The following is a 71,038-nucleotide window of genomic DNA, read 5'->3' as shown; positions in this document are numbered from 1 at the left end:
AATGGATAGAAGGGTAGGTGGATGGTTGGATGCATATATGGATGATGGATAGACATGAATGGATGGATTGTGGTTAAATGTATAATTAAATGAATTAATTTCATTCATTTAGTTAATTAATTAATTTCTGAAATTAATCTGAAATATGGGACACCTGAAGATCAATCCGAGTTTTTGCAAACCATTGGGATGGCAGGGCCAGCCCTACAGCCTATGGTTTGATGGTCTCAGAGGATGGAGGTCTCTAGGCTGGTTTTTGGAGGAAAAGGCCCTAAAGACCTGACGCCTGGCTCTGAATTTAGGGCTGTTTCTACTTACACATCTGCGTGTATCCAGATAGGAGGGTAGACTTCAAATATTCCTGCTTAGGCAGTCTTGAAGCAAGTTGGTAAATCACTTAGCACTGAGTTTCCCCTTCTGTTGAGTGGGGACACAGTGCTTGCACATGGATGTGTGGCCTCCATGCAGTGGTGAGTTTGTGTTCTTAGCCCACCGTCTCCCTGTGACTGGTGCAGAGTTAGCATGTCTGCTCTTTGGGTCAAGGCGCGGGGTGCTGGCTTCTGTGGCACACTCAGGCACTAGGTCCTTGGGAGTCCCTGGGCTGGTCCTTCTCCTCTCTGGGATTTAGTTTCCCCATTCCATAAAATGAAGATTGGGCAGGCCATCTGAGGGAAACCTCCACCTCCGACTCCCTGAGTTACCCAGAGAACCTTGGCACCTTCCTTGGGATGAGGGGAACCGAGGACGGCCCCCTTGCCTGGCTTGGCTGGCAGCCCCTGGCTGGGATGGCACCCAGTTCATTTGCCTTGCAGACTACAGGGGCATCTTTGGCTCTGCGTGGGCCGACTTGCCCAGGGGGCGCCTGGTCCCCATTGTCCCCAGCCTACACGCCTTGCCTGGGTACAATGCTGCCTGTCTTCGCTCTTTGAGATCTGGGTTAGATAAACCATCTGTTTTCTTCTTTTTTCCTTCTTTTCTATGAGTCTCAGCAAATTCTGCCCCAGAGAAAGCTGCCAGATCAGTGGGAACCTGGTGTTTGTCAAAAGTGAGCTCAACGTGACCTTCCACAGGAAAAACAGCCCAGACTGGTTTCCAAAACAACTCACCCCAACCCCAGCTGCAGCAGGTTTCCGGGGTGCGGGGAGGGCACTGGGGCTCAGGGCGCCCTGGGCCTGGAGGGAGAAGACTCAGTGCGAAACCAGACTTCACCGTTCACTTGTGGGGTATCTTTGAACAAGCTACCTAACCTTCCAGCGTCTTCCTCTGTGAGAATTACTAATAACTGACCAGAAGGGCTTTTATGAGAATTAGAATGGAACCTTTATGAAGGATCTGGCCAAATGCCTGACAGATGGAAGAAAGCTGGCTATTTTTAATTCCAACTTGGACGTGCGTGTATCCCTGTAGGCGTGCGTGTGTGCGTGTGCGCGTGTGTGTAAATTTATTTGTATACTTTATAAAATATGATTTGTTTATCAGCTAGGCTTTTTAAAGAAGAAAGTCAAAGGTACTTATAGAGTCACTCCCGGAGATAAGCACTGCTATCATATTGAGCAAATTGCAGCATTTTTTCCATACGTATGTATATTTAGAAATGGAAATCATGCCACTTTCATTTATTCACCTTTTGTTTGATATTTTAAGCTAAATATTTTTGTGCCTTTAGGATCCTATGAGGGCCTGGTTTAAACAGCTGGGTGACATCCTGTGTACAGACGTACCATGATTTACACGAGCAATCCCCTATCATTGGACATTTAGCTTGTTTCCAGTTTCGTACCGCTCTAGACGCGCAGGCTCAGAATTGCAGCCCAAGTCTGCCTGAGACAGGTTGCATAGCCCATGAGGCCTCTTAGGGGCTAATTCTGCAATGCTTGCCCATCTCCGAAGTTTCAAACCCCACCTCTGCCCAAGTGTGCTTCCCGGGGCTCCTCCCTGGACCTCCCTTCAGAAAAAACCCGGTAGCCTGGTTGCCACCCACGTCTCACTAAGGAGCTACAGATGTGCCCTTGTTAGAGCCGGTACCCGCTCCCTTCCCTGTGGCCTGACTGGTGGGAAGAGATTTAGGGGGAAGAAGGGTGAGGGGACATGCCTGAAGGCACATGGGCAGAAAGGGTGGAATTTGCTGAGAATGGTTTTGGTTCTTTGTTTTTTGGTGTTTTGCTTTTTTTTTTTTTTTCTTTTGTCCTTAGGGCTTGGCCCAAAGCTTCAAAGCACAAGTTCAGAAGTTTCTCTTGTAAATCTGCTTTTGTTTTCCTAAGCACAAGAAACACAGCATCACGTGTTTCTGGTCCTGTTTACTCCACATGTAAGACAACATAGCGAGGGGCTGGGAAGGGGGCAGACTCTAGACGGCGATACGTGCTGGATGCAGCCGCCAGATCCTCCTGTGCACACACGCGTTCCTAAAACGCATCTCAGGAGTGGAAGTGGCTCCTAGAGGCCAGAGCATCTAACCTCCCGCTTTGCAGCAAACACCGCCCAGATCTCCCCGAGGCCCTCCTCCCCCACCTCTTCCTCTCCCGTCTGCCAGAGACACCGGCCTAAAATAGAAACCGGACCATTGCAATCTCTTTCCTTAAATCTGTAAAACTGTGTTTTTGCTCTCAAGGCAGGACCAAGCTCCAAAAGCCCAGGGTCCGGAGCCCTCTGGGGTGTATCCTCTCCTGGCCCTCCATCCCATGCCTTCCCACACTCTGCCCCTGACCCAAGCAAGTGCCTGGAGTCTTTCTAACTCCTCTCTTTTGTTCTGGACATTGTTCATTCTGTTCTCTTGACCAGGAAGACACATCCTTGACCTGACCTTCTTTCATAAACCCCTTTACCTGGCCAACCCCTAAACGGGGCTCTAACTAGGATAGACTCTGGGTCAGGCAGTCTGGGCTTTAATCCTGGTTCTGCCCTGTGTGGTATTCGGCAAGTGATTGAATCTCTCTGAGCCCTACTTTTTACAAATTAAAATGAGCTAATAATTCCAACTCCTCAGAGGGCTGGGATGAAGATTCAGGGAGTTATTACATTTGAAGTGCTCAGCACAGGACCTGCCATATAGTATGCATTCAATAAATGTTAGGGTGTCCTGGAGCTCAGGCACACCCTCTGGAAGATTATAGATGGCTGGAAATTCCTTGATGATCTTTTAGTGAAAGGTAGAGTCAATTCTTACTCCCCTGGAATCTGGACTGGTTCCATCTCTATCTTGACCGAGAGTACAGCAGAAACCACTCAGTTTGGGGTCTAAACTTTAAAAGGATGGGAAGCATCCCCCGTGGTCTCTTCTAGCCTACTGGAGAGGCCCTGAGACTGCATGGGGAAGTAGAGGTGCCCACCCGAGCCCAGCCTTCCAGCCATCCCTGCCATCTTGAAAGCCATCTTGGAAGCCATCTTGGAAGCCATCTTGGAAGCCATCTTGGAAATGGGTCCTCCAGCCACAGGGGATGCCATGTGGATCAGAGATGAGCCACCTCGTTGAACCCTTCTCGTGCTCCTAAGCCATAAAAGTGTGAGGAAAATGAAATGGTAGTTTGAAGACACTGAGTTTGGAATACTTTGTTATATGGCAGTAGATCGTTGAAACGTTGCTCTAGGAAGCTTCCCTAGGATAACAATTACTGACATTTAGCTGAGTGGGTCATTCTACCCGATTCTGGGGGTGGAATTATCCTTGGGATCCACATGGAGAGACCTGGGCTCAGATGAGCAGAAAAGGGATACCTGCTCGTACAGGAAGAGGGCAAGGGCTGTACAGAGGGGGCCCAGGTCTTCCTCCACAGGCAGGATGTGTGAAGGCACAGAGAGAACAGGGGGTGATATGCTCACTGCACTCCCTCTGCCTAGGAGAAAAAGTCAGGGGTTTAGAGAGACTGTTCCTCCACCACAGATGGTCCCCCCAGCTGTCACCACCTTCTGCCACCTCTGCATTTTTGTTCTCCACTCTGCAGATGGTCCTGGGATGGACTCAGAGTTAGACTCAACTCTCACACACACATGCCCATACACATGCATACGCGTGCGCACACACACACACATACACACACACACACACACACACACACGCACACACACACACACACAGCATCTGTGTCTTGCAGACTTACCAGAAAGCCTCCAGGACATGCACGGAAGTTTATTCACAGTAATGTTAACAAAATAAGCTAGAGTTACACCTGTCTCTCATCTTACTGGGTCACTAGCTTCTCTGCCATATGGCATGGTCTCTCTCTTCTGTTTTCTCCCCACCCATCAACCCTGAATTCATCTTCATTTCTAATGCTTGATTCCTTATCTCTACTCACTAAGGTCCACAAGGTCCCAGAACCAACCTCAAGCTGCTGATCAAAGAAACTCTCCAAACAAACGTCTGTGTTAAAAATGTCACCTTCTGAGAGATACTTCTGGGACCATCTTGTCAAAAATGGCCAAGGTTCCTCCTCTCCCCCTTTACCCATCTTCATTGTATTCAAAGCATCCGCCCTATCCATCCTACATATTTTATGTGTTTGTAATTGTCTGTCTCCCATCAGAGTATAAATTTGAGAAGGGCAGAGACTTACTTACCTTCATTGTTAAATCCATTCAGTCCAAAAGTGTGGGCACATCACAGGGGTCCATAACTATTTTTGCAAGTATGAGTAAATGAATGAATTGAAGGGACCCTGGTGCTAACTACTGTATCTTAAAAAAAAAAATCATTCTGCTGCATCACTCTGCATGATTCTGGAGTCTGCTACAATCTGTGGAGTCCACAGATTGGGTCTGAGATCAATCGGAATTGGCAAGATCAGGCCTGGATAAGGAACTCGAGTGAAGAGCAGAGCAGCCCTGGCACCCCCTTCCATTATCTCCTTTATCACTGCTGCTCCAATTCCATGATGAGATTCCTTTTTTTCTCCCCTCTTGATTCCTTCCCTGTTTTCAGTCTAACCATAGCCAGGCTTGAGGTTTGGCGGATAATGCTTCACAGCTAACATTTTCCAGGCTTTTGCATCTTTATAGCAAACCCATGGTCTAAGGCCCTTCTGCAGTTCTGGAAGAGGTAAGTTCTCTCTCATGGCTGGACAACGTGCTGGAGCCATCTGAGCCAATCCTGTGGTTCCCCCACTGATCATCCACCATGAGATCACTCATGAGGCATGCCAGGGCCACAAATGTTGGTTAAGACAAGACTGCCTTGAGCTTGAGGTAGATCTGTGGTTGGTTGGAGGGACCCAAGGCCAGCATTCGACCTCAGACTTAAATGCACCAACAACCTCACGTACTTGAGTTGTTGGTTTTGTGTCCCGGCCATGAGTAACTCTGGAAAAACAACCAGACATTCCAAGAATGGCGTGAGAACCAGTGTCAGCCCCGTGAGTCCTCACAGGTCATGGGCAGCATCTAGACCATCTACTTATTTCGCAGATGGGGAAACTAAGGCCAAGAGAGGCTAAAATCAAACTAACTCAGAAAGCTGGCTTACGTGCTCAGTCCCACAGGCCAAATATAAGATTGAGGCATGGTGCAGTGGAGGCCTGAGCTCTGCTGAAATCACTAGATGGGTACAGGGCCATGTTCTGCCCTTCTGATTCCTATGTGTGACTTCTAGTGACTCAGTTAGCAGCTCTGAGCTTTAGCCTTCTGTAAAATGGGAAAAAAAAGCACTCACTGCATAGTAGCCATGGGAGAGATTAAATTAGAAAACTAGCAGCATTCAAAAAACCGTTGACCTTCTCAATTCCTGTGGCCTTTCCACCCTCTCCTCCTCCTGTTTTTATGCTCAAAGAGGTTAAGCAACCTGGGCAAACCACACAGCTAGCGTGGAGTAGAATCTGAACTTTGGATTCTTGCAAAAATACCATCTTTCTATATACACATGGGTAGTTATTAAATAATAGCTCTCGTCTTACTTTAAGTATCCAGTCAACAAAGATTTGTTAAGTGGGTACGATGTGCCAGGCACTTGTCTTCACACTGGGGATCCAAAAGAATCAGAGACAGACAGAGTCCTACCCCCAGAAGGGAAAGTCAGGTATAAATATCTACCTAACTAAATAAGAAAATGTCCGATACTAAGTGCTGTGATAGAGAAAACATAAGGGAATATGGAAGAGAATGACTGAAAGGCATCAAGTTCAGGGAAGACGAGAGAGAAGCTGTCACTTGAGTTGTGACCAGAATGATGAGAAAGAGGTAGAGATGTGACAATCTGGGGAAGAGTGTGCTGGGCAGAGGGAACAGAGAATGTAAAGTTTACAAACAAGATGAGCATTGGATGTTTGAGGACAAAAGGGAGGTGGGAATGGGGAAGGAGTGTACAGGGAGAAGAGAATGGAAAGATAGGTGGGCACTAACCACAAAGGGCCTTGCTGGCTCTAGGGCTTGGGTGTAATGTTCGCTCCCATAAGGACCCACTGCATGGGGGCAGCGTGACCAACATCCTCTTTGGCAAGAAGAAGACTGCTGCTGCATGGAGGATGGGCTGTGGAAAGGGAATACATTCACATCAGGGAAATCAGTTAGTGGTTTGGTGCAGGGTTAAATAGCACTGGTGGTGAGACATGGTGAACTTGGAATATATTTTGAAGGCAGACTTGTTTGCGTGTGGGAGAAGAGAGACTGCAAAGGTCATAGGTGAGTCCTTGGATCTGGGCCTGATCAACTGTTGGAAGAAGAGAAGACTTGGGGTCAAGGCTATGTTAAATTTGAAATGGTTTTGGATTCTAAAGAAAAGGTGTTGATAAGAAAGGATGCCTGGTCTAGAAATAACATGACACATCCTCAGCTTTTGGAAGGCAGTTGAAGCCACAAAACCGGGTAAGATCACCTGCGGTGGGTAGAGGGGAGAAGATAGGTGAGGTCTGTACCCTGAAGACACTCTGTGAACAACTGTTACATTGGTGACTCTTGGTCAACCACAGGGGTCCTTGGTACCCCTCTATCACATTGACTCTGGGTTAGCCATGTGACTAGCTTTGGCCAATGAGATATTAACAAGCAAAGTACAAGTGAAGGCTTTTTAAGTGTTTGCCCCTTGGGGTTTACTCTTGTGGAACACTCACCCTTGGAAACCAGCCACCATGCTGTGAGGAAACCCAAGGAGCCACATGGAGAGGCTCCCAGCTGGTAGTCAGTACCAACTGCCAACCACATGACTGAGGCCATTTTGGACCTTTCAGATGTCCCAGCATCCCTGGGAGATACCATAGGAAGCAGAAGTATATCTTGATCAACCAGAGAGTTGTAAGATATAATAAATAGTTGTTTTGGGTGACCGAGTTTTGGGGGTGGTTTTCATAAGGTAGTAGATAACCTAAATATTCACCTCAACATTTATAGGTAGAAGTGGAAGCAGAAGCAGCAGCAGGGCGACTGGGAAAGAGACCCCTTTCTCAGACAGAGGAGGACAACCAGGTGCAAAGTATTCAGAAGCTTAGAGAAGAAACACAAGTGTCGAGGGGTCGATTGAGATGAGGGTAGCAGCCATCCTTGGCGACCTTGTTCAGATCTGACTCTTGAGACAATGGGAATGGAGCCCTACTGGAGGAGAGAATGGAGGGACAATGCGTATGCAGAATTACGTTATCCTATTTTGGAATTTTACTGTCACAGAGAGGAGAAAAAGAGGGTACTAGCTAAAGAGTGATACAAAGTTAAGGACGTGAGTTTGAGGTTTAAATGCTGATGGGGAGGGGTCCCTGGCTGGCTCAGTCTGTTGAGCGTCCAACTCTTGATTTCAGCTTAGGTCATGATCTCAGGGCCATGGGATTGAGCCCCACATCGGGCTCTGCACTGAGTGTGGAGCCTGCTTGGGATTCTCTCTCTCTCCCTCTGCCCCTCTCCCCTGCAAGAGTTCTTTTTCTCAAAATAAAATAAAATAAAATAAAATAAATTTTAAAATGCCGATGGGAACCTTGTTCTACTGCTGCTGTTCTAGTTGTCTCTTTTCCCTGATCATTCCTAATCTTCTTTCTGTTGCTTTACTTAATACTTTTTTAAATTATAGAACTTCTTAATATTTTTTTAATTTATAGAACTAATTGTAAAACTATATATAATTAGCTCATTTATTAACCTGATTATTTATTATTATCTCCCTTCCATTAGACTGGGATTTGGCTGTTTTGTTCCCTGATGTATTCTAAGTACCCAGAACTGTGCCTGGCATAGAGTGAATGCTTAGTACATATGGAATGAATGGATGGATAGATGAATGAATGAATGAATGAATGAATATGAGTCTTTGATTATGAGAAGGGAAAGATTGAAAAGCGGAAGACTCAAAAATCAGTCAGGAACAAAGTAAAGAAAACTAGCATAACGTTCTTATTGAGCCATTGACCTGAAGATTGTGGAACCTGAGCCCTGGCTCCCTACTTTTCCCATTAGCTCCAAGAAGGCAGAAGGACAGGATGGGGCTTTCCAGGAGTTTTCCTCCGGTTATCTCAGTCATTTCAGATTCTCTGGAATCCTCTGAATTTTCTACTAGAGCCCAGGGATCCTTCAGCCATGGCTTATTCTGCGTGGCCATGTGTGCGGTCAATGTAGAATGTTATTTGGGCTTATCAGGCAGGATCCAGAGCCTGTACCCCAGCGGAGAGGTACACATCTAGTGGAAACTGAATGCTGCTTTTGGAGAGAATTTTAAGGCATGGGTGGTCAGCTGTCTCTTTGGGAGAAGTAAATGGTAGAGTATGGAGGCCACCTTCCTTGCATCAGTGGTCTTAGAAAATAAGAGGACTCACTAACTGATGAATTAATTAACACTTCCTCAATGTCAGGCCTGATTTTCAACTCTGGGGACCTAGAGATGAAGAGCACATGGTTTATTAAGGAGCCTATGATCTCATGATGAGGACGGACAAGTAAACCAACAGGATTGACCCGAACCTCCTGTTTTCCACCAGCTGGTCCTATAGCTCCGTCCAGGTGACCCATCTTTCATGGACTCGGCTCTTATTCTGTCCCCGGAAAACAGTGTCCTCCACGGGCCACTCCAGCAGAGGTGTGGTAATGACGTCCACGATTGCTTGGTTCCTGGTACCTCCGCGTCCCTTCTTTACAACTCAACCAGTTGTTCCTCCAGTGATGCCACCTTCAAGTCCCCCGTGTGTTTTCCATCTCCTGCAGGGAGCTAGACTAATGTGCCTGGGGAGAGGTATCTCGATCATCCGTTCTCTCGACGGATCCATTCTCCTCTGTGGCAGGCACTGTGGCCAAGCACAAATTCCAGTAAGGTCTGGCTTCCATCTTCACAGAACATACAGACCGGTCAGGGAGGCAGCTCGTTAAGTTGAAGAACAAAGCGGTGTCAAAACAGCATAATAATAGGACCTCAGAGGCAAAGGCATCTCAGTCAGACGAGGGGAAGCAGGTGTAAGAGGGAGTACAGGCAACGGCGAGAAAGACGTAGCTGGGGAATTGGAATAAACAAGATGAAAGCAGGTGGGTAGAAAGGGAGGCTCAGGACAGCAGTGAGCATTAAGGAAACTACATGTAGGTCACTAAGATTGAGTCAAAAGGTGTGAGAGGAAATTGGAAGAGGCAGATGGGCAGGCATGCAGTGGCCCTGCCATGGGGGCTCTTGGATAGCTAAGGACCGTGGGATTTATCCTGAGAGAATAGGAGGACCCAGGCAGGGTTTTATGTTAGAGAACAAGAATGATATTTATGAATTAGGTCAGGCAGCATGCAGAAGAGCGATTGTGGTGGTTGGAGGAAAATTAAGGTGGTGAGCCTCCAGGCAAAGAGAGGCAGGCAAGGATGGCTGCAGTGGATGAGGAGAGGAGAGAAGAGCCGTGGGACAACACGTCAGGGAGGCAGAGTTCCACAAAGTTGGGGGACTTAGTAACTGTGAGCAGTGGGGGAGGGGACAGGATCTTGGTTGATGGTTTGAACTTTCTGGTTCAAGCAATTTGATGAATAACGAATGACATCATTCACAGAAATCAGCAGGACTGAAGGAGGGTCCACTCTGGAGAAAGAAGCATCAAGCGTCTTGTTTTGGAGGTAGTCAGTGAGAAGCCGATGAAACGACCCACGCGGAAATATCAAGCACGCGGGAGGCAGCGCCAGGGGCAGTGCTGTTCTGGACCCAAACTTGAGTGCGAAGCCAAGGCAGAAGGGGAGCTGGTTTTCAGCTGCCAAGCTCTGCCTGGGAAAGAGGTTCTCACCACCTTCCTCCCTCTGCAGCGACCTCTGACGCCGGAGCTACCCCCCATTCCACACCCACCCCGCTGGGCCCGTTCATTCTCGTCCTGAGGCTTTCTGCAAATTGAATCCTACAGACCTGGCTTTCTCATATCCGTTCCAGACATTCGTGACTAATATTAACTGGAGCTGTAGCATATGAGAACGAAGGCAAAAGCTTGTCGTAAAACCCTTATAGCTTTTCCAGAACTCCGAGACCAAAGTCCCATTATCTCGGAACAGAGAGGAAGTGGAAGGAGGGGGGAGAAGGACGAAGTGGGATCACAGGGCCTGGCACGGCGTCCCCCGGAGAACACGTGCTTTCCAAGCCAGCTTTGCACCGCGTGGGCCGGCCAAGGACTGGGGCCAGCAACATCAATCCTGCAGCCAAAGATGACTAGTGGAACCCAGCACCATGGAGGAAATCCTTCCAAGTATCATTTATTTTAAAAATCCTCAAGGATATGGGTATTTTGTTTGGAAGTAACTGAGTTGGTTTTTTGAACTCTTTGAGGGCCTCTTCTCGGCTTCATTGGTGACTTCATACATTCCAGTGCCTTGAAGTGCCAGCCGTGTGCCAACGGCACCCAGAGGTACACCTCCAGCCTGTCTACTCCTCAGAACCCCAGACTCACGTGTCCGATGGATATATTACAGGCATCCCAAGGACAGCATGTCCCAATCCGGGCTTTTGTGGGACCTCCAAAGTTGTTCCTCCCAACTCTCTTTCCATGTAGGTCGAAGTCACCACCATCCACTCATTTGCTAATGTGAGAAAAATGGGATGCTTCCTTACCTAGCCTCTTAACAAAGCCTCTCGACTTTACCTCTTAAGTGGATCTTGAATCTGGTGACCCCTCTGCTTCCCCATTGCCGCCGCTCTGGTCCAAGCTTCCTGCCCATCTCCGTGGACGATGGGAGCAGACTTTGCTGAGACTTGGGAAAAAAGATGAAAACCTCTTTTAAAGTTTCTTTGGACCCAGGGTGCACTTGATATATGGAATTAGATCCCTGTTAATTTCAAATGAGTCTCTAAATATATACAATTTGAGTGACAAACTTTGTAGTTTCAGAATATTGACGTATGCTAGTCAATCATTCAGAAAATGACGAGAAATGACGTATGCTAGTCCTTTGGAAATGCTGGTTGATGAAGAGGTATGGCATTCATCATCTCTTAGATGATCTCCCTCACTCTTTCTCTTTAAGAAACTAGAAAATCAATGTTTTAACATTAAGCAAAAATTTTTTTAAAAAGTAGAATACAGTTGACTTATGTCACATGAGCTCAACTACAGAAAAAAAGCCTGGAAAGGGAAACACATAGTTAACAGAGACACCGGAGAGCTTATGGGGTCATGGTTCAGTTTTTTCATTGTATTTTGTAGTTCAAAATTTTGTAATAAACCTCTATTTCTTTTATATCCACACAATAAAACAATTTAAAAATTATCTTTAAAAATAATAGAACATACTGAGCATTCACACAGCCTGGAGCATACTGTGCTCGAAGGATTTCAGGATGACGATTCTGAATGTGGATTCGCACTGGCCATTCTTTGGCTGTGGTTGTAGAAGGTGGAGGAGTGAGCTGAACTTAAATGCAGCTTTTGGAGTCCATTCTAGAAAATACCCTATCTACTGGCCATTGTTATCGAGGTCAGTTTTTTTTTTTTTAACCTATTCTCTCTCTCTCGTGTGTTGCTCTGTCCACTTAATAACACATTAATTTCTTTTAAGAAATCATCAGGGCCAGGATGCCTGGGTGGCTCAGTCGGTTAAGCGTCCCACTCTTGGTTTCAGCTCAGGTCGTGATCTCATGGCTCATGGGGTTGAGTCCCGTATCGGGCTCTGTGCTGACAGTGGAGACTGCTTGGGATTCTCTCTCTCCCTCTCTCTCTGGCCCTCCCCAGCTCATGCCCCCCTCCCAAATAAATAAATAAGCATTTTTTAAAAACCATCAAAAAATGATTTCTATCAGGGAAATAAAATTTCAGACAGTATGGGAAGCTCATGCACCAGAAGTCGCTATCTTTGATTTTTTTGTTCATAGTTCCAATGGTATGTAATTACGAAACATTAAATAGCTTGCCCATACTCCATATTTATAAATGTTAAAATGTGTGTATTATCTTCTCCCATCTCATTTTTCCCTTCTCTCTTTCCTCTTATCACACTGCCTTTGTGTTGATTCTAGAACATTCCGTGCTTTCTGAGCTCAGGGCCCATGCACGTGCTGGCTCCTCTGCCTGGATGGCTCTCGCCCGGGCATCCACATGGAGGGTGGCCTGACCTCGCTCATCCCCTGCCCACTGTCACCTCCTAAAGAGGCTTTCTCACCACGTGCTTCATGACATCTGCTTGCCCCGCCCACTCCCCTCCACCCTTTACCGCCACCACCACACAGCGTGCTCCTTCATACGTGGGTGTCATTTGTCTGTCTCCTTCACAACAATGGAAGCACCCCAGATTAGTGCTTTTTGTTTGTTTCAATTCTATGTTTTCCCTCCCAGAGCAATGCCTGGCACATGGCAGGTTCCTCATAAATATTTACTGAGTGAATTGATGAGACCACTAATCACCACTCCCCTCCCTCTCCCAACCTTGCTTTTTTTTTTTTCCAACGTTTTTTTTTTAATTTATTTTTGGGACAGAGAGAGACAGAGCATGAACGGGCGAGGGGCAGAGAGAGAGGGAGACACAGAGTCGGAAGCAGGCTCCGGGCTCCGAGCCATCAGCCCAGAGCCCGACGAGGGGCTCGAACTCACGGACCGCGAGATCGTGACCTGGCTGAAGTCGGACGCTTAACCGACTGCACCACCCAGGCGCCCCCCAACCTTGCTTTTTTATGGGTTATGTTTCGCTTCGTAATTATTTCTGGTCCATTAGCTATATGTGGGGTCTATTCATCGTCTACAAGCTCCCCCCACCCCCAACACCCATACCCTCGTGCTTCTCCTGTCTCTGGCTTCTGACAGCTTCTATCGACTGTCCCATTGCACAAAATGTGTCTTTCTGTGGTGCTGATATCACCCTTGCTGTCATTTCTCCCATGATCTTCTCTGCAGCCACTCTGGGACTTGCCACGCTAGGCCAGGTGCATGCCATGCACATTTTCTGTCTTGGCATCTAATCCCCCTTTGTGGGGACGGTCTTCTCTGTAAGCCACCGAGAACTCCAGTCCCACTCACCGGTGTTTTTACTCTAGTTATTACTTTCATTTACTCAACAATGTACAGTGTCCTTCCATTAAGTCAGTGGGTTTTTCACCTACTGGAATCTTTTCATTTTCCTGAACCTCTTGATGCATTGAGATGCACGCACGTACGTGGGGTCATAGTGCACATGATTTCAGTCTCATGGTCATGCTCGTTCTTCTTTCCCCTTTTGCCTTCCTCACCCTCTTCCTTACCCTGTGACCACCCCCATCCTGAGGAAGCGGTGTTGTCGGTCTGGTGGGCACTCTCTCCCACTGTCTACTCAGCTCATCCAATCATCCGCGTGCGTAGGCATCCCTGGGCAGGCTCTTTCATTTGAATCCTTGTTTGCTTTACCAAAATGACATAATATAAACACACCTCTTTGCATCTTATTTTTGTCAATAACAAGTCATAGATCCCATTGTCATAATTTGAGTATATTCTTCAAGTAATCTCACAATATTCCACGGTATAGCATGATATTATTTATTTAAACACTCACCTAACTCTGTGTGTGTGTGTGTGTGTGTGTGTGTGTGCCAATGCTTTTCATTTCTGTGGCGCTGAATCCTAAAAGTGGATCTCTAGATTAAAGAATATATGTTTTAAAGTTTGAGTCGATGCTGCCTTGCTTTGTAAAACTGAGAAGGCAATTTGCATTTCCATTAGCATTAGGTGTTACTATTTTGAGATGTGCCCATCAGATGGTTGTAGAATGATGTTTCATCATTATGTTAATTTTTATTTCCCTGACGTCTAGCAAATTTAAGGATCTTTTCATATGTTTGTGGTTCATTTTGATTGCTTTATTTTATAGTTTTTTGGGTGGTTTGTGTTTTTCTTATCAATTTGTAGAAGAGATCTCTGTATATTACAGCTATGTTTCCTCTACCTGTCGTCTTTATTATTGCTGCAGTAAAGTTTTGTGAATTGGATTAAATTAATATTCTAATGAGTTCTGCATTGGTTAACCCAAAGAAAAATGCCCTGAGCCTTAAACCTCTTATTTCCTTTTCGCCTGTCTACCTGCACTGACTTTATCTTCTCTCGCTCTTCAGGAAGTAGCGGGATAGGGGGAAAGGAGGAAATTGACATTTGGAAGCATATTCTATATGCCTTATGTAGGCTGCCCAATTTGCATATTATCTTATTTAATTAAATGAGATTTAACAAATTTGAATCCTCACTTTGTGGATAAAGAAGCAGAGGGTCAGAGAAGTTAATTTACTTCTCAATGTCATAGAAATGACAGAGTCAAGATTTGAACCTCTGTCTGTCTGGCTCTAAAACCTGTTCTGTCAAATGCTCTCCAATGACTGCTGGGCTCATTTCAGGCTCACAGCCACCTTGTGGGATTGTGAGGCAGGCTCTATCAGCCCCTTTCTCAGATTCAGAGGAGGTGGGTTTCTGCCCTCAAATCTAGAACTGTTTCAACCCTGGTGCCCGCCCACCCCTTTTCACGGGAGCTGGGAGTGCACTGGGGCAGGATGGCGAGGCAGCCGCTGGACGATCTTGTGTCTCTCAGTGAATTCTCTGCTCTCCAGAGGAGCAGAGATGCCCCCTGCTTTGCCAAGGTTCCAAGAACGCCCTCAGGTCAGGAGGTCTCCCCCCGCCCCACCTCGGGGGCTCAGGTGGGCAGGAGGGAGAGAAGAACCATGCATAAGGGGAGAGACCCTGAAATCCCCAGGACAAAAATAACAGCAAAGTTTCAGAAACTCAGAAATGACTAGAAGCAAAAGAAAAGTATTCTGGTTGCCCAATATTTACATAAGAAGCTGCTTACATTTTCCTTTCCTGTTTTTAACTTATGAGCCGGCCCACAGACGTGGACACTCACCCACTTGCACATAAGGATGCGCGCCCAGATACATGTGTCCCACACGTGTTTCGCCATGGACAACAGTGCCCCTGGGACGCGTCTGTTTTCCTTCCCAGGCCTGTGTCTTCATTCTTCATACGAAGAAGTCTACGTTTGGGTTTTTCCAGAAGAAACCAAGATAAGAAATCAAGTACAAGGGAATTTTTTTTGGGGGGGGGGCGGTGGTGATCTGGAAAACGACACTGTGAAAACGGCCAAGTGAGGCAGGGGCTGTAAGGAATATTATCGATCTGCAATGATGACCGTGGCCAACAGGGACCCAGCCCCACTGAGGAGTTCTGGGGAGGACTGTAGAACCTGTCTCAGAATTATCTCACCCAAGAGGGGAGGACACTGGAATGTGCATCCCAATCAACTCCCTCTCTGTCATGGTTGATGACTAGTGCGGAAAGAGAAATGCCAGCTTCCATATTGGCATGACCAACGTGCAGGTGCAGGACATAGCCAGGCCAAGAAGCTTTCCCATACGTCATCCACAGCATCTGTTCTGTCTTATTCAACACCTGAGAGAAGTCCTTTCTTCTCTCTGAACCTCGGTTTCCCTCATCTGTCACGTGGGGAGAACATGGTTTCCCACAAGATTGAAATGGGGATTCCAGCATCCACAACCTACTGAGTTGGCTCCCAAAAGAGATTGGTTTTCTGTCTCACCACCTGAACCCTTTGTCCCTTTCCAACTTCTGCTTGTCAGTATGTCCCAAGGCTCAGTTCCCGGGTCCCTCTCTTCTTTAGGACACACCCCCTGGGCGATCTCATCTAACCCGAAAGCCTTGAACGTCATCTAGAGTGACATTCGGGACTCCCTTATGCTTGAGTCCTCTCTGCCTTCTTCCAAACAGATCTGGAATCTGGTACTTCTCACCTTGCCTCCTGTGGTCCCAGCCCAACTTCCCACTATCTTTTGCTTGGTTCATTGGAGGAGGTTTCTGCTGCTGATTTGGGTTTTTACCCCGATTCCCTCCAAAGCCTTTTCTCCATGCCAAACCAGAAGAATTGTTTTATTTTTAAATTATTTTTTACTGTTTGTTTTTTAAAGTTGTATTTATTTGGAGAGAGAGGGAGAGGGAGAGAGAGAGAGAAAGAAAGGGAGAGTGGGGTGGGTGAGGGGCAGAGAGAGCCACAAGCAGGCTCCGCACTGTCAGCCTAGAGCCTGACGCGGGCCTCAAACTCACAAACTGTGTGATCGTGACCCATGCTGAAATCAGATGTTTCACCAACTGAGCAACCCAGGCGCCCTGAGGAATTTTTATAAGGTGAGCTGTATTATGTCGCTCTGTTCAGAGTCTTCTAATGTCTTACCATCCCATCTAAAGGAAAACCGAGACTCTTTACATTGGCTTCTAAGAGCGACTGGACCCTTGGCCTCAACTCAAAAACCTCACCTCCTCCCCTTCTCTCTCTGGCTCAGTTTACCCCAGCTGCTCCTACCCCCTCCTATCCTCCACAGTCCAAGCACCCTCTCGCTTCAGGGACTTTGCACCTGCTGTTCCCTCTTCCCGGATGTTCTCTCCCAAAGATCCATCCTGCTCTTTCCTTCACCTCCTTCGAGACTTGGCTCAAATATCACCTCTCTGAGGTGATGGCCTCCGAGAGGCCACCCCATGTCAAACGGCAATGCTATCCCACCTTACCTTCTCTCCCTTCTGACTTGCTGTTCTTCGTAGCACTGACAACCATTCACTGCATTGTGAAATGTTTGTATTCATTTTATTTGTCGTTAATTTTCAACCCCCGGAGCCCCCCGTGGAATGGGACCTCCTGAAGACTTTCCTTTTCCTGTGTTCTGTTCACTGAAACCGATCAGATCGATGGAAAGAACTAGTAGATGGTATATGGCATAATGGTAGATCTAAGAAAACAAAGACACGCGGCAAAAAAAAAGGATGCAAAATAATATGTAAAGAATTAGCAGAATGACATAATTTTACGCACACCCCCTCAGGAGACAAAAGGCCAGACGAAAATATGTCAAAACATTTATAATGGCTATTTCTGGAATTCCTAGAAAGATTATGGGTGATGTTCAGTTTTTTTTTTTTTAATTTATGCTGTTGTTTACATTTAAAACACTAAAAATGAATACGTGTGACTTTTGCAGCTAAAGCAGTAATGGACATTTTAAGAGAAAAAAATCGGGGCCCTCAGTGAAATGTGGCTGTTGTCTCGGGCTGACTCCTTTGGACCCTGATTCTTTATCGTGGGCAAGAATGTTTCTTGAGCACATTTTAGTTTGTGTGTCAGAGTTCACGCTCTCATTTGCAAATGCACACGTGTCTTCTCCAAAGCCCAGATTCCAACTGCAGATCAACCAGCAGCTTCTACATAGTGAGCAAAGTCTTCTTCAATAACTTCCTGTAAATTGCCTGTAATACCACTGGGGGTTAAAATGTAGAACACCCCAAAAATAATACGCAAGATGTACTCTGAATCAAGTGACTGCTCACTTTCTCCTCTTGTGACAGCCAAGAGGGCGGTGGGGAACGGCCACCGAGCTCTGCCTCACGCCTTGAGCCAAACCCGCCCTTCCAGTCTTTTCCTGGGATTCCGACACACAAAGACCGAGTCCTGGCAGAGACCACGTCTATCTGGCGGGTGTCATGAGGGAGCAGATGGGGACACGGGCCAGATATGCAATCCCCATCAGTGCCTTGAGACTCCAGAATTCAGGTGGCACCTGAGAGAAAAGGCAGGGGCGTCTCCCGACTGTTCACCCCCAAAGAGATGACGCAGGGACTTGTAGTGACACAGTTTGTTGTTGTTAAATTGTATTTTCTGTTACCTGGCAGAAATGGGGGCTCAAAATAGTTTTTTGAGTGAGTTTTTGGTCATCCGCTTCGGTGACCGTATAATTCATAATCCGTCGCATTAATAACCAGAGGGTTTTTCTGGGGTGGTAATGAGCTTCCCGTCTGAGGACTTTTCAAGCAAGGGTAACGCAACCAGAAAGCCTTGCTTTCATGAGGCAGTGCCTTCCTGGGCTGTGTGGAGGTCCATGCAAGATGGTCCTGGGTCATTCCCTAGGGCATCTTTTTTTTTTTTTTTTTAATTTTTTTAAATTTTTTTTTTCAACGTTTATTTATTTTTGGGACAGAGAGAGACAGAGCATGAACGGGGGAGGGGCAGAGAGAGAGGGAGACACAGAATCGGAAACAGGCTCCAGGCTCTGAGCCATCAGCCCAGGGCCCGACGCGGGGCTCGAACCCACGGACCGCGAGATCGTGACCTGGCTGAGGTCGGACGCTTAACCGACTGCGCCACCCAGGCGCCCCCCTAGGGCATCTTTTGAACCAGGCAGAAATCGAGTTTATGCAGAAATGGAGGACAGATAAGGGAAGGAGGGGTCGGGTAGACAGAGGGGCGAGGAGAGGGGACTCAGGGAGACAGAAGGCTGTGTGAAGTTTCTCTTTGGTTCTGCTCATGGTCTATTGGTTCCTAGGTCGAGGGGGCTCCAGGCAGAAATAGACAACGTGGCTCACCCGGAAGCAATGGCTAGTCTGGGGTGGGGGCTCTTGGAGTGTCTTAGTGGCAGGAAGTGTCAGCAGGTGTGGGTGGGTGGTGAGTGGGAGGGATTCCCCCCTAGGGGAGAATATTCAACAGTAGGCAGGGCAAGGGCACTGGCCGGTCAGCAGACCGAGCCTCCAGCATGCTTGCTCCTGGAAATAACCAGCAACTCGGTTTCCACGCATTCCAGCCACCTTCACGAACTGTCAGGACCACTAGGTGGGAGCACACAAGAGCTGCCCGGCTGGGTGTGAATATACTCAACCAATATTCCCAGGCTCAGCCCCCGGCCCACCCACCCAGAATCTCACCCAGGGTGGCGGGGGAAGGGCCCGGAAGGGCTGAGATGTCTGGGGCGCGCATCGGTGGTGTGGAAAAGCAACACTTTTATGGCTTCTGCCGGATGCGCTCTCGGTGGCCACGTCTGGGCAGAGGCGATGTGGAGTCGTGTGTCCGTGGCTCTGGGGTGGCAGGTCCCCACAGGGAGTGCCAGGAGTGGAGGGAGGGACGCAGAACAGATAGGGCCACTGGGACCTGGGACTCGGAAGAGCCTCCGGGACCTCCTGGGCAGAGTAGGGAAGCTGCAGTTGGGGGACGCGGAGCCCAGACTAGAGGCAGCGTGTTCCAGGGAAGGGGGCCCGCAGGAGGGAGGGAGTCGAGGTGATCGACGTGCTAAGGGCTTCCCGCGGACCCTCCTGGCTCTTGGGAGGGAGCAAGGGTCCTCCGAGGCCCACGCGGAAGGCCGGGGTGAGCGGGCTGGAGCGGGAGGCTCTGGTCCTCAGCGAGCAGCAAGCCCGCAGGCTTTCAGAATGAGTCAGGGATCGGTCGCCAACAGCCCTACGTTCCAGCCCAGACGACACGGCCTGGTTCTGAGCCTCAGAGCAAACCACTTGGCAAGACGCAGCCTGAGAAATTTCAAATCATGTGCAAATTTCTGCCTGTCCCACACCCCACCCGACCTCCAGCTCTGCCCTTTGCGAGCACCGCACCCCGCCTCCAGGCCCCGCACGGCCGTGCTCGCACGCGCACAGGTACCCCACCCCCAGCCCCAGCCCATGTATGCACACATGGGCACGTGCACCCCGCCTCCAGGCCCAGCACATACGTGCTCACATGTGCACACACACCACCTCCAGGGGCCTGCTGGGGGTTCTCTGCCTGCCTCTCTCTCTGCCCCTCCCCTGCTCACGCTGTCTCTCTCAAAAATAAATAAATGAGGGGCGCCTGGGCGGCTCGGTCGACGAAGTGTCCAACTTCGGCTCAGGTCATGATCTCACAGTCCGTGAGTTCGAGCTCCGCATCGGGCTCAGTGCTGACAGCTTGGAGCCTGGAGCCTGTTTCAGATTCTGTGTCTCCCTCTCTCTCTGCCCCTCCCCTGTTCATGCTCTGCCTCTCTCTGTCTCAAAAATAAATAAACGTTAAAAAAAATTAAAAAAAAAATAAATAAATGAATTTTAAGAAATAAAGAAGATGCCCCAGGAGGGCTTTTGGAGTAAGAAAAGCCAGCTTTCCCCCTCCATTTAGTTTTGAGAGAGAGAGAGAGAGAGAATGGCAGAGGGGCAGAGAGAAAAGGGGACAGAGGATCTGAAGCGAGCTCTGTGCTGAGCAGCAAGCCCGATGCAGGGCTCGAACTCACGAACGGAGAGATCGTGACCTGAGCCGAAGTCAGACACTTCACCGACCGAGCCCCCGGGGGAAGGTAAACCTGCAGCGAGTGAGGTTCTGTGGGAGGGGAGAGAAGAGAGGCCCAGCTGCCTGGAGGAGAAGGTGGGCTTCGCAGGGAGGGGGCAGCAGGGAGGCAGAAGGGGCTGAGCAGCGAGAACAGAGGAGAGCCTTCCAGGCCGAGGAAACCGTGTGTGAGCTCAGGCTGGGAGGCGGGACACCCCCACCCCCACCCCCGACCCTGGGGCTGGGTTGGCCCTGCTCTTTCCCGACCTCCCCTGAGCCCGTTGCTACAAGGGACGAGTGGATGGCTTGTCTGGTGGCCGCCTGCACCGTCTTCTCCCACGTTCCTGGCAGGGTTGAGGAGCAGGTGCCTCAGCTGGAAGAAATTCTGCGTCTCTAAGATTTGGACATGGAAAATCATGACCTCCGCAAACACGTGCCCAGCCGGGGTGACGGGGATCTGTAGTCATCAGAAGACACCTCGGGAGCAGGTGCAGACAAGCCTTCTGTGTCCGGCTCAGGAAGTCATGTGTCCTGAGCAGTAGCTTGGTTCTCTTGGGGCGCAGTGTAGGGGCTGAAACCCACCCCTTGTCTGTCCCCAAATCACTAACCAAGTGGAGGGGGGCATTCTCCCTAGAACGGAATGCTCTATACGGACACGCACAGGTCCCGAGGACCCCAGTCTGGGCTTAGGAGCTCTGTGTTTTAATCCCGCCATGGCTGCTGGTAGGTTCTGCCCCGACCACTTCCAGAGAACTGGTTCTCTTTCCCCATCGTCTTATGAAACAGGGTAGACACAGCTGTTCAGGGGACACTTGTCAGGTGCATCGTGTCAGGTGAATGACTCATGGGAGACCCCTGGGCCTGGCTTTGTGATCGTTCATCCCTTCTGAGCCTGGGTTTTCCCATCTGTGAAATGGCAGGTGACAGTCTGTGCTCTGACCTACTCACCAGGTTTGTTGTGAGGGTCTGACAGGTCACAAACATCCCGGGACTGTGAACACTCGGGACACGATGGTGTTCATATGAAAGGGTCAGGAGCGGAAGTCTGGGACCCACTTGGTCAACGACAGAATGAACACCAGGCTGCCTGGTGCAGCCCTGTTACATGGTCCCCAGCGTCCCCTCGAGGCCTGCCAGGAGACCCTGGTGGCCCATGTGGCCCAGCCACTGTTGACTTGCTGGGTGGGAGTCCTTTCCTCTTTCCAAGCCTCGGCTTCCATCTAGAAAATGGCAGGGGGAGATGGGATGATTCCAAATGTCCTTCAAGCCCCAACAGTTCCAACAGGACTCTGGTCCCATATACTTGGGTCTCTGAGGCAGGACTGTTCGGGACTCTTGGAACATCTGTGTCCTTGGTGAGGAGGTCACAGTGGGGCTGAGGAATGTTCAGCAAAGTAGAATACGGTGCAATTGCATCCTGGCTGGATCGGCTTGTAAAGATTTAGCTCTAGGCACTAGACCGATAGTAACAACCATGGCATGATGAAAATATGGAATTTAAAAAATCAAGTGTCTGTAAATGGAAGCTGTCTACTTCTCCTTTGGGATCAACCAGAGAAACAGAGCCTTGCTCCCACGTCAGAGAAAATGCTGACCATTGTCACTGGGGCACCCTCTATGCCACAACCCTACCTAGTGGGCGTTAACAGGTGATTTTTGACTCTATGTGATTTTTACTCAAGATATCAGAGCCTAACCTCCCTGCAAGACTCAGTACTACTGTAATATGCCAGGATTAAAAATTATTTCCAGTAACTAATGACACACTGAGGGTCCACGTTGGATTAATTTCTTTTTTTTTTTTTTAGCTACAAAATACTATGTAGTGTATGGGCCTTTTTCGTTCACGTGTGCCTATGATACAGAAGGATGTTTCTAAACACCCAGATGTTACAAGTGACTCCCTGGGTATTAGGGTTTAGGGTGATTTCCTGTCCCTCCTTTTTTGCTGGTCTGCTTTTCGTAATGATTTTTATGCCTCTGGGATCAAAGTCGTTACGTCTCCAGTCGATCCAAGAAGCAGCTGGGGTAGAATCCCCACAGGGAGCAGAAGAATGGCAAAGGCTGGGGGCGGAGGCCCACGTGACCTTGCCCACTCTCTGAACTGCTCACAAATGTTGGAGCTATTTGGGGCCTGTGATGTCACCCGGCAGGCCAGACCATGGCTGTGGTTATGATGTCATCCACTGTCTGGCCGGGTGGCTCTGGGGCCAGTGAAGTCACTGGGGATGGAGAGCCCCTGGAGAGCCCCTTGGCCCCTGCACAGAGAGACACGTCCTCTGGACGCAGTCCACAGGGATGTGCCAAGAAAGCTCGAGAAGCTCTAACTCTGCAGATGGGGCAGCTGGCTAAGCCTGGCGGCGTGAGGGGATATTTCTGGCCTTCCGCTTACACCCTCCTGGAGGCTGGAACATCCAGAAGCACCTCCAGTCCTGCCCGGCCTGCTCACCCCTGCCCTCCACCACTGACAGGACAGGGCCCATACCATAACTGTGCCTCCTTGACTCTGTAGATTTTCTTTCTTCTTCTTCTTTTTTTTTAAGTTTATTTCTTTATTTTGAGAGGCACAGAGACAGTGTGAGTGGGGAAGGGGCAGAGAGAGAAAATCCAAAGCAATCCAAAGCTCCTCTAAGAGGAGCCCAACGTGGGGCTTGAACCCATGAACCGTGAGGTGAGATCATGACCTGAGCCAAAACTCAGAGTGAGACACTTAACCAACTGAGCCACCCAGGCGCCCCAGATCTTCAAGATCAATTTTGACTATTTTCTACTACCCTTGGCATGCTGGCCCCTCACTTTGCCTCCCGATGGGCCGGCCCTCTGCCTGATGGCAACCCCCACTGCCCCTGCATGGTTAACGTCAACCCATCCCTCAAAGAGCTGGCTCCCCACTCACCCCTTTCTGGGACTGCACCGAGGTAGTGTGGCCGGACTCCTGTGGCTGAGCCCCAAGTCAGACTTCTGAGTCTGAGTCCCTTTCACAGGCTGCAACCCCGCACAGGATTTCTCATGCCTCTGGATTTGGTAGAGGAGATGTTTCACCCATCACTTCAGGCGAGAAGGAAATGAGGACTTTTACGAGCAGCACAGGTTAAGGCCTGGCAAGTTCAGCCTCCGTCAGTGTTACTGTTCACCGTGGTCCATGGCGAAGAACGTTCCCTGCAGAGCCTCCTTCCAGACATTTCTGAGCCCCTGGAAACTTGCGTCCATTCTTCCAACTTCTCTTTCCCATCAGTAAGAGGGGGTAGCAATAATTCTTAAGTCGGGACAGATATCTAATCTGAAACCTGGAAATGAACTCAGAAAGAAACGTTCAGCTGGCCTCCCTTCTGGCCCAGACACCCTGGAGATCTTTAAAGAGGAAGTCACTGGCCCAGCTGACTGAGTTTACCATTTCTCTGTCTAAACCACCATGCACCCAAAGCTCTGGTCCAGTCTCAGCCCCTGTGAGCAGAAGAGAGGTGAGGAAGGGGAAAAATGGCTGTTTCTATGTTTATGGTGTGGATTTTCACCCCGGTGCTTGGGCAGGAGATATCCAAGTTCAAGATGGAGGAAGCCACAAGCTCCCTCTCCAGTAAGGTTTTCTCCACCTGCTCCCTGTCCTCACCACTCCTCCTGTGACTGTCAAATAGCTGTGAGGCATTACACAACTGTGAGGAGACACCATCGGTGGGAAGGAACGTAGGACATTGGTACAACATGGGGCTTATGGAATCTTAGAGGCAAAATCATGACTTTGTTTGGAACATAAATAGACTCCCAGCCCATGGATATGTTTAGTCCCAGTGAAAGTCCCCCAAGATTTTCCCAGCCAAAATGTTTTAGTTTTAATTTACCCTGATGGGTCCCCTAGGGGCCAAGGCCTAATGGCTATGGGGCTGGATGACCACACAGTAAGAGCTCTTGATGTTTAGGGACGAGAGGAATGTGGGAACCACTAGCCTGGTGTCCAGCTCTCAGTTGACATTTGCAAACGGTGATGAAGGGGACACTTCCGGCACGCTTGGTGAATGTACATATTAGCCAAAGGGCTTGGTAGGTCAGCGTCCATACTCTGGAGGCTCAGGGTATTGGTTGTCAATTTCTGGTGTAACAAATCGCCTGAAAATAAGAGAAACATTCGATCACAGTCTCTATGGGTCAGGACTGAGGTCCCATTTCCTTGCCGGCTGTCAGCTGGGGGCCATCCTTAGCTCCAAGGGGCCTCTGTCTGGCCCTTGGATGCAGACCCTCCACATCTCGGAGTCAGCAAGAGCATGACGAATCCTTCCTCTGCTTTGAACCTCCATGCCCTCCCCTTCCGCCGCATCCTTTCTGCCTCTGGCCAGCGAAGGTTCTCTGCTTTTAAGGGACCGTGTGATTAGATCGGGCCCCGAGTAACCACTCTAGAAATCTTCCTCTATTAGGGTCCCTGACCTTAATCTTACCTGCCAAGTCCCTTTCTGTCATGTAACAACCTATCCATAGGTTCCAGGCAGGTGTCAGGGCACAGACGTCATTGCAGGGCCATGGCACAGTCTACCACACCCCACAGTGACTTCTGTCCCACAGTGAGAATGCCGTCGGTGATTCTGACAGATTCCAAGCTGGGGAAATCGGAGCTCTCCTTCGTTCTTTAAAAAAGCATTCCTCGAGCACTCGCTGCGTGCCAGCAACTTTCCCAAGTGCTCGGGATGCAAAATGGACATAATCCACTAAGAGAAAAGGGAAAGAGGAGGAAGAGAAAGAGAAACTACTTCTGTTGCACGTCTACGATGTGTCAGATGCACTTCCTGCGTCTTCTCTAACGTTCAAGGGCATCCCACCGTACAGATGAGAAAACTGGGGTTCAGGGGTTCAATAACTTGCCCAAGGTCATCCAAATCATCCGCTGCACAGTCAAAACTCACACCCTCTTTCCCCTCCTCTCCTCCTGGTTTGAGACATTCAGGACATGCCAGTCCACAGAGGGGAACACAATGCCTTTGGGGACCAAGCGTTGGACCCTCCCACCAGGGGTCACTTCCCTCTTCCCCCAGAGGGCGAGGGATCCCTGGGGGTTTCCTGAGGCAGCCGGAGGGGAAGCTGGCTGACCTGTGGTCCCTGACCTGGACGTCCAGAGTTCTTCTGAAGAAGCCAGGAAGACCATGCTGATGGGCGGTCTCTGGGCCCTGAAGTCTCCTCTGGCCGAATTTACATGTTCTTGACTGTCCAGGTGCACTTCTTCCTCTTTTTAATGACCCAGTGTATTTATAGCTCATCCTTCAAAGGGTAATGAGCTGTGGGCTTCAGTCTTCAGACTTGTAGAGAACTGGGAACAAATCAGGTGCTTAATACACACTGTCGAGCAGAGTTAAGAAGGGCCATGGCAGAGGGCCAGAAACGTCTAAGTAAGAGGCACTGCATCACAAGAGAAATTCACCTCTGGGACGATTACTGCTCTCAATCATGACAATTCACCTCTTGAAGAGTTACAGCGTGCCTAGTGCTTTCCTGTGCCATCCATGGATGTCGATTTATTTATTCCTCACAGCACCCTGGAGGGGTGTCGATAGAGGCATTTCATCCCTAACTCAGGAGGTGCTCAGAGATGTTAAGTAACTGGCCCCGAGACCCAACACTGGCCAGGTGCAGGCTACAGGTTCAAAAGCAGGCGTGGCCTCTGCCAGATCACAGCCATGGCCCTCCCCCTGGCCACACAGAGAGGCCAGCAAGGCCTCTGAGTCCAGCCATGATTTTATTGTAGCCCGCATCAGCTCTGCGGTGGGCTTTTTCTTCTCCTGTTTTACAGGCAAAGAACTTCAGAAGGGCCCAGGCCCGCATTTAGGAGGGACACCGGAAGGAGGAAGGAACAATGGTTTTGGAACCTGAGGCTGAGCGCTGGCATTCCCATGCTGTGTTGTCTCGCTGTGGGACCCCGTTGGTCCAGACACCTGCGTTGGTGTCGGAGGTCACACTTGCCGCCATTAGGTGGCAAGTCTCTGCCTATAGTGTGTGGGGGAGAAATTTCTCCTTATTCGTCCCTGTTGGCTGTTTCTTCTGCCCACAGCCCCGTTCCCCCAGCTCTACTGTGGCTGGCTTCAGCTGATCTGCCATCTCCTCATGAGGGGGACCAGAGTGCCCCTTCTTTCTCATCACCCTCACCTCTGGCCTTGCACATACCTGGACTCCAAGACGTTGCTGACGGCTGGGTGAGGGCGGGGGAGGAAGGAGGCGAGTTTCATTCAGAGGGAGGGAAGACGTAATGAGCTCCAGTTTGAATACGAAGGGAAAAAGAGGATGAGGGGACCCCAGCATCACCATAGGAAAGACCCACAAAGGCCTTAGACAGACATTGGGGCCCCATCTCCCCTTACCGAGCAGATCCCACCTCAGGCCAGCAGGCACTTGGGTAGAGACGCCTGTTGGTCATGGCCCCATGCCTGCTGCTGGTCACCTCCCTTGCCTATTTCCTTATTGTGACCATCACTCACTTTCCAACCTTGGAAAGGCCCAGAATATCGGTCTCACATGGGCACAATTGGGACGGCGTGCCGGGCACAGTAGTAGACTCAGCGGTCTTGCTCTGGGAGGGTGGAAAGTTGAGCGCCTGGTCAGGCGGCGTGGAGGCAGGTCCATGGAAAGAGAGGAGGGTGGGCAGGGCCCCAGGAGCCTTGGAAGGACAGGGGACGAATGGGCATGGAACTCAGAGGGGACCTGAGGCTCCCCCCCAGCAAGTGGGGGTGGCCTGGGCACGACTGAGGCAGCTTCTGAACATGTGGAAGCTTGCCAGATGTGGTCACACCCTCAGGGCCCCCATATGATTGCTGGGAATAGGTTCTGCCTTTGCTCATGCAGCGGGCGTGTCTAGAACGCCATCCCCACACGCCTAAGCTTAGTTTTGCTTGTCCTTTGTACCCAGCTGGGGCTCACCTTTTGGAGCACATCCTCTGGTTTGACTTAGGCGCCCCTCACGGCTCCTGGGACCTCTGCTTTCTCCCCGCCCACTGCTCTGTGACCAGCCCCTCACTTGTCTGAACGCAATTATTCGTCTCTGTGCCTCAGCACCGAGCCGAGGACCCGGCCCGAAGTGGGGAATGAGCTGGACAGCATCTATATTGGCAAAGAAAGCCTGTTCTCATTAGTGCTCACCAATCTCTAGTTATGCGGGCCATTCATTTCTCTTGCGTCACAGGAAGCTCACAGCAATGCTAGGAGAGCAATGAGTTGTCCAGATTTTCCAGTCGGAGCTAATGCCCTGATTGGCGCAGGGGTTTATTCTGGGTCATCCAGTCGCTGAGCGGCTGAGTCAGAATGAGAACTTTCGTCTGACTCCCAAGCCCAAATACTTTCCCTCTCTCTCGAAAACCTGAAGGTGGTGCTTCCCAAACCTGGCTGAGAGTCACTAAGCAAGGGTGGTGTAAAAACATACGGATTCCTTGAAGATAAGGTTAACAGCATAGGGTTCAAGGGCGACAGAGGGAGAGAAGAAAGGGAAGGAGAGAGAGCACAATTATGAGTGCTGGATACAATGAGAGGCTCCACCATGCTGTTATGGTCTAAACAGAGAATGCTCTAAAACACTGCACGGTTTTGAGCAACCAGTGAAGTATCATGCAGGAGAATCTCTCTGATCGGGAGGCTAGAAATGTGGCTAGAGGAATGGCCTGGGGTGACATCACAAGCCAAGAGTGCAGGGAGTATAATCCTAGCATACTGCCTGGCCTGTGATATATATGTGTGTGTGTGTGTGTGTGTGTGTATTAATTAAAATATATAAAACATATAAAATAAATATATATTTAATGTAAATATATTTAATGTAAATATATTTATATATTACATATATGTAAACTCTTAATATGGTAAATGAAGTTAAAAGGCTTTCAATTGTAGGAATTACCCCATAGAACAAAGCATGGAAGGTTCGTTCGCATGAAGGTGCAGGACCAACTAAACCCAAGGACAAGGACAGTAAAACCAAAGAGGAAAAGAAGGGGAGGTTTAAGGATGCCAACGGGCTTAACATTGAAGGTGCCAGGGAGGGACTGTTGGGACATGGATGGAATAAGGAAGAGACACTGTTAAGAATTGCCAAATTCGCCGAAAGAAGAAAAAAGCATACTCTCATCCTGCCTTTGGAGATATGGGGGGAGAGGCTGGGTGGCATTGAGGGAGCAGAACCGTCCTCTTGTCTCAGCAGGAAATCAACAGGTTTGGGGTGAAGGTGATAAATCATGGAAACAGGTGAACTCACCAATCCAGAGTCATGGGGGTGACCGGGTGGAGGTAAAAGCTCTGACAAGTGGCTGCTTGCAGAGGGGATGATGGCAGGTGGGGGACATGGGGTGGTAATTCCTTAGGTACAGGTATTGTTTATTTGAAAGTCTAATTACTGAACCCTGCCTTAGACCTATGCATTCTGAAAAGATTGGAAACAGGAATCTCTGATTTTCATGTGCTCGTAACTATCTTGGAACCACTGCCTGAGGGTCTTGCATGGCCTGGGAGGAGCTGTTCCTGTCTTCCCAGCTCGCGTGGGGACCGTGGGGGAGGCCCTGAGCTCTGGACACCCAGCTGCCTCTGTGCAGGGGCTTGGGAGGTGGAGGGCCCTGCAGGCACATGTTACAACTTCCCTTCGAGGAAGTCGTTTAGCCTTCTCTCTTCCTTTAGGTTAGCTTCCAGCTCAAGAGGAAGTTGATTCAGACCAATGACTGGGTTTACAGCGAATTTCTTCACTTCCTTTCTTGATTCCTCTCTTACTGATCTTTAAGGTCACTCTGTGTGAAATGGTGCCCTGCTCACCTCCTGACTTTTCAGTGACCCTTGCTTTGGTGTGAGGTCCCGTGGCCTTCCCGATCTTTGCGGAGGGGGTGTCCTCTGGGCCGCCCTGGTTTACCTCAGGCTGGCCCGTCCCATCTGGGGATAGACAAGGACTTCCAGAGAGATCTCTGCGGTGTAGGAGAAAGGGCTGGAGCCTGGGGCTGCCATTCTGAAACCAGCACTGACAGGGGCTGGCCGTGGGAGCCTGGGATGCACATCTTCTCTCTCTGGCTCACTTCATCGGGGTGTGGGCTTGGGTCCCCTTCAGCTCAAGCAGTCTGACGGTTGTGTGTTGTCTTTTTAGCTACTCTTCTCTGTGAGCTGCTTCAGGGCAGGGACCCCAGATGGCCTGGCCTTTGGATCCCTCCGATTTTCCACCCATAGCTTTCTCCTGGACTGGCCTTTAGTGGGCACACTGAATGGACTGTTAACTATAAGGACTTATGAACACCGCCTCACTGTTTTCCGTTCACACACATCAGTGCCCTCAATCTGCAGGGCAGATTCGCAAAGCAGGCATTATTATTGTAACAGGATGTTAAGGTGGGATGTTTTCTAGCTCAGTTTTCAAAGGCTGAGGGCAAATAGGTAGTATCCCATGCTAGACCGTCGTGCAAGGCTGACCAAGGGGGCGGCCCCATCTGGTTCCACCCACATGAGACCATCACTCCCTCCAACCACGTTAAAGAAAGTGAACGACCTATTTTCCGGGCTAATGATGGAGGGTTTGGGGTTTTGTTAGTAGCCTGCAGTGGACTTTTTATTAGGAAAACAGTGAGCTGTGCCTGAGGTTTGGTCCAAGGGCAGGATAAAATACACCTCTGGTGAGGGATAACAATATATCGGTTTTCTATGGATGCTGGAACAAATTGTCACAAATGTATGGATTTCAAACGATACAAAATTATCTCACGGTTCTGTAGATCAGAAATCCGACACAAAGCTCAGTGGGCTAAAATCAAGCTGTCTGCAAGCTGTATTCCTTTATAGAAGGTGTAGGGGAGAATCGATTCCTTTCCTTTTTTCCAGCTTCTAGGGGCCACTCATTCCCTTCCTCCAGCTCCAGAAATGTTGGGCTGAGGCCATCTCACACTGCTCTCTCTCACCTCCCATCTCTTGCCTCCCTCCCCTACTTTTGAGGACCCCCGTGGTAATTGTTAGTACATTGCTGTCACATTGGGCTCACCTGGGTAATCACTTTCCCCATCTTAAGGTCAGTTGATCGGCAATCTTAACTCTAACTCTGACCTAATGCCTTCTTGTTGTGTAGCCTTAGACCTCCACAGGGTCTACGAATTGGGGAGGGACGTTATTCTGCCTCCCACAAATGGGGAGTAATAGGCAGAAATAAAAGTGCTTCCACCAGGCACCTTGCTAAGCATTGCTCATCCAGTAAACTTCATGGAATCCATTCTACAGGTAAGGAAAATAAAGATCAGAGAAGTTAAGAGTAGGGTCCATTCTTTTTTTTTTTTTAATTTTTTTTGAATGTTTATTTATTTTTGAGAGAGACAGAGACAGAATGCGAGTGGGTTAGGGGCGGAGAGAGAGGGAGACACAGAAGCAGAAGCAGGCTCCAGGCTCCGAGCTGTCAGCACAGAGCCCGACGCGGGGCTCGAACTCACGAGCTGTGAGATTATGACCCGAGCCGCAGTCCGACGCTCAACTGACTGAGCCACCCAGGCGCCCTGGAGTAGAGTCCATTTTTGGCCATGCCTTGGAATTCCCTGATGCCTTGCCCCCACCCACTTCCTCTTCCAGGGTTCTGAACTAACTGATCTGGGATGTGGTATTGGGATTGGGATTTTGTAAAAGGCGTCAGATGATTCTAGCCGATGGTCAAGGCTGGGAACCACTGGGCTAAAGGAATTATTCCAAGTCATTCTGCTACTGTGAACACCTGGCAGAACATGGGACCATGCCCAGGTCTATCTTATTTCGAAGCCCCCACTAAGGTGTTGGTGGCTGAGGAAACTCCCAGGCTTCTACCCAGTAAGTATCTCGCCATTCATCTCTGCCAACTGCACTCCAGCTTTGTTGGCACAGCGGTATCTCCTACTCTAGGGAATAAGTCGTGTTTCTCATCAGGTCATGGTAAGCCCATTCCCTATTGTCAGTGATTGGTCTACAAGTGGGGACACAACTCCATGATGGCCAAGGAGACGTAAATTTTGCTGGGAATTTCTGGGGAAGAAATTTTTCCAAGAAAGGAAAAAGACACCTGAAGGGAAGGCCCTTTATACCATGCCTTGCTTTCTTCCAGCACGGATGCCGTCAAGAGCAAATGTGATGTCTGGAACTGTGGCAGCCATACTGCGGCAGTGAAGTGAGACATCATCCGTGTGCTGAAGACAGCAGAGAGGAGAGCTGGAAAGAGTCTGGGACCTTGACCAATGCTAGGACTACCCCCCTCCCGCAATATCCTTTGGTTAAGGCACTTTCGTTGGGTGTTCGGTTCTGGCACTGAACTACCCTAACTGATCGATCCTCTAAGCAGCTTAGAGGTTACCTGAGGTCCTCAGTGCTTTCAGGAGGGTTTTGCACAACACACAATGTCACTGTAAACGTATCTGAAGTCTAGAGAGTGCAAGGAAATAGAGGAACCGGAAGACCTGAGTTGAACTCTGGTTGTCCACCTTCCCCCTGTATGAAATTAGGCACACCACAACCCTTCCTGAGACTCCTCTTCTACATCTGCAAAATGGGGGTGATGGTCCCAACATATGAATCAATAGTGAGTGTGGTCTATGCCCCAATGAGATGGATGTACGTAAACGTAGGACGTACCACATAAATGACAGACTGCTAACCAGCTCCATTTGCTTTTACTTTGGGTTAATTCTCTCTCTTGCTTTGTCTCCCTGTCTCTGTCTCTCTGGAGTGTGTGTGTGTGTGTGTGTGTGTGTGTGTGTGTGTGTTTGAGAGAGAAGACAGATTTAAACAGATTTGCCTTCATAAGTGTGTCCTTTAGGGGGGTAAGTGATAAAATCCGTTGCTTATCTGGGAACCCAAAGCAACCATAATTGGGGTAATAATTCATCTCCTTTCCTCTACCCCTGCTCACATTCAGTCAAGTCCTATCAATTCTGCTTCCTGAAAGGGTTCTCAGATCTCTGTCTTCCCCCATTTCTACCCTCACGGCCTTAATTCAGACCTCGTTGTCTCTTGCTTAGGATATTACACCGGCCCAGCTGGTCTCCCGTCTCCATTCTGGAACCTTCACAAGAGAATTCTAACGTGCGGGTGGGACTGTACAACTCTGGAGCCCACCCTCGATGCAATCTCCTTTCCTGTGTTACTCTCAACACCTGTTTACCTGTCCTTTTCTCCATCCAGAGGGCAGGATCCCTGCCTCCCTGGCAAATCAGCACGGGGCCTGGGGGAGAGAGAATGTTCCACAAATATTGGCTGGAAGGAAGCGGCAGCCTGGGATTCAAGCCTCAGGAAGATCATGTGGTTTGTCGTCCCCCGAGGATTGTCTTAAAGAAACACATCCGAGTCACCCATGCGTCACTGCGTGTAGACATTTTATTGAAAGTTAGTGGCTACTTTAGAGAATAAGATGCCCTTGGTGGCAGCCTGAGGTGGGGTTGGCAGACTGGACAGGGGCGTCTTAGCAGCTACAGCTACTTGCTGTAGCTCTTGGAGCCTGGCTCTCCTGTCGGCGGGTCCTCCGCGTCACTTTCTGCCGATGGACCCTGCTTGGCTTCGTCTGAAACAGGAGAGGCAAGGTTGGTCCAGTCCAATCAGGTCTTCCCCCCATGTCTTCCCCCTTGGCCCTAAGAGAGCCCGGCCTCTGACGGGCCTTCCCAATGATTGCTCAACAGCGGAGCATTTCCAGGGGACGGACATCAGATTCACCACCACCGGTCATGCTAAGGGTACAATGGGACTTGGGTTCAACAGAGAGCCACTTGGCCTTGGAGGCTAATACAGTGTTAGCCGTCTAAAGCATGTTGGGCAAGGTCCCTTCCCTGCTGAATGTTCCACTCCCATCTCTTGCCACATGAAGAAATCCTGCCATTCTAAAAACCTTGAGCCCCACCATCACCTCCCCAGGAAGCCTTCCCAGACCCTCCCTCCACTAGGCTCCCACTGGCTTGGGTGCAGACGTCCATCGTGGTGCTGGGAAAGCCAAGGGGCCATTTGCTGGATTACATCACTCACTCCCCCACTCTCCCGGAAGCTTCTTAAAGGCATTGCACTTATTTCTGTATTCCCAGGGCCCTCGTTATGATTCATTTTCTCTCCTTAATGCCTGCTCAACAGGAAGTTCTCTTTAGCAGGAAGAAGTGGCAATGCCCACTTCTCCCCTGGCTAGAAATCCCACACCCAGGCCCCTGGTGTCCTCGCCCTGTCTCTCTCTCTCTCTCTCTCTCTCTCTCTGTATCTCTAACTTTCCCCTCTTGCCCCCATCAGAACAGAAGAACCCCCAGTACTGTGAGCTCTTCATGAAAAAATGCTGAGCCGATGGCACCCTATGATTCACTGGCCCCAGTGAGCTCCACCTACGTCTGCCACCCAGCGAGCTCAGTTAACAACCCGTCCACCCTCTGCCCAGCCCCCATCTGCCCTCTGCCCAGCCCCCTGCCCGCTCCAGCCTCCCCACCTGCCGTGGCCTTCAGAGACTGGATGTACTTGGACCAGAAGGAGCAGTCAGTGCTTTTCAGGCCCTGTCGATTGGGAAGCAGGTCACTGAACTCCTTGTAGGTCTCCCCGCCGGCACGTGGGACAAAGTCAGGCCAGGGGGTGGCAAATTCAGGGGCTTTCCTTGAGAACTCATGTGGGTAGTTGGGATTTCTGGGAAAATGACAAGAAAGGAACATCCACAAGGGAAACGTGTCATTCCTTTTGTCACTTGGGATCACTTTCCAGTTGCACTCAGTGTCTAAGGACCAGATCACACATCTTTAGGTGTCAAGGCAGAGTTTGAATCTGCCCGATCTGATGTTTAGCGCTGTGCTCTCCTGCCGCATTCCAAATGATTAAAGGCAGAAAGGCCCTGACTCACCTCACCCATCTCAGGCCATTTCTGGAAAAAGAAAGACGCGAGTTCGTGACCCAGCAACATTACTCAGGACCTCACGTTACCCTCCTGTCTTTCCGAATGCTCACTTGGTCACCGTGTCCCCTTGTATCCTGGCGTCCTTGTATCTGGACACCACAACCAATCTCTAGGGGCCCTTTGTCCAAGGCCTGGGGGGGGGGGGGGCGAGCCAGGCAAAGTCGTCTGCCCCTTGTGAGCCACCTTCCCTATGAAGGGGATGTCATATCCTCTCACACTCAGGCGACTTCCCACACCCGCCACCAGGTCTGACCTCCTGACATTCACCAAACAAGGTGTTTCTCATCCCTTCGACCTGAGGGTGCCTTCTTTGGGCTGGCATCCTGTGTCTGAACATCCTGAGATTCTTCCAGGCCCCACTCCACTGTCACGTCTCCAGCCATACATTTTCTAAATCTGAATTAAAAGAATTGTCTTTCCGCTCAACTCCTACGACAAACTATACAAAGTTCAACTTTGCCCTTTTAATTCGGTTGGGCTTTAGGTTTCAGACTGTGCGTGGTTTACGGATGAAACCTGACTTTTTCCCCTTTTCCCTTCCCAGGGGCCTGAGTACCATGCTAGGTGGCCAGAGCATGTCTGGCCAGGACATAAAGGTGTCGGGGGGGGGGGGGCGAACCAATTTTGGAAGTGGGGACAGTAGGCACGGTACTTGGGCTAGAACAGAGGGGTGCGGGGATGCGAGGGTTGATAAGGAAGGGTCTTGAATATTTTAACTGAACTTGAGAATCTAAGACAGTGCTTCTCAACTTGGGGTGACTATGTATTCCAGGAGACATTTGGCACTGAGATATTTTGTTCTCATGCCTGGGGGGAGGGGTTACCGTCCTCTCGCGGTGGGAGACCAGAGAAGGTGCTGACTAGCCAGCAATGCACAGGATGCCCTCACCACGAAGACTTATCCTGCCCTAGCGTCCATAGCACTGAGCTCTGGGAACCCTGATCTCGAGGCATCACACACGGCTGAATAAGGGAGCGCGTGACTGGAGCGTCCCTTCACCGAGGTTAATCTACACAGAGGTAGCTTTGGCTAGAAGAGGGGGACTGAGACAGGGAGCCCAGTGGCAGGTGACCACAAAGGCTGGGGGGTGGGGTAGAGGCAGTCCACTAATGCAAAGTGTTCAAAGGGAGGGAGGGAGGCGTGATGGCAGAAGCAGGCACATGTCGTCCACTCACCCGGATCGGATGAAGTTGGACAAGAATTGCATGATTTTCAGTGACAGGCTTTTCTCCTCCAGAGTAAACTGCCCCTCGTAGGTAGGGTGGAAGGGAAGGCCAAAGGCATACTGAACATCTGCCAGCAACTCCAGGCTGAGAAAACACATGGAAATAAGAAGAAGCAACAGTTAAAGGAATCGTAAACTTCTGGAAAAGCCAAACAACCCGAAAACCAACATTCCTCCCCAAATGAAGACTTTTCTTTGTTTACGTGTAGGATTCCGTGCTTGATTTGTTTAGTTAAGATTTGGTTTGGCCTTTAGTCCAATGGTGGCCCACATCTGTTGGCTGAAGTGGACCCAAAGCTGAGCAATCACCTCTCTGGAAACAATGCCTATGAGCAACTTTCCAAGAGAATACTCTTTGGACCGTATTCCAACCATGACGTTTGCAATGTCAATGGAACATTCATTTGTTCAAAATAGCCTGTAGGAGCACCTGGGTGGCTCAGTCAGTTAAGCAGCCGACTTCGGCTCAGGTCATGATCTCACAGTTTGTGGGTTCGAGCCCCACATTGGGCTCTGTGCTGACAGTTCAGAGCCTGGAGTCTGCTTCAGATTCTGTGTCTCCCTCTCTCCCTGCCCCTCCCCCACTCATGCTCTGTCACTCTCTCTCCCAAAAATAAATATTAAAAAATAGTCTGTAATTTGAGTCCCTTCTTTGTGTTAGCCCTTGTTCATACGACTTATACTTGCACACCTTTTCAAGGATGACGTTCATCTATATAGCCTAGACCAGTGCCTGACACACCATTGCTGGCTGGTCAATAAATATATACTATGACTGAACTGAACATCTAATAAGCAGCATGCAGGAGAGAACAAGGATTTAGAGGCCAGATGAGACGTTTGAGTGGACTGGGCTGGGGCTGGCCTTAGGGAGACCAGCTCAGGGGTACTCGGGGCCATGGGGGTGAACCCTGGGAGAGTGTCACAGTGAAAAAGCTAGAAGGGACTACACAGCTGTGTAGTAAAGAATTTGACTTTCCCCAAAGAGAAGTCTGGCCTTTGTGCCCTGTGATCATACCTCTGTTTAGGGCAGAGGCTGATTGCACTGGATTTTCCATAAACGTGGTCACACTTGACAGTATCAGGGTGGGGACAGGTGATGCCAAAAGACCATGTGACTTAGGGTGGGGGATATAGGCCACATGGTATCAGTGGAGCCTGAGATCAACCATAGGCAGTCAATCAATCAATCAATCAATCAATCATGCCTATGTAACTGGGCTCTAATAAAACCTCTGAACACCAAGTTTGGGTGAGCCTCTCTCCACCAAGGTTGGTGCTCACACCAAGGTTGGCGCTACCTTGTGGGCATTGTCACACATCAGGAGAGTGACCCTTCCTGACTCCACAAAGACAGGACTGTGGGGGCTCTGCATTGGAACGCTCCTGGGCTCTTCCTTTGTCTGGTCTGAATTCACTTCTTTCCCTGTATGATGTAACCATGAGTCTAGCAGTTTTCAGTGAGGTCTGTGAGTCTTTCTAGAGAATAATCAAGCCTGAGGGTGGTTTGGGGAGGCCCTTGAATTTGCACTTGGTGTCAGAAGTAAGAGTGGTCTTGTGTGGAGATGTACTCTCTAACCTTGTAGTCGGCCACAGATTATCACAAGAGCCAATTCTAATTCTACAGATGAAGGAAACGAAGTCCAGAGATGTTTCCTGACTTACCCAGAGACACGCAGTGAATTGAAGAGTGGAGTCAGCTCAAGAGCACTGACAGGGGCATGAGCTGATGGGGGGCATGCAGCCCAGTGGCACCACCCCGGGTCTGAGTCCTCCCCACTCCAAGCCAGTGACCTCTGGCAAGTTACATGCTTTCCCTGATTCCATGCTTTGGAGCAGGTGCATAAATACCGGCTTTGTGGGGTCATTATAAAGACTGGAATAAGGTGGCACATGTAGCAAGGACTTGAAAGGTATCCACCCTTCTACTTCCTATGTAATCACCATCGTCAAGCTAATAGCAGAGTTTCTGGCCATGGGCACAGAGCGTCACCAGTGGTTCTCATCTGTGCTGGTATGACAGGAAGACGCCCACTGGATGCATGTGCTGGGAAAGGGCTCGGGCTAGCTGGCTCCCAGATACAGGTGGTTTGGGTGGAGGTTAAATCACTCTGAGGGCAGGCACGATGTTTCGTGGACAGCACGGCTCTGGCCATGAATCAGAGGGATTCGTGGTGGTTATTCCTGAGACTGGGAAGCAGGACCCTCAAGTTCAAGGGTGTAAAAGGGAACATTTCAGGCCAACAAAGCACTTTCCCTGTAGTCCCTCCCTTGCACGGGCCAAGAACTAGGGTGACCAACAGGGACAGGGCTGGGCCCAACGCCCAGGCACCTAGCCTCACCTGGGGACCTCGAGGGGTCTCAAGGGCTGGAATCCTTCCTGGGACCATAAGCACAATCGCCAAGCACACACATGGCTGTCAACAGAGCATGGAGGGAACGACATGGGGCTGAGTCACTCTGCTGAGTCAGCTCTGTCACTTACTGCCCGAGTAACCCTGGATGAGTCACTCAACTTGGGTTTTAGTTTGCTTATCATGAAACACCAGACCGAACCAGCCACGTGTGAGCCAGTTCCAAGTGCTTTGACAAGAGCCGGGTAGTATTATGATCTTGGTTGTTGTGTGTCAACACTAGGCTCCACACTGGAAGGGGCCACAGAAGAGACAGGAGACCCTGCGAGACCAACAGGGCTAACGGCACATGGTTAGGAGGGGATCTTCAACCACAGAGTGCAGTGTCTCTCTGCGAACAGTGTTAGGCACCCCACACCCACTTAGGGACGGTTTTCATCTTATTCCCAAGCAGGGGGGCAGGAAGGGCGTAGCGGCATGAATATTTATACATCCTGGCACCCAAAGGGCTAAGTCCCTTGTCCAATGCTCAGAAGTATTTGTGTACTGCACTTGGTCAAGTGCACACAAAAGCCCAGAGTCTGCAGTGGCCGAGGTCACCTGTTTACAGCCAGCTCGACTCAGTGCCTGTTTCCAGTTGCCATTTCCTGAGCACGAAGTTGTGCCAGGTACCAGAGTGGGCTTCTGACCATCCAACACTTGGGACCCGCCAAGGATGTAAATGTTATGATCCGTACATTTCCCAGGAGATGACCCAGGATGCCACCACATGCCTCAGACATGGGAGCACCAGGATCCGGAGCTGAATCCCCCAGACCCCAAATCCAGGTCTCCATCTACCTGTGTGCAGGGGCTGAGGGTCACTGAAAAGTACTAATGACCTAGCTTCTCAGTGATGTTGTAAGACTCAGAGGGAAAAAGAAAAAAAAAAAAAAAAGCCAGGAAGATAGAATTGACGGCAATAAAAATCATCTCTCCCGTAGCCACTCTTGGTAGCTGATGGGTTCCCTTCACCCCCAGTTATCTCGAGGGCCCTGAGAGTAGATGTTCTTGGAGTAATTTGCAGACTGTTTACATTGGAAGAAACTTAGGCTCCGAGAGGCCATTTTCTCGCCAGGGCCCCACACTGGGAAGTGGCGATGCCAGACCTACGCCGGGTTTGTGATTCCAAAGCTGGCTGAGCACTGGCCTCGTTACACACCCCAGGGGCTACCCGCTCCTGTGTGGGCTGCAGAGGAACCAGGGTAGCTTGGCATTAGTAGGCGACGCCCTCTCCCTTCCGCTGCCACACCAGGGCCTGCCCCTTCCCCTACAGTGTGGGAGGGACGCGGCCTGTTTCTGAGAGGTCCTTCAGAGAAGTGACCGGATGAACTTTCCGTGGCTTCCCTGAGAAATGACCACAAACTCAGTGGCTTAAAACAACACAAACTTACTCTCTCATCGTTTCCAGAGTTCAAAGTTCCGGCACGGGTCTCACTGGGCTAAAATCAAGGCGTCAGCTGGCTTTGTTCCCCCTGGAGGCTCCAAGGGAGAAATCTGCTTCCTGCTCACTGGCTGTGACAGAACTGGGCTCCTTGAGGTGGAGGACACAGTTCCCATTTCTGCCTCGCTGTCAACTGAAGGCCACTCGGAGCTCTGGAGGCCACTGCTGATGGCCTCCCTCCTCTACCATCAGAGCCAGCCTGCTCTAACATGGTCCTCTCCCTCCCGCTCACGCTCTGAAGGACTCATGTCCTTACATGGGGCCCACCGGGATAACCCCGAATAATCCCCCCGTCTCAAGAATCTTAACCACATCTGCCAAGTCCCTTTGCCATGGAAGGTAACAGAGTCACAGGTTGTGGGGACTAGGGCGTGGTCATGTAGAGGGGCCATGTTGAGGGTTCTGCCTACCACAGCGGCCTTGTCTGCTATTCATTTCTACCAAGCAAAGCTTCGTTCCCAATAGCGTCGAGAGCAGAGTTCAAATCCCAGCTCAATCAGCTAGGATCCGTGAAGTCTTGGACAGAATGCATAAACTTTCTGGGCCTCAGTGTCCTCCTCTGTAAAATGGTGACACAGTCATGCTTCCAAACATCAAGTGAGGTGTGGCAATAAAATATTTCAAATCTCTCGGGGCGCCTAGGTGGCTCAGTCGGCTAAACGTCTGACTCTTGGTTTCGGCTCAGGTCTTGAACCTCACAGTTCATGAGTCGGGCTCTGTGTTGATGGTGCGGACCTGCTTAAGATTATCTCTCTCCCTCTCTCTCTGTCCCTCCCCTGCTCATGCTCTCTCTCTCTTTCAAAATTAATTAATTAGTTAATTAAAAAGATTTCAAATCTCTTGCTCAGTCTCTGGCTCATCGACTCATTCCCTTTTCCTCTCTAGCTTTGAGAAACACCTGAACACTTACGCGTGGGGCCTTTAACCTGAGAGTTCCATTGTAGGGTCCCGGGGGGCCGTGAGTTCCCCGAAATTAGACGTGAAACGGTGTGATGTTGTATATCGACGCTTCCTTGGGAGGGGCTCCATCGCTTTCCTTGGGAGGGGCTCCATCACCTTCCTTGAGAGGGGCTCCGTCGCCTTCCTCACCTTCTCAAGATCGGTGCCAGTGGTGTGCTGGCTAAGGTTTAATGATTGCCTTTTGCCAATTTCCATACTGTCAGCAACGCTGCCATAGACAATCTCAGACCACCAAGGTGACGTCCTGGAGCTCAGGGTTGGGGAAAGACGGCTGTTGGGAACAGGTGTGGGTCACCTCCAGCCTGCCACTGTAGGCGACCCCAGCAGGTCACGGAGCACTGCTTTTGGGAAAAGGCCTGGTCTTCCAGCCCATCTGCTCTGTTTAGTTTGAGAGGCTGTTGTGGCTGAGGACTTCTGCTTTGTTTTTTTCCTTAGCGGAGCCGATCGTTATCAGGATGCTGGAGTTATTTCGAGCAGCTTAAGGCAGACATCTGGAGGAAGGTCAGACAGTGGGAGCCGTGGAAGAGGGCACTGAGGATCAGAGGACTCTGGGCCCCGGCTGAGAGCCCCAGGACCCTCTGGAGGGAGAAGACAGGATTTGGATTCTGCGTCAGCACAGAGGGAGACGCGGAAGAACACTCCAGGGACTGACAAGGTAAAAGGGGGAGCTAGCTGGTTAGCTGAGCGGCCAGGGTGCCATGGGCTGACCATTCGCACATACTTATTGGGCTTCTCTGCTCTGTGCTGGGTGTGATCACTGAGAAATCATACACCCAAACCTGGGGTTTGGTTGTGCAGGCAAGTGGTCCTGCCCGGCGTTCCTTTATTTTGATTATTTATTTATTTATTTATTTATGTTTATTTATTTTTGAGACAGAGACAGAGCGTGAGCGGGGGCGGCGGGGGGGTGCAGAGAGAGAGAGGGAGGGAGACAGAATCCGAAGCAGGCTCCAGGCTCCGAGCTGTCAGCACAGAGCCCGAGGCGGGGCTTGAACTCACGGACCGCGAGATCATGACCTGAGCCGAAGTCGGCCGCTCAACCGACTGAGCCACCCAGGCGCCCCAAACTTTTAGCTGTCATTTGCTGTCTTTGGTTATAACCCTCTGGACAGACTTCCCCTCACCTGTGAGTTACTCGTCCCAGGCTCAAGCCAGGTCTGGATCTTTTCACTGTCACATGTGGGCATGGGGACTCGGAGAGATCCTGGCCCTGAGCCCGGTGAGCTGGGCTCAAACCCCGCTTCCCCTGCTGACCCTCTGAGCCTCGGTCTTCCTATCTGTAAAATGGGTCTGGTCATCTCTGTTCAGCCTTCCTCTGGATGCTCAGAGACTGTAGAGGATGGAGATCCCTCCAAAAGTTCCAAATTGCCATCCAAGGAAAAGGTACCGTCGCTGACGTCCGTGGTGCTATGTTCAGCCAGAGTGTGGGAGGAACTGACGGGCCACATGTCCCGGGGACGACTACGAGCGTTATGTTTCAGTCACAGGGTGTGAAAACAGTTCAGTGGGGATGATGGCAAAACACAGGACGTCAGCACAAGACTGTCCTCGAGTCACGTTTGCCGAATGCCTGCTGCGGGGGGTGCCCTGAACAGGGGCTGGGGATCAGCCATGTGGCACAGAGTTCACAGCCAAAGAGGAAACGCAGATAAGCCGCCCTTTTTCAGAGGTGTTGTGGGTATGACAGATAGATATCAAATGAGGAAAGTGTTTACAAAGCCTCACAAGAAGGGAGAGAGAAGCAACCCCACTGTCTCAGGAGAGGAGTTTGTGGAAAGTCAAGGAGTAGGGGTTTAGCGAGTGGGCTCGGCCGGGAAGGGCCTTTGGAGCAGAGACTCAGAGCGTGGGAAGTCATGGGGTGGCTTCTGTGGGAACAGACAGGGACGGGGGTCGGGCACAGAGGGAGTGGGGGCAGACTGGGGTCTGCAGCAGGCAGCAGAGTCCCCAGAGCTTTGGGTCTCGTCGATTGTACCGAGAAGCGCCTCATGCTGAAGAGGGAAGTGGGGATTTTTCCTGGTCCGGGAAAACCAAAAGCCTGGGAACCACTAAACTTACTCACTAAGGTCCCGCAGGCTCCGGTTCTGTGAAAGGGGTGAGAACCGAGGCCAGAGGAATCGAGGGCCACACCTTCAAGGGGTTGGGGGACATCAGCGGCTTCTAAGCAAGCAAGCTGCAAGCTGTGTTTCTTCCAGAAGCATTCCTGAAATGGTATGGGAGCGGGGAGACCAGAACTGAGAAACCACGGGGTTGCTGCATTCGTCCAGGAAGGGCAGAGGGTTGGTGCTTTTTACACCATGCTGCCCAGCCTTCCCATTCAGCCATCCTGACATCTTCAGTCCTGCTGGTGTGGACTCCAGGCCTGCAGTCTGGCCAGACAAAAGCCACAGTTCAGAGATGAGTCATCGCACAAGCTCCTGACTTGAGCTCTGTTTCCGGTGCAGGGGAGTCATCATCCATGGCCCTTTGGGGCTGATCAGGGAGCATAATGACCGAGGAGGTGGTGTCCTCTGAGGGAAAGATCTGAGCTGGGCTCCCCTCAAGCTATAGAGAGCGAGTAGGGAGGATCTTTCCTACCACGAACAAGCCACGGATCTGCATCGCAAAGGTGGCTCTTGTACCGACCATGGGTTAAGAGGCTTGTGCTGTGGACAGGCTCCCTGCTCCAGTCCATCTGATCAACGGATCTGAGAGCCTGTTGTTCCAGAGATTTCTACCCCTGTTGTTCTGTCGGCAGGAGGAAGTTTGTTGACCTCATCCCCGTAAAATATACTCCCTTTCTTATCTCTAGCCGGCATCTCTAAATAACTTCCTCCGACGGAAAATTCAGGAACAAGGAGGAATGGAATCCTTCTGTTTCCCAGGCTTTTTTTTTTTTTTTTTTTTTTTTTTTTTTTTTGGAGGGGTTGACACGTTGACACGTTGTTAACGACCTTACAAACAGAAGCCTATAAGCGCACTTCTCTTTGGGCCAATCTAATAAGCAAAGGTTCGGATTCTGCCTATGAATTATTATTCTGCCTACGAGTTGCCGAGAGGCAACGACAGGCTTTACAAATGGCTTTTGTTTTACCAAAAGTTTCACTAGGCAATCCTTTAAAAATGAGCTCCCCGATTTACTTTAAATAATACAATCCCACCTTCGGCCCCCAATGAAATACCTGCAACACATCCATAGATCGGAAAGCCCAGCAAAGATACACTGTTTTGCTTGTGCTACAAGCAAAGCTTTCAGTGAATCTGGTGCCTTCCCCTAGACATTTGATATTTTTTTAAAGTAAACTCTACACCCAGCATGGGTCTCAAACTCGCAACCTTGAGCTCAAGAGTCCCGTGCTCTACTGGCAGAGCCAGCCAGGCGCCCGTTAACCTGGACATTTTATTCCCTGCACAAAACATAACAACTACTGCTCAGAAAAGACTGCGTCTTCCTGGCCCGGTGCGTCCATCCTCCCCAGGAAGTTATGTGTTTCCTAAGAGTCAACTGTGTTTGTCTCAAACCTGTGCGTGCCAGTTGTATTTGTCGTCGTAATTACAGAACTTAATTAAATTAATTAAATATCACGCGGAGACCCCCCCCTTTTCAAGAAACCAAAGCTGGAAATCATAGGCCACGCGTTATGTTTGTGGTTTTGTAAGACTTTCAAAAGGAGTGTTTTCCGACTCAAGCCTCTGACCCTGCACAGAGGGAATGGCGGATGCTCGCACATTTGTGTGCACAGAGACGATAAAATGTTTAAGGTCTACACCTACCCGATTCGTTTCTCATGAGTTCCCATCTTAATGGACTTCTCTGATTAACCAACTGATCATCCCACTGGATAACATGGTTTCAATTCTATTAAAAGAAACACACCTGGTTTCTAGTGAGCTAGGGGCACCCGAGTGGCTCAGTTGGTTGAGTCTCTGACTCCCGACTTCGGCTCAGGTCATGATCTCACACGGTTCGTGAGTTCGAGCCCTACATGGGACTCTGCACGGACAGCGTGGGGCATGCTTGGGATTCTCTCTCCCTCTCTCTCTGCCCCTCCCCTGCTTGAGTGCACTCTCTCTCCCCTAAAATAAACAAATAAACATTTAAAAAAATCCCCAATGCCTTTCCAACACTCAGATAAAATACCACCTCTTTGCCTATCACAGCATATGAACGCCTATGTGTACTACAAGACCCTGTCTCCCACATCTCCAACCACCCTCCTTCTCCTCAATAGACTCCAGCTCCCTGGTTTCCTTCTCTCTCTCTTTTTTTTAATAGTTTATTGTCAAGTTAGCTATATACAGTGATTCATTACTTACGTACAACGCCCAGTGTTCATCCCAACAAATGCCCAGTGTTCATTGCCCTCCTCAATGCCCATCACCTATTTTCCCTGCCCCCCCACCCCTCACCCCCAACAACCTGCAGTTTGTTCTCTGTATTTAATCTCTTATGGTTTGTCACCCTCTCTGTAACTTACTTTTCCTTACCTTCCCCTATGATAAGTTTCTCAAATTCCACATATGAGTGAAAACACGCTGTCTTTCGCTGACTTATTTCACTTTGCATAATACCCTCCAGTTCCATCCATGTTGTTGCAAATGGCAAGATTTCATTCCTTTTCATCTCCGAGTAGTATTCCAGTATATATATATCTCACATCTTCTTTATCCATTCATCAGTTGATGGACATCTAGGCTCTTTCCATAATTTGGATATTGTTGATAGCGCTGCTATAAACATTGGGGTACAGGTGCCCCTACCAATCAGCACTCCTATATCCTGGATAAATTCCTAGTAGTGCTATTGCTGGGTCATAGGGTAATTCTAGTTTTAATTTTCCTGGCCTCCTTCTTTATCCTCAAACACGTTGAACCTTTTCCCTTTCTCCTTCCCAGGGCCATTTTCTGAATTACTCTGCTTACTATGTGCATGTTGTCTGCTCTTTGCACCTCATCCTTAGACCTCCGTCAGTCCCATCGCCTGACGGTAGTGTTAATAAAGAGGATAGCCCCTCTCTGTCTTGCCGGTTTCTCCGTCTCTAGGATCTAGAAGGGGATCTGGGGCATAGAAGGCAATAGGTAAATATTTGTTGAATCAGTGCTAAAGAGGACACACAGCATGCACCCTCTTCCAGATCACGAGGCTGGAGGAGTCTGTTTTAGAAAATGACTTACCTCCATCTTTACTGGTAAATAATCTTGTCAATTCCCCAGGATGTAGCCAGACCCATGGACCCCATTCAAGAATCCGGCCACTTAATATTTTCTTTGGGTCGCTAATTCCAACAAACTCAACAAGACAGTCCATTAAAAAGATAATATTTTGAATCTGGAATGTTAAAGGCCCCTGGAATGCACACACACACATGTCTAGAATGCAAATGTCGTGGTGCACAAAATGTCTTGAGTCCAGAATTTATGACTTTGTTTTCCAGGGTCAGGACATCTCATGAAGGAATAACATTGCTGCCTCTTAAGTCATTTTGAATTTTTTTTCTTCTCAGAGACTTATTGTTCCCAAAGCAAAAATAACCATAACATCTAGAATATGCCAGATGTTTAACACACATTGACTTCAATCTCCATACTATGAAGGAGATGTAACTGTACTCATTGTATAGGTGGGGAAACTGAGAAAAAAAAAAAAACTTGCTTGAAGGCAGGCCGTTAATGAATGCGAGAGATGGAATGAAAACCTCAGCTGATTTCCTTTCAAAGGATGCGTTCTCCCATTCTACTGAGCTGCTTCTTCCCAAATTAAAGAATTGTCCGGCATCCTACGTGGAGCCTGGGTCGGGGTGCAATTCCAAGAGTCCTCCCCCACCCCCATTCAGAGAGAAGTCAGGACTCGCGTCTCTGAAATGTCCTCTGTGGTACTGAAATGTGGGAATGATATCTCAGGGCTCTGGGACCAAGGACTATGAAACGAGGTCCAGACCACAGCACCCAACTCAACCACAGCAGCCCATACACAGCCCCACGGTGAATTTCCGTGGGAACTAGGAGGCATCTTATGACGAAGGGTCCCCATATGCTCTCTGAAGTGGCCACCCCTCCTCTTTCAAGGGCCGGTGCCTGGAAACCACCTCCTCTGGGGTTGTTTGCCTGGGACCTATTCAGCTGCAATGTGGATTCTTCTAGCACAACCCATTAAACAGTGTTGGAGGTCACTTAATAAGTGCCAACTTTATGTCGGGGAGTTAGCTGGGCAGTCTGCATGCGCGGCCTTATTTAATCCTGACACACTCCTATACTTGTGTCAATGCTTTTGTGAGCTCCATCACACGAATGGGGAAGCGGAAGCTGTGGGAGGTTGTCACCTGCCCGGAGGCACACCGTAAGTGGCTTACCTAGGTAGAGCCGTCTAAGGACAGGCAACACCAGAGAATAAATCAGTGCCCTCTTCCACACTTGCTGGGACTTGGCCCCCAGAGATGGGTTGGGGGGAGGGTCCTCCAAACCTGAGCTGGCCACAGGGTCTGGAAGTCCTTTGGCTATGGGCTTCAAGGAATGCAGAGGAGTCTCTCAGGGCTCCAAAGGACCGGCGTGTCCTTTGGAAGGGGCTGGTTCAAGAGAAGGACTGAGGGTCTACAAGATGGCAGAACAGGAGGCTGGCAGGAGGGAAGAGTCCTCGCTGAGTTCAGGAAGTGGCACCTAGAGACAGAGCTGGGCAAGCCCTTCTAGGGATCGTCCTGCACCTCCAACTTGGGGGGGATGGCAGGCCACGGCCCTGCTGGCGTGAATATGAGAAAGAGGCTTGTCAGCCTTTCGGGTCACCTTGGTAACAGAAACACCAGCCATGCTCTGTTCCCATGGTGCACCCATGGTCTGCCTCAACGGGCTCCAGTGGGGCAGTGTCTGTGGGCAGAGGGGTCCTGCGTCGATCAAGGACAAGTCTGGGGAAGGGATTGACTCTTCCCTTCAGGTGCTGTTAGTAATAACCCCTGTTTTAGTGGAGTCCAACAGTGGTTCTTGGCAGGGGGTGATTTTGCCCCCCCCCCAGGGGACCCTGGCCAATGTCTGGAGACATTTTCAGTTGTCCCAACCATGGAGGTGCTTCTGGTATTGAGTGAGGGAGGCTGGGGATGCTAAATACCATACAAGGTACAAGACAGCCTGTCACGACAAGGAATTATCCGGCCTGAAATGTCAATGGTGCCAAGTTGAGACACCCTGGATTAGAGTCATCATTGAAAATCCCTCTTCCTGAAACAGACAGCTACAGATACAGAGGAGACTGGCCTCAAATCTCCCCAGTGAGCAGAGCTGGTATGTTTCCTCTTCATGTTAACAGCCTTGGAAATCAAAACTTCCAGGTGTTACATGCACACATACACACAACCACATAACTACACACACACACACACACACACACACACACACACATCTCAGATCCAGGCACTGTTCCCCTAAACCCTTTGAGCCACGCTGTGGGACAGGTACTTTGCTTTCCCTGTATATCAGTGAAGATGCATAGAGGGTCAGAGAGGTTAAGCAACTTGCTCAAAGCCACACAGCTAGTAAGTGGATTTAGCCATGGCAGATACTCAAGAGGCTTTGGGTTGAAGGGTACGATTGAAAAAAACAAAACAAAACAAAACAAAACTGGAGAGCGGGCAGGAGACAGGGTCTGGGTCCAGGTTGCTACTGATTGGCCCTGGGGCTGGGACCTAATTCCTTATCTTGGGCTTTTGTGTCTTTATCTATAAAATGAAGGACACAGATGAAATCATCTTCCGGATTCTGTGATTCTTTCGGTCTGAATCTTAAAATGGAACCTTCTTCTCACAGGATACATTTTGGTTTCTTTGTCCCCTCCCCCATCCACTACACCTTCCTCCCAGAGCTTGGCCCTCAATTTCAGGGCTGAAAAGCTCATCTATAATCCAGGGGCAGTTAAAGAACCATGCCAGGCTGTGATCAATTAGCGAGAGTCTTAAGAAAGTGGTAATTTATTGCGTTTTGTGTGCTCGCTACGCCAGGAAAGCTAATATATGCTCACAGAAATGGAGGTACAAGACAGATGGCTGAAAATGCACGGCAGCACATATATTTTAAGTCTGTAGGTTTGAGCCAGAAATAAATGAGGGGTGTGACAGCTCCAGGGCAGAATGAGAGAGATGTCTTTTCAGGCAAAAAGGAGAAACTTGCCAATGATTAAATGGGCTAGTTTCAGTGATTCATTCATTGATTTGAACATCTACGATGAGCCATCCCGTGACCGTGGTGGGAGAGATCACACAGACCCAGACAGTTGTCAAGGACACTCTCTGATGGGTGTGAATAATAGAACACCCTCAGCACTTACTGTCTGACTCATTCTCCGTGCAAATTAATGATCACAGTAACCCTCCGAAGCAGGTCCCAGGATCATTCCCATTTCTCAGGTGAAGAAACTGAGTCACCAAGGAGGTTAAGTGACTTGCGTTGGGCTTCTAACCAAGTCAGGTGGCCCAGAGAGCCTGATGTCACCAGGACACTTTCTGCCTCTGTACACATTGCAATAGCTCTCTCTGTGAAATGTTTTAGTGGCTCTGAGTGTCTCTTTCCTCCCAAATGGTAGCATGTGAGAGTGGAAGTCACTTACGGGTGACTGAGCCCAGTGGGTTTCATGCCTCTCTAAACTGCATAAACTCGATGCTTTACTCACAGCTCAGTCTACAAGGTATAGAGAATGTTGTCCTCCTCCTTCCGGGGCCCTGAAGCCAGGGCTCCACAGAGCCCAGTGTGGAGTCAAGTGCTCCTGACCTCTCTCCCCTCCTTGTTCCCATTTTGCAGATGACGAAACTGAGCCCCCAAGAGCCTATAGACCAGAGTGGAAAGGACTCATTCCCCACCTGTCAAATGAGGTAGTTGGATCAGCTCCAACATGATTTCCTAAGCACCCACTACTCTGTGCCAGGAGGGTCCCTGGGGTCTGAGGCAGAGCGACTGTGAGGACCCAGGAGGCGCTTCATGAGGGTCTGGCTCACGAGCATGGCCTCCTTTCACTGGGGCGGGGGGTGGGGGTCTTTGGATCAGCACAGTGGAGCCCTGTCCGTGGATCCCCGGAGGGGCATGTGATTCAGAGTCTGTTCAAGGAGCCCTCCTGCAAGGACCGCGTTGTACTCAGGTCTGGAACAGACCGCTCTGGGCCCTTGCTACCTGGGGGCCTCGTGAGCAGGGCTGTTACTTTAGAGAGAAGAGTGGTGCTCTGGGTTGAATTGTGCCCCTTACAAAAGATACGTTAGGGGCGCCTGGGTGGCTGAGTCGGTTGAGCGTCCGACTTCGGCTCAGGTCATGATCTCGCGGTCCGTGAGTTAGAGCCCCATGTCGGGTTCTGTGCTGGCAGCTCGGCGCCTGGAGCCTGCTTCGGATTCTGTGTCTCCCTCTCTGTCTGTCCCTCCCCCGCTCACACTCTGTCTCTCTAAAAAATAAGTACACATTAGAAAGAATTAAAAAAAAAAAAAAAAGATATGTTGGAGCCCTAATCTTAGGACCTCAGAATATGGCCTTCGTTAAAAATAGGGTCTTTACGGAGATGACGGAGTTAAAATGAGGACACAGGGTGGGCTTCCGTCTAATATGACTGGTGTTGTTATAAAAAGGGGGAATTTGGACACAGACACACGGCGGGAAGATGGCCGTCTACAAGCCAAGAAATGCCTGAGGCTACCGGAATGGGCTACCTTGGCTATGGCTGGTAGGAGACTAACAGGGGTGGGGTCGAATCACCCCTGGCCCGAATCACATGGATCCTTTTTGTCTTGACTGATCTTGCCCTCACGGAGCAGATGCCTTTCTAGGTTTGCCACCGTAAATTTCGGAGCCCAACGGCGTGTGCACACTTTTAAGGCTTCTGATGGGCTTGCTGCGGGAGCATCATGTCTTCTCTTATAATCTGTGCCTTAAAAGGGTGGACGGCAGAGAACCAGACTCCTGTACTGGGTGCGAATCCCGAGATCCCTGGCATTTGGGAGACACATCGAGGCTTATTCTACAAACAACTCCCGGCCATGAGTGAGCGCTGGGTGACGAGGGGAACTTTCATCCCCACCCAAACCATCTCTCTCGTCATCGTTCCTTCTTCCGAGTGCCTCCTCACCAGAGGAGCCTGCCATTTACTTTCCTTCCTACCACGTGGGGACAGCTGCTGGAATCTAGGAAGTAGACAGGGGTTGGAATCATAAACAGTTCTAAGCAGAGAAACTGAAAGTCCGCACGGTTTAGTGGAAAGAGAGTTCAGGGTGTCAGAGAAGTTATGGGTAAGCCAATGCCCTACAACCAACCGCTGCTGGTCCTTGGGGAGATCACATGAAACTCCTTGAACCTCAGACTCTTCATCTGTAGAAGAGCAATGGCCGTTTCCACTCTGCCAACCTCACTAGGATTCTGGATGCTTTTGTGAAGTGTTATATAAACTGAATAATCTATGGGGGAACCAGGCAAACAATAGGTGCTTTGGGAAACGAGAATGTCTGGGGGACGGTATCGGTTCCCTGTGGCTGTTGTAACAAGCCAGCAGAGACCTGGTGGCTGAAAACAACAGACGTTCACTGTCTCACAGTTCTGGGGGCCAGAGGCCCCAAATCAGTTTCATGAAGCCGAAATCAAGGTGTCAACATGCTTCCCCTGGAGGCTCTTGGGGAGAAGCCATTTCTTGCTCCCGCAGCTCTTGTGGATTCTTGCCTGGAATCTGGTGGAGTTTCATGGATTCTTGGCTGGTGTTTCTTAGCTTATGGGTGCTTCACTCCAATTTCTGCCTCCACGGTCACACTGACTCCCTCTCTTCTGTGTATCTTCCCGAGCCCCTCTCTCGTAGTCACACTTGTGATCACAGCTAGGACCCACCAGGATAATCCAGGATCATTTTCCCGGGTCAAGGTCTTTAACGTAATCGCATCTGCAAAGCCCCTTTTTCCTTATGAGGCAACATTTACAGGTCCCCGGGGTTGGGACCTGGCATCTCTCGGTGGCCACATTCAGCCCATTAGAAGGATGTTGCCAATTACAATGAGAAGTTGTGTATGTTTGTTAAGAGTTCCCTTGATGTCATTGCCAAGGAATACATGGCCTGACTTGGCCAGATAATTTATATCCCAGATATTGTGAATGCCAACCCTGTAAGCGGAAACCATTAGCCTCATTTAGTAGATGAGGACACTGAGGACCAGAAAGGCAAAGGATGCTGCCCAGCTTGCAGCTGACGAGTGGTGGGGCAGGAGCCCCAGCTCTAAAGTTGGCCTTCTTACACACCATCTTCCTGTTGCCTGCAAAACAGACCACTGATGTGGGCGATCGATGTCCTCGCCCCACACGGCAGCCCTGGCTTCCACTCTCAGAAAAAATAAAACGACACTGGCATCTTTGGGAGACCCGACCCCATGAGCTTCTGCTGTCTGCAAATGCTCAACCTGGACGGCTGGCCCAGCACAGAGCCCAACATGGGGCTCGATCTCCCGAACCGTGAGATCATGACCTGAGCCAAGATCAAGAAGCAGACACTTAACCGACTGAGCCATGCAGGCGCCCCTGTTCTTTCTTTTTAAATCTTGTCCTTGGCTTCTGGAACAGGCAGGGCTATATTCTGTGCCCACTGGTTGCCCCTTCACTTATCATGGGCTTTCTTTCACTCGCTTATTATTTCCTTTCTCCATGGGGATTATTTTGTTGCACCTGACACTTTCATTATAAAGTACATTGAAATATATTAAGTATATTTTGAGAGTAGGAATGGCGTACAGATTAGAGGCAAACAGGACTTTCCTTTTGTTGCGCACAAAAAAATGGGGGAAACCATTTTCTTAAGTGAAAGTGAGTGCTCAGGTTTCAGAGGCCTAAGTGTGCAGGGTTGATAAAGCCTCCTCCCCCAAGCCAGGTCAACCCGTCAACAGCTAATGTTGGAACTCCAAAGGGCCTCTCATATCTGTTATTTTGTTCACCCTTCCAACAATACTGTGAGAGGACGTGGCCATTACTAATACACTCATTTTTCAGACCCTAAACGACATGGCTGATGTCACGGAGCCACGACTTGTACCTCAGTCTCCCCTGTGGGTCACACAACGGACCTGGAGCCCTACCAGACTCCCTGCGCGGCCACAGAGCGGGTGCCGGCCGGTGAACCTTACCTGCTGTGGCCATAGCTTTTGGGAGCGTGGTACATGAAGGCGTTTCCTCGGGCTCTCCTGGCCCAGTGCCTGGCCATGTCGATCACAGGACAGGTGATGAAGTAGTCCCTGGGCAAATGAGGCAGAGGAGGGAGCTTTGTTATATGTAGCAGCTCTATATACCCAGCGTAACTGAAGACACCCCCAGAGCCCAGGAGACATTTGACAATGTTTGGGAGACAGTTGTGGTTGTCACAGCTGGAGATGAAAAGGTTCTTACTGGCATCCGGCGGCGGGGAAGGGCCGGGAAGGCGGCTAAGTATCCCACAATGCCCGGGACGGACCCCAGAGCAAGGAATCATCCAGCTCAAAATGCCAACCGTCAGGAGGTTGAGAACGCTGTTCTAGGTTCCCCAAGCTTCACGTTTGCTCCCGTTCTGGGGGCTGACGGAAAGATGTTTCAGAAGCACCAGCTTACAACGGTGGGGTCGTGCGCGGGCCGGTACTCAAGCACCGTGCTGTAGAGGGGGCGGGCCTGGTCAGAACCCCACAGACCTCGGGCGGCCTTGGGCCCACCAGGCTCTGAATCCCAGTCAGCGGCCCCGGCATCTTCTTGACCCGCCATATCTTCAGCTGAGAAATGGGGCCTAGGGGACCCATCCTGCAGGGACTTTGTGACAACTGAGGCTGGTAACAGTCATGAAAGTCCCTCAGTGAAGAGGGTTCGTCTCCCCCTCTTTTCTGGCTGTTGAGATGAACTCCTTTGTGGAGTCTGGAGGCAGCCAGTGTTTATAGGAAAGCTCTACGGTGGGGTGGAGTCACTGGGGTGTGGAAGGGCACATGGGGCAGCCATGCTTCATCTCCTGAAGAAGAGGGGTAGTGAGCAGGACCAGGAATCAGGCCTATGGGAAAGAGTCACAGCTCGCACCGGTGGAGGGGACACTGCCGAGGGCAGGCAGGGAGGCCACAGTCTGCGCCTGGCTGGGAGGCAATGAGGGCCTGAGCTGGGGCGGGGGGGCTGGATTCCCTTGGTGAAACCCTCCTCGGTTACCAGCCCTGCCTTACACCTCAGCTCTTGCCCCAGGGCACAGATGTCTTCAAAGCCCATCAGAAGCAAAGTCGGAGCGAAAGCAAGGGTTTCTAAACTCCAGTCCTGCTTGAGCTCTCTCAATAACCAAGATCAGAGCCAGTCCTGACGGGGTTAGGAGCCAACAAGGGTCCAGAACTTGGACATCGTTGAGCTCTTAGAGTTCAGTCTGGGGCTGGGCCTGCAGAAATAGCTGCTGGCTGCAGGGTTGAAAACTGAGCTCTCTGCTCGAGGGAAAATTAAAGCCTTTCTGGTTCCCAGATTCCCAGTGGGCGGGGCCGCGTTTTATTCTGAGCTAGTGACTCTGAGATTGGAAACCACAGACTCCCAGATGGGGAGACCTAGCTGGCCAGGGGGTAGCAACACCCTTCAGGCCGTCCCTTCCTGGCACAGTCCAGTGCTCATCCGTGACCTGAGCGTCACCGAGGCCGGCACCAGTGTGACGGCAGGAGCCCGTGTCCCCTCGGGCTTACCGGGTGGCGTTCTCCAGGGCTCGGGAGAAGGAGGCATAGTCATCAGTGGAGTGCTCCAGGGAATAGTACCATGTTGCAGCCGCCCGGACCCCGGCGTCCGCGTCCTCACCGCCCAGCGAATTCTGCAGCGCCTGGTAAAAGGCTGTTTTGCTACTGGTCCGGCCTTGACTTTCCTCAAATTGCTTAAGAAAAAAAAAAAATTAAAAAAAAGAGAGAGAGAAAAGAAAGAAAACACCCTATCAGATTCTGAAAGTCTGGAGTCAGTATCTTGCAAAGCTTGTTCTAGAAATTTCTCTCTGGGCCATGGTGTGAAGCACAGGCACGTTGGAGCCAGGCCGCCAGGGTTCAAATCTCAGCTCTAGCTGTGTGACCGCCAACAGGCGGCCGTGGCCCTCCGTGCCCGCCTCTCCCGGCCTGGAAACAGACAGACACAATGAACCAAAACGGAGAACACGCGTGAAGTACTCCAGTGGGTGCGCATAAACGCGAGCCATTATGGCCAGCGGGTAAGGGTCACCCTGGGCTCCATCATTTTACTCCGTCAGCCAGCTCGTGATCCGTTCTGCTAGGAGAGCTAACGTGAGCCTCATCCGGTCACGTGATCAGTCAGCAGAGGAGTGCTTTCTGCGCATTCACGCAGAGCAACGGCCTCTTCTTCCAGACCCAGCTGCGTGCCGGGCCTGGGGAACAGCCGTGGACGCACTGATGAAGCTCCCTGTTCTCGTGGGCCTGGCGTCCTGGTGGGCGGAGGCGGGAAAGAAGCAGATCATTCTAGTCTATCAGGGTTCTGGGGCCACGAGGGGAAACAGCAGGTTGACAGGGATGGGGTGGGGGCTAGTTTTCTCGGAGTGGTCGGGGCAGGCACGCAGCTCTCTGGGGAGGCTTGTCCGAGTATCTTTTCCTCTCTCTTTCCTGCCCCCTTCCTCCTTCCCCTCTTCCCTCCCCCCTTCCTTCCTTCCCTGTCCAGACATTCCTGCTCTCTGCATCAGGGCCGTCTGGGAGGACCATCTCCCTGCTCCCCGGGACTCAGTTTCCTCATTTCTGAAGTCAAGGGGCGGCAGGGTGTCAGAGATGCAGCTCTTGAGACCCCTCGGCCCCTGCGCAATCCTACGCTGTGTGTTTACATATTTCTAGGCTCTTATATCAACAGCGAACTGTGCTTATCGAGACGCCCTGGTATGTTTAAATTGTTTTTGTAAACATTTCCAAGCGTACAGGACCTGTGATTAGAATTTGAGGTGTGGGCATGATGGGGAAGCAACCCTTTCTGTCTGAGACATTCTTTCAGCCCATCCTGGGGGGCGGAACTCAGCCTGGCTCACCGGAAGAGGCTGGACCAAGTAGTGGAACAACTGATCAAGGCCATGTCTATCCGTTCAGGGGAGGTGAGGGATAGAGAGCAGAGAGGCATTCAAAGACAGCGTCCTTTTAATTCTATCTATAATGTGTGGTTCTTGGGAGAAGATCTGAAGCAGATATGGCAAAATATTAATATCTGTTAAAAATGAAGAGTGAAGGGGCGCCCGGGTGGCTCCGTCAGTTAAGCATCTGACTTCAGCTCAGGTCATGATCTCGCAGTTCGTGAGTTCAGGGCCCCGAGTCGGGCTCTGTGCTGACAGCTCAGAGCCTGGAGCCTGCTTTGGATTCTGGGTCTCCTTCTCTCTCTGCTCCTCCCCCACTCCTGCTCGGTCTCTCTCAGTCTCTCAAAAATGAATAAATGTTAAAAAAATTTTTTTTAATGAATAGAGAATACAAGAGTATTCATTATATCAACGACTTTCAAGTCTTTTTCAAAAACATTTATTTACTTATTTATTTATTTTGAGAGAGAGAGAAGGGGAGAGGCAGGCAGAGAGAGAGAGAGAGAGAGAGAGAATTCCAAGGAGGTTCCACTCAGCACAGAGCCTGACGCGGGGCTCAATCCCATGACTGAGATCAGGACCCGAGCTGAAATCAAGAGTTGGACACTTAACCAGCTAAGCCACCCAGGCGCTCAAGTATTTTTGACCACGATCTATAGTAAGAAAGACATTTCATCCACCAGAACACATGCGCACACACACACACACACAGGCCAGAAATACTGTTCATGAAGGACCCTCATGCTCCTGGATCTTACCATATATGACAGACCTGATCGTTTCCATTCCATTCTATTCTAGTCTAACCCAGTCTGCTCAAAATCTTGCCTGCAATCTCTTTAACTGACTTCATAACCTACTAGCAGTTCAGGGGAGAAACTGCATTATATTATTCTCTGCCCTTTTCTGAGTTTTTGGAGTATTTTATGACAGAAATACCAGTACCCACGCGCGTATCTCCCATTATTGCCAAACATTTAACATGCGTATTTCACCGACGTATCAAAATCACCACGTGCATTGGAAAATTGCGTGGAATCGTTGCCAGATTGCAACACGACATGCATAGGAAGGGCAGCTTAGCACAGTTCTGGGCACACTGTCAACAGAGGGGAGTATTATTGACCTGTTTCCAGGCTAGGGCAGGGGCTCTGCACCCCCTCGTGATGCTGTGCTCAATCCCCAGATGCTGGTAGTGTTTGCTTGTCAGCTGCTCCAGAACTACCATGCAGCACAAGGGGCCCACGGTGTTCAGCATGGCACCTAGTTGTGGGTTCTCGGTAAACGTGTCGGAAAGACGGTTCGTGAAGATACCGGCCTCTGTGGAGATAATACAGGCTCGAAGCTACAAATAGACACCGGAGTCCGACCTCCTGGGTTCAAATTCCCAGAGTTGGAGAGGCCTGAGCTTGGATGCTAGTCCTGCCACTTAGCAGCTGTCGTACCTTGGGAAAGTTACTTAATCTCTCCGTGCCTTTGTTTCCTCCTCTGCAAAATGGGCACAGCGATATTACCCTCTTCATGAAACGGTCATGCGGTTACACGAGATGACACCTCCACACTTCTCAGCATAGCGTGTGCTATTATTGCTAGATGTTTGTAGACTCATCCTTGCGTCCCGCCCAGATGGGTCAGGGATGCCCATGTCTTAGAGGCTACATCGATGCCGGTCCCGTCGACAACCCCTCTTCCCTGCTGCAGAATGACTGGCCCCATCTAAAGGGCACGGCCCCGCCACGAGCTCGTCAGAAACGATTTCCACGACAAGGCAGCTTTTAAGAGTGGCAGACCACCAAGCCCTGGCAGTGCTGGAAGAAGTGCCTCTGACATACAAGAGTCTAAACAGCTCCCCAGCTAGGAAGCTGGAGGGACGGGCCTGGTTTGTGCGCCCAGGAGACCGTGATTGCTTTCACATTTTCAGGGGATCTGAGCCGGCGGCTGAGACTAGCCAGGGCGTGGCCTTGTTGGCCGGTCACATTCTCCAGACGGATGGCGTGTGGCCTCCCGGCCCCCTGGGACCACGCGGGACTGCGAAGGGGCCCGTTTCCAGCAAGAGCCACATCTCTTCATTCTTGGCCGGGACCGAAGCACAGATGCTGTTTCTAGTTTAATTAGAGAGTCAGCAGGAGGGATGGGGGCCACCACGTGACTCCCAGCACCGACTTGCACAAGCTGTAATTACAGGCGCAATCCGCCTCCGAAGCGGGTTTGCTAGGGGCTGGGCCCTGTTAAGGGCCATCAAGAGCTGGCTCATCGTCCTCCGTGTGTGTGTGTGTGTGTGTGTGTGTGTGTGTGTGTGTGTGTGTTGAAAGGACTGCCGTTAATATGTCCTACAGAAAAGTTCCAGCCTGTTAGGAAACTTCTGAGACCGTGAAGGGCTTCCCAGGGTCCGGAATGCCTCGTGGCCTAGCCCCCAGAGCACGGGGTCTGTGTTTGAGAGGCACGGGTTCGAACCTGGCTCTGGTGTGGACCTCGGAAGATTCCCTGCCGTCAATAAATCTGCTCAGTGAATATTCCTCTCTGGGCCTGGGGCTGATGCTAGAATCAAATGAATGAATGGTTACCAAGCGGCTGACACGCAGGTGACAGCACATATCCCTTCTCTCTCTCCTCTAGCCAGTAAATCACTGAAAATAAATGTCCTTATGTTCACTCCAGGGTTGACAGACGTCAACCTGCTTTGCTGCAGGGCCTTTACCTTCGATCCACTATTCCTGCAACAAATTTCTACCCAGTGCCTGCACCTGCCAGGAGCGTTTGGGATGCATCAGGAACAACACAAGATAAATTCTCTGCCCTCTGGGGGCTTCCAGTTGAGCTGGAGAGCCTGATGGGTACATGACAGGTTTTGTAATATAGAAAGTTCGGCGGTGAGAAGGATATGACACAGACGAGGCCAGCAGGGCAGGAAAGGGGGTGGGGGTCCCGGACGGCGAGGGCTGAAATTGTAAATCAGATCATCAGGGTGGGCCTCAGGCCAGCGCACTTGGGGAGGTGAGGGTGCGGGTGTGAGCAGCCGAGCGGGCAGGAGCGGAGGCCAGTGTGGCCAGTGCAGTGGATGAGGGCAGGGGAACCAGAGATGAGACAGAGGGAGGGAATGGAGGGCAGAGTGGCTGGTGTGGCCCCACCTGCTGTTGCTTCAAGAGGGGCCGGGAGAAGGGCCCTCCGTTGCGGTTTGCAGGTGCCACTCGCCAGGGATGGGGGTCTGTGTCCGGGAGAGGCAGAAGAGCCAGCTGCCAGGGGCCTTTGAGTCGGAGCCCCCTGTTCTCTGGGCCAGTAAGGAGCTCACTAGCCACTGCTTCCTACTGGCCTCTTCTCCTGCCACGCCAATCCCTTGATGCGGCTGCAAACCTCATGGTGATCTTCAGAGATCTCCCCACACCCTCCGGGGCTCTGATGCGGAGAGAGATGGCCGTCTGGAGCCCTCCCTGAATCCCGCCCCTCTTCTTGGACCAGGCAACACCTCCTTCCTCTGGGGCTGGGGCCTCGCTGCCCAGGGCCCCCGGGATGCCCCCCTCCACTTCTTCGGTGGCGTCACCAGGCAAATCCCCTCTCATAGGACCTTCAAGGTGTAGCTCTCCACGACTCCACCCCCACCAAGGGCTAAATGCCGACTGACGTCCCTGCCAAGGATGGTCTCTGTCTGTATGCCCCGCCCCCGGGGCGCACACTCAGCAGGAGAGTCCCTTTAGTCCTTACCCCACAGCCATCTGGCTCCTGCCCTGTCCCCACCGGGCCACCGCCTCCAGGGCCACTGATGGTGCCCCTCGACCCACCCGGGCCAACGCTGCCGTCGTTCACCACTGCCGTCCTGGTTCTCTTCCCTCCTCCACTCAGGGATCCTGTCTCCGTTTCCGGAAACCGCTCTGCTCCAGGCTCCTTTCTGGAACACTTCTGCTGTCCTGCCCACTTCCACTTGCTGAGGTCCCCCAGCTGCCATGCCTGCCCTCTCCCCTTCCCCTTCCGTCCAGGCAGGCTGAGAGGCAGTACTGGTTCTTCCCTTTGCTTTGATAATGGCCGGTAGGTTAATGGTTCCTAACTCTCTCTCCAGCCTGCACTTCAGCCCCGCATATCCAAGTATCTCCCACCTCCTGGGAATCTCTCGGGTCCCTGGAACTCTGCGTGAGCACAGTTTAACTCCATTGTCTACACATGTTCTTCCTTACCTCCAGACCCTTTCCCCATGCTTTTTCTGTCCTCAGTCACCAAGACCAGCAGCTGAAAAGAGACATGCTAGCTGCACCCCCCTTACTCTCCCCTCCCCCAACATGCTACTGCACCCCAATCCTAGTACGTCTTAACCACTGTCCTCGTCCACTCCTCCTGCCCTATCTTTGCTCATTCCCTCATCAGCTTCTACCCCATCCTGGAGCAGAAACACCAACACTATCTGTGGCAGGTGGGGATTCGGGGAGAAGGGTACACAGAAGGTCCTTAATTAATTTTGGTACACTGGTTACTCTTGGAGTCACGCAGCATGGTTATGGCATCATAGGTTTGAGGAGAAGAGACCCAGAATAGAATTTCCAAAGGAAAAACAGGCAGTCTGTCAGAGGTCACCTGATTCTTGCAAGTCTGCAGGGATAGAGGCATGAATTAATGGATGCCTCCCCCCCACCCCCCCAGAATTCTCTAGAGCTCAGAGGTAGACGGAGACAGATATTCCTTTGCTCATTTAATGGATATAAACTCAAGGCCTCCTGGGCCAGCAGCAGAGGATCCAAATGAACACGGCACAGTTCTTGCCATGGAACAGAGCTGGTAAAGCTGGGGAGTCAACTCATCAGTGAGCAAACCACCCCATGAAAACTGGTTAAGGGTTTGCATCCTGGTGCAGAAGGCGTGGGAGGCACCGTGGTCACGTCCTCACCCACCACGCTCCCAGATCCAGTCAGCAATCCCTTCCCCTCACCCCCGGGCATGGCCCCCATCCATGTCCCTGGGGACCCAAGTCCTGTCCCGTCCAGCAGCCCGACCTCTGACCTCTGCTCAATGACATCCGACCCTTGACCTTCCTTTCAGAAACACGCTTTTCTTGGCTTTTGTGACATCAAATTTTCCTGGTTTCCTTCCAAACCTGTATCTACAGCTCTGACCTCTCGCCTGAACTCCCACCGTGTATGCCCAACTGCCAATCCAAGGTTTATCCCAAACCTGGTTATTTCTCGTCGCCATGCCTACCATTCCCATTTGACTTATTAGCTTGCTTCCTGGACTTCCTAACCCAGGCCGATCTGGTCTCTACTTTGTTACCTCTCCATAGTCCGTTTTCATTAGAGTTGCCAGAATGTTCTTTTAAAAGAAAATAAATCGGGGCGCCTGGGTGGCTTGGTTGGTTAAGTGTCCGACTTCGGCTCCGGTCATGATCTCACGGTCCGTGGGTTCAAGCCCCGCGTCGGGCTCTGTGCTGACAGCTCAGAGCCTGGAGCCTGTTTCAGATTCTGTGTCTCCCTCTCTCTCTGCTCCTCCCCTGTTCATGCTCTGTCTCTCTCTGTCTCAAAAATAAATAAACGTTAAAAAAAAAAATAAAAAAAAAAAAGAAAAGAAAATAAATCAATATAACCACTCCCTAGCTTAAAACATTCCAGGGGCGCCTGGGTGGCTCAGTGGGTTGAGCGTCCGACTTTGGCTCAGGTCATGATCTCGTGGTCCGTAAGTCTGAGCCCCACATTTGTCTCTGAGCTGTCAGCCTGCTTCGGATTCTGTGTCTCCCTCTCTCTCTCTGCCCTTCCCCCGCTCACACACACTCTCTCTCTCTCTAAGATAAATAAAAATTTAAAAAAAACAAAACCTTCCAGTGACTGCCCACTGAAAGTAGAACAGAATCACTCTCCTGATGCCTACAAGATCTCATCTAATGGGTCACCTCCAACATATCCAACTTCTGCCGCTGCCCCTCCCTCTGTGATCCACAGAAGGAGATCCTAGCCCTCCAGCCTTCTATGTCCCCCAGATCTCTGCCACAGGGCCTTTGCACTAACTCTTCACCCAGCTCTCCCCAGAGCTGGCCCCGTCTCATCATTCAGGTCTCAGTCCTCCCTGCCAAGGTACCTTGGATTCATGTTTCTATTCTCTTCAGCACTTTTCAAGATCTGAAATTCTTTTAAATACATATATATTTTTTATTTTAGAGAGAAAGAGAGAGAGAGCATGAGTGGGGGAAAGGGGCAGAGGGAGACAGAGAGAGAACCTTAAGCAGGCTCCAACTCAGCATGGAGCCTGAGGTGGGGCTCAATCCCACGACCCTGGGATCATGACCTGAGTTGAAATCAAGAGCCAGACACTCAACCGACTGAACCACCCCAGCGCTTCAAGATCTGAAATTCTTAATGTATTTGCTCAGCCATCATTGTCTGTGTCCTCTGCCCGGAATGTGAACTCTACAAGCTGGGAGCTTTATCTGTCGGGGTGACGCCGCCTTTCCCCCAGGGCCTAGAAGAGAGCCCCTTAATAAGCATACATTGGACGTGTGCATGAATTCATGCAGGGGCGTTCCTGCCTCTTCCACGTGCTGTGGATGTTAAGGGACAAGGAGCCAACTTCTCCATCAGGCAGAGCAGGCCTAGTGCCCAGGGCCCACCCACCGTAACTTTAGGGGCCTATGGAAAAAAAAAAAAATGTTCCTTTCAGTTTAAGACCAGAAGAAAGAAAGAAATGTAATAATAATGAATTTGTAATAATGAATCCAGCATGGCTCACGTTCATCTTCACTAATGCGATCATAAAGTATTTTTACTCTTTCATGGGGGACAAGCCAACCCCGCCGATCTCCAGCTTTTCTCTGAGCCGAGCCTGGTAATCCCACCTGGCACGGTTTCAGGACACTCAGACGAGGCGCCCTGTGTGAGCCTGGGGGCTGCGGCACCGCAGCGGAGGGCTTACGGTGCTGCAGGGCGGTCCGGAGCCCAGGACCCGAACAGGGCTCCCTGGTGTTGGGAGCTGTCTCCTCTGCCTAGAAGCCCCCCCCCGATCGCACTGCAGGAGGCAGGCAGGGCTGCTCTCACTGCTCCCACTGAAGGATAAAGACAGCGCGGCTCAGGCTGGCTAGGCAACTTGCCTGAATTGCACGACCGCAACCAAGAATCGAGACCCATTTTTCTGATTCCAGGTCATGGGCTCTCCACGGGGCCCCCGCCATGCCCGAGTCCAGACCCTAACACCCACCTGCCCGAGGGCCTCTTACTGGAAATGGTGTGCACTCGTTGGGACTCTTGAATGCTCCCCCTGCTATAATCTGTCACCAAAGGCTTGATTTTCCTGTGCTGGGGCTGGTGCCAGCGCCTCGGGCTGCCAGGTGCTGCTTCCAACTCTCAGACGGGCTGCCTTCCCCTCCCCACTCCCCGAAGGGCCCCCACTCCACCTGCTCCTGGACGGGGCCAGCTCCTGCCCAAGCTCGGGGCACGGTGGCGGCGCTGTTTCGGATTTTTCTCGCCTTCCTTGGAGATGCTTGTGCTTGGAGGGGAAGGCAGAACAGTGCATCTTGGAACAAATCTGCTTTTGATCATGCAAATTAATGCCCGGTTAATGTAGGCAGACTGTCAATTTCACCAGTTAGAGAGAGACACAGAGAGAGAAAGAGAGAGAAAAGAAGGGAAAAATCCCTACCACAGCGGCTGATGAATTTCAACAGAAAGCTGCTACTTCAGAAAATAAGATCATTCTCGGAGAGCGGAGCCTTTCCAGGCATCTCAGGCAGCCGTGATGCTCCACGGGTACGTTGTTAACTTTGCTCGTGTCACTGGGACGCTGTGTGGACCGTAGCTGGCCTGGGGTGGTAGGTGGGTGAGGATTCTCACACAGACTTGCTGGAAGCCCTGCCCACCCACCCTCCTTGGTCTGCGGGATTTGGTGGGTCTCTGCCGAAGTGATGGGTGGGTCCAGGGGCTCATTTGGGGCGGGAGGGACGCCTACCACTCCTGTGACTTCCCCTGGGAAGCCGGACGGTGTGTGTTTGTGGGTTGGGCTCTGGATGGTATGAATGCAGGGTTGGCATAAGGAAAAAGCGTGTGTGTGCGTCTGCCACGATTTGGAAAACCGGCTTGGGTCAGGCGAGGTGATTCAGCGGCTGTACGTCCTTTGTATCCTTGCTTTCCCTGGATAATTCTCTGCATCGGGGACAATAGCTTTGGGCGCTAATCACGGTAATACAGCTGAAGAATTCAGGGCAAACCTAATGTTTATTGAGCACATACTATTTGCCAGACACGGCTGTGTATATGGTTTCATTCAACAACTTAATGAGGGTCTTGAGTAATAATCTCCCAATTTTACAGATGGGGAACCCGCGGCTCAGGTTCTGGGGGACCCAAATGCTCCTGCTTATATTCTGTGGACATCCAGGATGCTCCCCCCGCCTGCTGACAGCTGGCCTGGGGGATGGGGTCCTGGTCAGTTCCTTCGTCATTGTGAGACTCCTGCTGGAGATGCCACTGTGGGTCCAGCAACCCCCTCGTCCCCTCTCCATAGAGTGTGTATCAAACTGTATTTTAATCATTCACTTTTGCTCATTTTCTGTCTCCTTACCTGACTGCGAGCTCCTTGAGGGCAGGGACTTAATGCGTGTTTATGCTCCAAACACCCAGCACAGCATCTGGCACATAGTAGGCGACCCTTCTGAGTGTCGCACGACAGAAACAAACGGATCTCTGTGTTGGGGAGCAGGAGACACCTGCTCTAGGCTGTGGTGGTTTTCTGCAGCGTTCTGCTTCTCAGCACAGATGGGCGGGAGAAGCGGGGCTGACTCGGAAGGATTCAGGAGAAGGAATCCCTGAGATTGAGGCCCTCTGGAATGTGCCATCCTGGGATAGCTGGTCCCAGGTACTATGGAACCTTCTTGGGGGGGGGGGGGAATGGAGAAACCTACAAACCCAATCTGAATGAGGGGGGTCACGAGGGAAGGCAACACAGGGGCGCTCACGGGCAGGGTGTTTCAATACTGTGTAGAAAGGGCAGCTGGTGGCCAGGTTCCCACTCGTGTGTCCGCACTAGTGTCGCAGTCCTGTGTTGGCCAGGCTTCCGAGGACTCCTCGGGGCTCCGATGGTGTCTGGGAGGGTGTACAGGGGGTGCCGATGCACTCGCCGTCCCTGGGTTTAGCGCACGTGGGGTGGTGAGCAGAGCACCCCATTGGGAGCCACAGGATCTGCAGTGGAGACCCGGCTTTGCCCATGACTCATGTGATGATCTCCGGAAGCCGCTTCCTCGACGAAATGGTGTTAAATACCAGTTCGTGGGCAGGTGAAAGTGCAAAGCCGTCTGCACCTCACAGCCCTGGTGCCAGCTGTGTTTGTGTGCACACGAGTACCCACCACCCTCGGCCGGTGAGAAGCCCTTGGAGGGAAGACCCGGCTTTTCCCGGCCGGAACAGGAAGAGGACGACTCTGGAGTTAGATCTGGATTTGAGCTCTGCTCTCTCTGAGCCGCTTTCTTGTCTGCATAAATAATAGATAATGGATGATAATTCCTGCTTCATAGGGTTGTTTGAGGATGAACTATTTCCTTGAAGGCTCCTAGGTTAGATTCCGGCACACAGTGGGGTCTCCCCACTGGTGTCCTTTCGATCTAATTAAGAGTCGTTGAGCCCTTACTGTGGACCACTTTCCTAGGCACTGGAGATAAAGCAGAAAGCAAAACAGATAAAGTCTCAGTGCTCGTGGGCCTCGCAGTCTAGTTGAGGAAGAAATACAGTAGATAAACAAATAGTAGTATTTAACACATCAAGGGGTGTGAATGCGGAAGATGGGGCGGGGGTGGGGGCAGGATAAGGAAGAGAGAGAGAATGTTAGGGATACGGCTGCCCTTTCCACCTGAGGGGTCAAGCAAGTTCTCTGAAGAAGCAGACCCTGAAGGAGGTGAGGCGATGAGTTATCTGGAGAACCTTCTGGAAGAGGGAACAGCCAGTGTCAAAACACTAAGATGGGAGCGTGCTTGGCATAGCTGGGGAACACCAAAGCCGTCAGTTGGGATTAAGCGGAGAGAGCAAGGCGGGTAGCAGGAGGTGGGGTCACAGAGTGATTAGGGGTCTGCATCGGGTAGTGGTCTTTCAAGGACTATGACTTCCTCGGCAGGAGCTGAGGCCACCGGAGGGCTTTGAGCAGGAGGTGGGGGTGGCAGGATCGGACCTAGTGTGAAGGGATAGCTCTGGCCACTGTGGTCCTCATAGACCTCAGGGGGTGCAGGGAGCCGGTTGGGGGCTGTTACAAAAGTCCTGGAGAAGGCTGGTGGCATGGCTCAGGGTGGTGGCAGAAGAGACAGTGAGAGGTGGCTGGATCCTAGATGCACTTGGAAGATAGAGCCAACCCGATTTGCGGACAGAATGCTGGCAGGGTGGAGGAGAGCCGAGGGAAGGCGACCTTTAGCCTGCAGCCCGGCACACAGAAGCAGGATCGCTGTTCAGTGAGATGAATTCAGCAGAACATGCACGTTGGGGCGGGACGCAGGAGAGTCGGCAGCTCCTTCTGGGTGTGTTAGGAGCTGGGAGTTGTAAGACGTGTAAGTGACGATGGCAAATAGACTGTGAGCCAAACCAGTCTAGGGCCCCAGGGAGAAGCCCAGGCTGGGGGTGTAAGGCAGGGCTGGAGGCACACGTTCAGGAGACAGCAGCACGTAATGGCATCGGAAGAGAGATGCCGGCTTCAACTCCGACCGTCACTATGTCCTGCTCCCTCTCGGTTCCCCGCATCAGCACCCGGATGGGTTCCTGGCAGGACTAGGCTCACAAGATCACAAGATCAGGGGCTGCGCTAGCACGTGTTCAGAGGAGAATGATGGGAGAAGGGAAGTAAGAGAGGGAGGCTCTAACCAGGAGTAAATGTGCCCAGGGCGGCACTGGCCCAGGACGGGGGGTTTGGATAACAGCCGTGGAACAGGGCCGGCTGCTGCTCCGCCATGCCCTAAGAGCGCCTTCCCTATTCTAGTGCCCGCGCTCGAGGGCACACTTTGCCAGCCACGTCCTGGTCTGGGCCGTGAGCTCCCGTCAGCAGACACAACCTTTCTTTGGGCGTGCGCCCAGGAAACATCTTCTCGAAAGCCTCAGAGGGAAAGTCAATGAGAGGATGGAAAACGCATTGTTGAGGAGGGACCCCAGCCCTCTGGATCCAGGCTCCTGGCTGGGTGGGTGGGGGGCTCAGATTTTCAGGAAAGAGCCGGGAAACTCTCCAACATGCTACAAGAGAGGACCAGGGAAGACCAAGGTGGCCACGTGGCCACATAACCCTCTTACAATGGGCTGGCATAATCAGATAATACAGATCAGGGCTGCCCTCTGGGCCACCACAGCCCCAAATTCGTAAGAGCCCGCAGCCCCCAGGTCGTGGAGGCTTTTCCACTCCGGGTGGAGGGGTCCCAGGACCTGCACCCCCCTATCTAGGGTGATCCCCAGGCTCCTGGGAGTATAAAAGTAGCCGTTCCCCTCTCTAAAGTCAGAGATGGCTGGCATAAATTGTCAGCACGCAGTCCAAAGAATCAGAGCTGTGTGCATATTGTCTCTCCAGCACAAAGATTCCCACATCCCCGCAGGGCAACATTAAATGAGGGGTTGCGTGGAAAAGGGGCCAGGCCAGTGGCCATTTCTGTCCACTGTGCCCGTGCCACAGGGCATCGTCTCCAGCACGGTGCACCCCGATGGCGCAGCACGAATCTAAAAACACTCATTTCTTTCCCATGCTTTAAATTTGTTACGTTTCCACGAATCTTTTGTAGCAATGCCGCCTATTAGTACAGGAGCACACCTGTGCATAATTTCTACTAAAATGATTCCACTTACTACCTTTGAACTAACGAGGGGCTAGATCAGAAGTCATCCAAAGACCCACACCTTGAGAGAAGAAAGGCTGGGGCCAGTGGTGGAGAAGGGGCATCTTGTCAGGGCTTCCTGAGTGTTAGTCTGGTTCAATAATTAAGTTGCAGCCCCTTGAAATAAGGGCCGTGTTATACGCGGGTGCTCGGCAGAAAGATGTAGAAATGGACGCAGAAATGGATCAGAAATGTAAAAGTTCTTTCTCAACTGGACAGAAGCTAATAGTGACTAAGTTCTACACACACACACACACACACACACACACACACTACTCTCTCCATCTACACACATACCTCTATATACACATATTATTCATGTTATATGTAGCATGTATGCATATATATGTAATATATGCATATGTGTTTAGTAATATTAGTATTATTTAACATTTTTTTAATGTTTATATCTTTTGAGACAGAGAGAGAGAGAGAGAGAGAGAGAGAGAGAGAGAGAGAGCAGGGGAGGGGCAGAGAGAGAGGCAGAGGAGAATTCCAAGCAGGCTCCACATTGCCAACGCAGAGCCCGAAGTGGGCTTGAACTCACGAACCGCGAGACAAACTCATGACCTGAGCTGAAATCTCGGACGCTGAACCGACTGAGTCCCCCAGGGGCCCCAAGTAATAGTAAATTCATAATATTCTTGTTCACACTGCCATCTCTTCTGAGATAGCCAATGTTCGTGCTGGCTGTAGGTAGAACTTTCCACCCTATAATCCTTTCAGGAAGAAACATAAAACTACGCGCATTTACATATTTACAGATGCATACAGGCTGGCTGTTTTAAAAAAATACGGACGCTACCTTAATTTCACGTTGCTCCCCAATATGTTTTGTTTTCCACTTAACGGCACATCACACGTACCCCTCAAGTCAGCAGAGATGTATCCGGTTCGTCCCTCCCACCTCCCGCATCATAGTTTACAGTTTGTGTGCAGCTCAACTCAGGCCACCATTGCTCCGTTAATGCACATTTGGGTTGCTTCCAACGTTTCGGCACAATAATTAACGCCCTGATAAATACTCTTGTATGTATATATCAGGTCAGAGTGGTGTTTTTACTGCTGTGAGACAGATTCCCCTAAGTGAGACATATTACCGGAGGGAACAGAATAATCCGAGGCAATGCAGGACGCCATTAGGCTGCATGAATGATTTTTTTTTTTTAATTCCAGTTACGCCGCCTCATATTCAATGGAGCCAGACAGTGCCCCGTGTTGAGTGCGTCTTCTCACTGTGTTTCTTTTGCACTCGGCAGTCACCATCCCGGGCTTGGCAGCCTAAAGGATGTGTCAAGAGTGGCTTGACGAGGCCGGCCAGAGGAGAGCCTACCCGGCCTCTTTCAGGGCCGGCCACTTCGTGGTGAGGGCACCTGGTCAGAGCAGGAAGTGAGTGTTCAAAGAGACAGAAGACTGGGGCGCCTGGGTGGCTCAGTGTGTTAAGCGCCTGACTCCTGGTTTCGGCTCAGGTCATGATCTCATGGTTTGTGAGTTCGAGCCCCGCATCGGGCTCTGTGCTGACAGTGCAGGGCTTACTTGGGATTCTCTCTCTCTCCCTCTCTCACTGCCCCTCCCCTGCTCACACTCTCTCTCTCTCTGTCTCACAAAATAAATAAATAAACTTAAAAAAAAAAAAAAGGGACAGAAGACCTCACAACTATCTCTCACTTTGCTGTGTCTCCAAGCAGCCATACGAACCGGCCTTTGCCAGGTACAGGGTATGACCCCGCCCAGCTTCCCCAGGTAAGAAAACCCATATGGTGTTTGGGCTGCCTTGCCAGGATAGCAGAGGGCACCCTTTTGTCCTTCTCCAGCCCTCAGAGGGACAAGCATCCCTCATGGAGCAGGGGCACCCACAGCCTGGAAGCCCGAAGCTCACAAGCTCCTCGGTCAGCCTCTGCTCGCTGCTTCCCGTGGCGATTTGCTCACAGATGGGGTTTGTGGATGTGGAGGCGAAGACGACTGTGTTGCTCACAACCTTGCAAGTGTCTTAGGTCCAAAATGACTCTGCCCATTACCATCTCCCACGGTCCTTATGCAGCCTGTGCCCACAGCAGTTTTTTAGCGATTGGTTTGTAAATGAGCAAATAAGTCAATGACTCTGGGCCCCCGGTCAGGCTTTAAGGACCAGAGTCACTGGGGCACAGTCCTCAGGGGACCTCTGGGGCTCTGCCCCGCCTACCTTCACGGCTTTCGCTCTGTTGATGAGCCCGTCATCTTGAGAACTCCCAATTAGCAGATCGACCTTCGTCCGCGGAGACCTCTGCAGTGCCCTGGCTGGAGCCTCGCGGAGGTACTGGCCGTCAACCACAGGACCCCAGTAGTGGAAAGGGCCACTCACAGCCAGGAGCTACATTGGGTGCAAAGGGAGGCCATTATGTGCATGGATTTTATCCTTTCTTTAAAAAAATGGTTCTAGAAGAATCAGTTGCATTGTTTCACTTGGTCGGGTTTTAACCATAATGGATGCTGACGCTGGCTATCCATAGTCCGGGGCCGTGTGGGGAAATCAGAGGAAAATGACAAGAACAACAGGTAGGAAGGACGCTGGGCCACAGGCAACAGGAAGGCAAGTATCGCTCTGAGCGATGGGTGGTCCGCAGGGAGCTGCCCAGGGTTTCCGTGCCGTGGTGAGCACGGATCCACAGGGAGGAATGGGCAAGCCTGAGCCCGTAGGTGTGTGTGAGGGAGGCAGGACACCGACTGAGGGACAGGCAGTGGCCAGAGACAGGACCCAAAAGGGAAATTCATCAGCTCTAGCCACTGTCTCACTAGCCCACGCCTGGGGGAGCTGGGGGTCAGACCTGCTCCGGGTCGGTGGGTCCGGGCCCAAAGCTGAAGGAATCAAGCCCTTGGCTGAGGTGATAATAGAGCTTCCTGCTACTGTCCCCTTCATCAATGTCAGGGACAGCCCGAGACTGTGGGCTGGAAGCAGGGTCTTCTGAGTCTGGAAAGGGGAGCGCACAGCTGTCCTATCTAAGAGGATGGGCTGGCCCCAATCCACTGCAGCTGTGACCACAATGCTTAATCCGTGTGGCTGTCACCTGACACCGTGCCACCACGGTCCCGGCATAGGTGAGACCCTTCGCACGTGTCACTTCATTTTATCTTCCCAGTGTAAAAGGCCCCTATTGTATTTTGTATTTATATCTTACAGATTAAATCCAATGTGCAGCCAGTTCTGTCCACCTTCCGTGCCCATGTTTGGTCCATCACATACTGGGCCCGGGCACGGTGCTGGGGTCAGGAATGTGCATTCCAGTTCCGGCTGGTCATCAACCTACCGCGTGGCTTTGGGTGGGTCAGGTGTCCCTTCTAGCCCTGGTTTTCCACTTGTAAAAGATTAGAGAGTGTCCCTCCCCAATGTGCATGCAGGTGCCCACCTTGGTCTGGGCGTCATTAAGGACGCTCGCAGGCTTCTGGCGGAGGCAGGACACCATGTCTTGGATGGACGAGGGGGGGCAGCCGACCTCCTCTGCCAAAGCAGCTGCCTGCTGCCGAGCCCTCTCCTGGCTGATGACAGCAGCTGGGGAGAACACGGAGCCACCCTGGAAGAGAAGGCAGACTCAGGACACGTAGTCTAGATGTTCTCCTTCCCACCCCAGCTCGTCCCGAGACCTCAGGGCCACATCAGGGCTCTGTATCTTTCATCCACACTTGGAAGCCCCAGGACCCTTCCCATGGATGTCCACAGGCATTTGGGAGGTCAGGACGGATCAATATCGTATCAACATGCTGTGTGATCACGAACGAGTGTCTCTCCGGGCCTCAGTTTCCTCACCTGTGAAGTGCGGGCACTGGACAGAGTGATCCACTGAGTAAATTTGTCTATTAAGGCCAAGGGCCAATGGTGGTTGAACAGGGACAAGGCCCAGAACTGTCCTGTGCGAAGAGAACTGCGGGGCCACGCCCTGCCCCACCTCCCAGGTCTCCTTAAATAGCATGTTTCCTGGCTCAGTGAAGATGGAATTAGACTTTGA

The 71,038-nt window shown here is 50.9% G+C and overlaps 1 protein-coding gene across 1 annotated transcript; it reads right to left on the bottom strand.

The window, feature by feature from the left end:
* Positions 1 to 32,703: 32,703 nt before the first annotated feature.
* On the bottom strand, positions 32,704 to 70,640 carry LOC122495831 (thyroglobulin-like). The gene is made up of 7 exons (XM_043601823.1): positions 70,442 to 70,640; positions 69,241 to 69,408; positions 53,907 to 54,088; positions 52,368 to 52,475; positions 35,435 to 35,569; positions 33,803 to 33,993; positions 32,704 to 32,905 (listed from the first exon to the last, which is right to left on the bottom strand). Exons 1-7 carry the CDS (start codon positions 70,496 to 70,498, stop codon positions 32,820 to 32,822), a joined length of 927 nt encoding a protein of 308 aa, XP_043457758.1. The 5' UTR covers positions 70,499 to 70,640; the 3' UTR covers positions 32,704 to 32,819.
* Positions 70,641 to 71,038: the final 398 nt, after the last annotated feature.

The sequence above is a fragment of the Prionailurus bengalensis genome, chromosome F2, assembly GCF_016509475.1.
Source record: "Prionailurus bengalensis isolate Pbe53 chromosome F2, Fcat_Pben_1.1_paternal_pri, whole genome shotgun sequence".
NCBI classification, from domain to species: domain Eukaryota; kingdom Metazoa; phylum Chordata; class Mammalia; order Carnivora; family Felidae; genus Prionailurus; species Prionailurus bengalensis.
This window is presented reverse-complemented; position numbering and strand designations above follow the sequence as displayed.

Excerpts from the sequence above, each read along its gene's own strand:
- LOC122495831 (XM_043601823.1), bottom strand. The coding sequence starts at position 70,498 with ATGGTGTCCTGCCTCCGCCAGAAGCCTGCGAGCGTCCTTAATGACGCC. Across the intron at positions 69,409-70,441 it reads TTAATGACGCCCAGACCAAG|CTCCTGGCTGTGAGTGGCCC; the intron begins GTGGGCACCTGC and ends CACCCAATGTAG. Across the intron at positions 35,570-52,367 it reads AAAAGCTATGGCCACAGCAG|CCTGGAGTTGCTGGCAGATG; the intron begins GTAAGGTTCACC and ends GTGTTTTCTCAG.